General features: G+C 37.1%; 5 protein-coding genes across 6 annotated transcripts in view; 3 read left to right on the top strand and 2 right to left on the bottom strand.

The window, feature by feature from the left end:
- The first annotated feature begins 1,850 nt into the window (after positions 1–1,850).
- slc16a5a (solute carrier family 16 member 5a) lies at positions 1,851–13,515 on the top strand. Of its 2 annotated transcripts, none has more exons than XM_079852093.1 (5): positions 1,851–2,316; positions 3,262–3,675; positions 7,016–7,159; positions 7,994–8,812; positions 11,795–13,515. In XM_079852093.1, the coding sequence occupies exons 2-5, from the start codon at positions 3,372–3,374 to the stop codon at positions 12,040–12,042; spliced, it is 1,515 nt and encodes a 504-aa protein (XP_079708219.1). In that variant the 5' UTR covers positions 1,851–2,316; positions 3,262–3,371; the 3' UTR covers positions 12,043–13,515. The 2 variants fall into 2 exon arrangements, with proteins under 2 accessions (XP_079708219.1, XP_079708218.1); XM_079852092.1 differs by having other exon boundaries at positions 1,854–2,170.
- Positions 13,516–14,698: 1,183 nt separating this feature from the next.
- Positions 14,699–22,062, top strand: tap2t (transporter associated with antigen processing, subunit type t, teleost specific). Its single transcript, XM_079852091.1, has 12 exons — positions 14,699–15,187; positions 15,452–15,990; positions 16,143–16,257; positions 16,366–16,496; positions 17,855–18,060; positions 18,204–18,401; positions 18,508–18,636; positions 18,718–18,906; positions 18,991–19,164; positions 20,200–20,359; positions 21,080–21,216; positions 21,337–22,062. Exons 2-12 carry the CDS (start codon positions 15,459–15,461, stop codon positions 21,544–21,546), a joined length of 2,181 nt encoding a protein of 726 aa, XP_079708217.1. The 5' UTR covers positions 14,699–15,187; positions 15,452–15,458; the 3' UTR covers positions 21,547–22,062.
- On the bottom strand, positions 21,504–27,899 carry faap100 (FA core complex associated protein 100). The gene is made up of 9 exons (XM_079852088.1): positions 27,564–27,899; positions 27,348–27,463; positions 25,753–26,408; positions 24,941–25,159; positions 24,676–24,832; positions 23,576–24,443; positions 23,377–23,493; positions 23,204–23,290; positions 21,504–21,951 (listed from the first exon to the last, which is right to left on the bottom strand). The coding sequence occupies exons 1-9, from the start codon at positions 27,708–27,710 to the stop codon at positions 21,820–21,822; spliced, it is 2,499 nt and encodes an 832-aa protein (XP_079708214.1). The 5' UTR covers positions 27,711–27,899; the 3' UTR covers positions 21,504–21,819.
- Positions 27,900–31,956: 4,057 nt separating this feature from the next.
- Positions 31,957–53,822, top strand: part of acsf2 (acyl-CoA synthetase family member 2) — a 24,599-nt gene continuing 2,733 nt past the window's right edge. The window contains exons 1-13 of the mRNA XM_079851596.1: positions 31,957–32,530; positions 34,502–34,697; positions 38,405–38,533; positions 38,629–38,682; positions 39,087–39,205; positions 39,318–39,480; positions 39,863–39,958; positions 40,185–40,336; positions 40,632–40,723; positions 40,873–40,949; positions 53,352–53,459; positions 53,550–53,701; positions 53,810–53,822. The exon at positions 53,810–53,822 is cut by the window's right edge and continues 129 nt beyond it. Of these exons, the coding sequence (XP_079707722.1) occupies positions 32,421–32,530; positions 34,502–34,697; positions 38,405–38,533; positions 38,629–38,682; positions 39,087–39,205; positions 39,318–39,480; positions 39,863–39,958; positions 40,185–40,336; positions 40,632–40,723; positions 40,873–40,949; positions 53,352–53,459; positions 53,550–53,701; positions 53,810–53,822 (1,461 nt within the window). The 5' untranslated portion in view covers positions 31,957–32,420. The remainder of the gene's footprint in view (positions 32,531–34,501; positions 34,698–38,404; positions 38,534–38,628; positions 38,683–39,086; positions 39,206–39,317; positions 39,481–39,862; positions 39,959–40,184; positions 40,337–40,631; positions 40,724–40,872; positions 40,950–53,351; positions 53,460–53,549; positions 53,702–53,809) is intronic.
- chad (chondroadherin) lies at positions 43,537–49,462 on the bottom strand. The gene is made up of 4 exons (XM_079851598.1): positions 48,554–49,462; positions 46,963–47,126; positions 46,503–46,642; positions 43,537–44,775 (listed from the first exon to the last, which is right to left on the bottom strand). The coding sequence occupies exons 1-3, from the start codon at positions 49,337–49,339 to the stop codon at positions 46,507–46,509; spliced, it is 1,086 nt and encodes a 361-aa protein (XP_079707724.1). The 5' UTR covers positions 49,340–49,462; the 3' UTR covers positions 43,537–44,775; positions 46,503–46,506.

Genomic DNA, 53,822 nt, shown 5'->3' with positions numbered 1-53,822 from the left:
ATTTCTGCCCCAATGCACTTTTAATTTTGCACCTACCTACATTATAATGTTCTCACTGTGTGGATTTTGTGTTTAGATTTTGTTCTATTTTTAGAATCGAACCTCATGTCAGGCATTAGAAAATGTAATGTGCAGTCTCAAGTTTTATTTAAGACAGTTCAGGAAACTGATATGAATGTCACATTGACTGCTGATGCTTTACAGCACTTGAGACTTTGAGACTTCTTTGTCTTGTTTCCTTAAAGAAATCTGCTATTCTCCTTTAGGTCTTGTACCACATGTTGTTTAAGATCAAACAAAAAGATATATAGATGATAAGATATTTTCTTTGTGAAAATATTTATGCTATTCTGAAAAACCAGGAGGTTGACGTTTTGGAACGGCAACTTGGAAGCATGCAATGTGTTGAGTATGTAATGTTATATGCTGGGATGTTGTCATATTGTAAAGGTGAATTGGTGCATAGACAGTTAATAACACTTAAGAAGTGGAAAATCTGGCCCTATTTTGTTTGTTTTGTTGAAATCACTAAAATCAAACTTGAAAAACTTGCTTGCTGAGGCAAAATATACTTTGCAACACCCCCGTATTTGATTTAAATTTACTTTCAATCAATGTTTTCGAGCTGGCCAAAAGTGCAGTCCTCTGTCATAACATTTTCAGATAAAAGTTAAAAACAAGGTCCGTGTTTAACTGAAGAGTTTTTTTTTTTCCCCCTGCCATGATAGTTAGTCTACAACTCCTGCATGCTTTAATATACAGTACACACACATTTAAACATGCTGAAAACCTGCTCTTTCATCAGATGTTTTGGGTGTATTGCATTGTCAATAGTATTGATGTAAAGTGTCAAATATGTCACTAAGCTATGGAGATTGTGGAGCTAAGTGTTCTGGAAATGAATAGTCTTGATCAGACTGTCCTTTTCAATGTCCATTTTTGTTTGTTTTCATCTTTTAAGTTTGTCTTCTGATGCAGTTTCTTGCAATGTACAGATTGCAAAATGATAATGTTTGATTTTTATCATAAAATGTATTTGTGTTTCAGACTTGTGGCATGCTCATTTTGTGTACATTTTTTTTACATTAAAACTTTGAATATGTATTCTGTTATAAAATATTTTGACATTTAAAAAAATATAAATCTATATTATATTTTAGATTTTGTGCTCACAAACCGTAATTTTAGGACAACTAAATATTTTTGAGCCTTTCACTATTGAAATGTTAATTTTCCATATCAGGAAAGCATTATTAAAATCTAGCCTACTGATGTTTCATTTCCATGGAAACCCTGTAAATAGGCTAATACTATTTGATTTGAAGGGATAGTTTACCCCAAACAATTTCATTTCGACCAAATATGTCTTGTTTCTTCCATGGAACACAAAAGAAGTTGGGCAGAATGACAGCCTCAGTCACCACTCGCTTTTACAGTGACAGACTTTCTGTCCAACATATTTTGTATTCCACTGAAGAAAGTTCCTCAGACTTTTTTTTCTTGAAATATCTCGACTCGATGGTTGTTGTTTAATTCAGGTTATCTAAATTGACATTACATGCATTTAACATATTAAACATAATATTTTTTACTTGTAAATGGTGAGTAGCCTATTGGAAAATATTCAAGCGTGTTTTGGGTAAGAATAAGATGTTTGTTTTGGATTTAGAACCTGAGTGCTCAAAGGACATCTGCGTCATGGGTACTTAATCTAGTACTGTTGGGGGTATACTTTACTTTTAATAATCCTACTTGCTGTATGAATGGACTAAAAAACACATTGAAAGTATATGAGTTAGCCTATTTTTGCTAAACTACGCCAGCACACTTGAAACCCGCCCTTCTGCGCGGTACTAGGCGGATGAAACCGAGTTGCTCTGGGGGAAAGGCGAGAGGAAATGCCATGCCATCGCCTCGGTGCTCAAATTTCCCTACGTGTAGACTGCTGCTGTTAAAGGAGCCGTTACCAATTTCATATAGCTCTCTCCATTTGTGTTATGTAGTCATAGTGCGACATGTGAGAGAACAAGCTGTTACATTCGCCTTTGCTTAATCGTCTGGAGCCTGAAACTGCTCTCACAGAGTGTCTCCTTCCTACCGCTGATATGACAGTCTCCACAGCAGCACAGAGACGCGGCACTGGCGCGGATGCCTGAAATTGCGCTAAAAGGTTCGTTTGTTGTTTAGCTTTTCAAGCTTTGAATTTTACCGTGTTCGAGCATGGCAATACGCCTTTTCCCACTCGTATCGGGCTTGAAGAACAGGATGAAATTTTGTCATTGACTCGTGTCATCCCGGTGATGTGGCCAAATTCAGGTAATTTCAATAAAATACTGTTTGTTTTGAGAAGCTTACTTTAGGGCTTTAGCCGGTCAAATACGTCTTAAGGTTAGGGTTAGGGTTTTTTTTCTAAAGTGTTTTGCCAGCTATTGTAATCACATGTAGGCTAGGCTTTTCGTTTAGTTTCTTTGTTGTTTAAAGTCGCTTCTTCCGGAACAGCAGATCTGTCATTGCTGTAGAAACTGAGCAAAAACACCAGACAATGGAGAAGGATAATGTCAAGTAAAATACAAGTGGTGGGGATTTCGATTCATCCCAGCGAGTCGAATCTTTTTATCTGTTCGTTCAGTGACCCCTAAGTTACATCGTTACGCCAGGTCGCGACACATGAATGTCTTTTTCATGAATGAAAGTTTGTCATTACTAGACCTACTCACCCTCAGGTTGTTCCAAACCTGTATGAGGTTCTTTCTTCTGTTGAACACACAAAAAAATATATTTTAAAGAATGTATTGACAGACAGTTGACTGGGTACCATTGACTTATAGTAGGGAAAAAAAAGTCACTGTCTGGTTACCATGCCAACCTTATTAAAAACGTCTTCCTTTGCGTACAACAGAAGAAAGAAACCAATTCACAGCTGACATGAAAGATTACGAGAAAAACAAAAAACGACTACATCCAGATTTGTTGTTGGTTTTGGACAAATGTTCAATTGGTTAATATTAAGTTAGGCTACAGATTAAACAAACTGAAAAATGTCTAAGGTGGATGTGACCAATAACCCTTCCCCCTCTGGCCCACTTGAACTTGAAAAGTAAACAAAGAGGAGTTTGACAAGTTCATACTAGAACTCACTTTTGTAGCTCCACCTAGTATTTTGTATGGTTTTCTATATTTTAAAAATTCTGTTCTGTTTGTATGGAAAATGTTTCAAATGGATCTTTGTTCAATAAGATTTTTTTTGTGTTGGTGATATAGAATATACAAGAATGTGTTTCCCTGCTCTTCTGGTGCTGAGAGCCCAAAGCCCCCCGGATCAGGTGGAAAAACCCAGACGGCAGTGACTTGATTACCATCATTTAGGAAACATGGCACCTCAACAACCTTCCAGCACGGAGGAGCAGACGGGGGAGCTAGATGAGCCTGAATCTGAGGGAGAGAATCAAGGACCAGGACCCCCTTCTGATCAAGATCATCCAGCTACCTGCGAAGCTCCAGATGGAGGCTGGGGGTGGGTGGTCCTGGTGGCTACCATCCTTGTCTTAGCTCTGACACTGGCCTTCCCTGCATGCATTGGTATCTTCTACTTAGATCTTCAGGAAGAATTTAACGCCAGTAACAGTGAGACATCTTGGGTGCCATCAATAATGACGTCAGTTCTGCATGCTGGAGGTAAGAATGTGATATAGTCAGTTTTTGTTTAGAAAATGCTTAATCAGTTTGTAATTTCTTCTCCACTAGCACAACCAAACAAAATTGCAAAAATAATGACTTTCAGAACGGTTTCCTGAACACTTTGCACATCTACCATTGGTCGGACAAACAAGAAGTCCCACCCCAAAACTTACGAGGCAATGTGGTGAAATCAGGCAGTTTAAAAAACCGAGCAATATTCTGAAAGTGCCACAGAGTCACAGTGTTTACACTTTTTGGGAGAATAATCCTTCAAATGGCTTTCTTATAGTTAGGGTTTGAGTGTCTCTTAATTGAAATTTAACTTGCAAAAATACCTCCACTCCAGAGACGTGTTACTTTTCCAGCAATTGTATTAAAAAGAAACACTAATCAACAATTTAATTAGATTACCAAATGATTTAACTCCGCCCCTCTCTTATTTGTATTCAGTAAGTTTATACTCCTTTTTTAACCTTTCAGTATTCTTAACTTTGGGGTGATTCTGGGGGTCAAAATGAACCAAAAACAAGAAGTGTAACTTGTGTAAAAAACAGATTCACTGAAAAAAAAATTCCAAAGACTAGCAGTGGGTTAATAATGCATATATTTTACATGCAGTAAATCAAAGGAGCACTATGCATAATTTGTTTAATCAGATGTCTTTCTCTTCATCGAGTAACTGCACTGAATGCATAAGTATGCAATTCATTTAGCGTTAAAAAAAATATTTTGGAGTAGATATGCTATAAAAAAACATATTTTCTCTCCACTGTGCGAAGGAAGTTATGGTCATTATCTGATTAAGCTACAGTGCCTTGCAAAGGTGTTAATACCCCTTCCTTTTTTCACATTTTGTTATGTGGCTGCCTTATGTTAAACTACTTTAGATTACTTTTTTTCACATCAATCTACAGTCCATACATCATAATGACAAAGCAAAAAACACATTTGTGACAACTTTATTAAAAAGGAAAAACTGAATTAAGTACATTGCATTAGCATTTGTACCCTTAAAGGTGCCTTGTGTAATGTCCGCCAAAAAATCAATTCATACTCCACATTCCATACCAGATGGGGGCAGTATACCTCCAGAAAGTGAGTTGGTCTACTCTAGAGTAACAACCGAGAAACGGCATAGTCTCTATGCTCCGCCCCTACCTTCACAACGACCCTAGAGCCATAGCCGAAGCCGAGCCAACTCCTAATAGAGGACGTTTTGACTCCAGAGGAACGTTGGTTGATGTCAAGTGATTTTGAAATATGACATCTTCAAGCTACTCCCCTTCACCTTTACCAGTGAATATGTTCATATTCGTTTTGTTCATATTACATTTTTATTGTTAGTTTGAATTACATTAATTTGACAGACAGCATTCGCTGATGTTGACCAAGCTAGCGCCAACGTAACCAGAGCTGCCAACTCTCACGCATTCACCGTGAGACACGCAATTGACACTTTTCACACGCTCTCACGCCACACATCAATTTTCTCACGCACAGAAAAATCGCGAAGCAAAGAGGACACGGAGACCGACAGACTAGACAGAGCAGGTTAGTTATGATATAAAAAAATCTCAGCTCTCAGATTCTGTCAATTTTATTACGCAATTCAAACAATAAATACCGTTTTTGTGCTTGTAAATGTTACACGACAGATCCCTAGCGCACGTGAACCGATCATCTCTACCAGCTAATAGTAAAAAAACACGAACACTGTTGAAAGATACAGTAGGCTACAACTTACCAAAATGTATTCCTCATACATAATATCTCTTTCCTGAACTGAAATGTAGTAGTGGGCTGTACTTTCCACACGATTGACATCAGGTTCAAGTACGCCCACAAGCCGTGCGAGTTATTCGTGTATTGCAGTTTGGCTGGTGGTTATGTTGCCCGCATACCGCCTCCCATGGCCGAAACTGGTATTATAACACCTGTCGGGCTGTGGCTAGTAATTTAGCATGCTAATTCAGGTTGATATCTCTGCAGCACTATAACTTGTCTTTTTTTAATTCTCATTCTTTTGATGCGTGTAGCTCATTTTTTGGATATTTTTACCTCAATTCTTACACATGGCACCTTTAATGCAGTACTTAGTTGAAGCACCTTTACAGTTTCAAATCTTTTTGGGTATGATACAGCAAACTTTGCACATCAGCATTTGGCGATTTTCTGCCATTCTTCTCAGATCCTCTCAAGCTCTGTCAGATTGGATGGGAGCCATTGGTGCACTGGACAGCCATTTTTCAAGTGGGGTTTCATGTGTCTTCACTGAGGAGAGGCTTGAGTCTGGCCACTCTGCCATAAAACCCAGATAAGTGGATTGTTGCAGTGATGTTTGTCCTTCTGTAAGTTCCTCCTATCTCCATGATCATGGAGCTCCACTAGAGTGACCATCAGCTTCTTGGTCACCACTCTAACCAAGTCCCTTCTCCATTGATTCCTCAGTTTGGCAAGGAGGCCAGCTCTAAGAAGAGTCCTACTTGTTCACATCTTCTTCCATTAAGGATTATGGAGGCTAAATGATTCTGTGAACCTTCAATGCAGCAGAGTTCTTCCCCAGATCTGTGTCTTGACACAATCCTGTCTCTGAGCTCTACCGGCAGTTCTTTTGACCTCTTGGCTTGGTTTTTGCCAATTTCCAGCTGTTAGACCTTTTATTGAGAGGTGTGTGCCTTTCCAAATCATACCCATTCAGTCTAATATGCCACAGGTTAACTCCACTCAAAATGAAGTAACATTGGAATGCTCCTGAGCTAAATTTAAATTATCCCAGAAAAGGGTAGGAATACTTAGGCAATGTAATTATTTCGTTTTTTATATATATATATATACAATTGTGCAAAGTTATCACAAATCTGTTTGTTTTTTTTGCTCTGTCATTATGGTGTATGGAGTGTAGATTGATGTGGAAATAAAGTTATTTAAAGAGGTTTAGCATACAAGTCTGCAACATAACAAAATGTGAAAAGAATGAAGGGGTACAAATACTTTTGCACGGCACTGTATATTAGATCCAACAGACAGGGTTATTAAAAGTCATTATACCCTTATCATACCGTTATAGCGATAGTCATTGTAGCAGTCATAGTCATAATAAAAAAAAGAGGAACAGGTAGATCCAACATTTATTACACACGCTTAAGTGTACCTCTTGAACTGCCATGTGTCAATTACTTCTATGTTGATATTTGCTTATCATATTTGAACAAGGCAGTACATTGTTTAAGGCAGTTTATTGATGGTGTTTTGAGTAGCTGGTTTTTGAAAATGATTAAGCCATCTCAAATTATTATTTTTTTTTTATTTTTTTTTACTGTAAGCATTTTTCTTCCAGGTCCTCTGTGTAGTGTGCTGGTGGAGCGCTTCGGTTGCCGGGCGACAGTAATGTTTGGGGGAGTGCTGAGTGGTTTGGGGATGGTGGTCAGCTCTTTCTCACATTCAATAGTTCACTTATACATCACTACTGGGGTCATCACAGGTCAGTAAGTCCCCAGAGGAAGAGATTATGACATATTGCTTGATCTGTATATGAAAGAGCAACAGCAGTGATTACATAAACGTCATTGTGATTATATAAAGAGTTATCACTAAGCGCTTTACCGCCTGGCCTGACATGAATAAGAATATGAATACAAATATGATGTAGTTAATTCTTGAGCACACAATAATCCTGCTTATGATCAGCATGGCTATTATTTGGCTACAGGCATTCAGTACAACACTACTACTGAGAGTGTGATGCTGTTTTAATTATGTGTGTTTTATTAAAATGACCACCCACAAAGATAGTTCCAGATGTTAAAAATGGATGTACTATAGCATAAAGCGGCAAAATAAATGTAAATGATAAAATAAATGTATTATTTATAAGTTTCTAAATTTGTATTAATATAAATAAAAAATATATAAATAATATCAATATTAAGTATATATTTAATATTAAATCAAAATACATTAAATTAAATATTTGGTCATTCATAAATATTATTATTAATTAAATAGATAATAAATAAATGTATTTACATTTACAGTTCAGATAGTTGACAAGTAAATAATACATGATCATTTATTTTATATTATTGATTGATTATTATTAGATAATATAATATTGATTATCATATTGTTTAATCGAAACTAAATGTGTTATTTAAATACACTCATCTACAGTTACAGATTTTATGTATTTATTATTCATTGATGATTATTTAGTACAGTGAACTTCAGTTTTGTTTTGTAGTTTGTAATTCAGTTAACAAGTTTGTAATCCATCAGTCAGTTCTTTATAATGCATGACCCTCTGTTTGTTTTACAGGTTTGGGCTTCTGTTTCAGCTTCCAGCCCGCTGTCACCATACTTGGCCACTACTTTGTGCGCCGTCGTCCTTTTGCCAATGCGATGTCCTCCACTGGTACTGCTCTGGGTCTGTGTACATTGCCCTTTTTAGGCGACTATCTGCAGAGTAAGCTGGGCTGGAGAGGAAGCTTTCTGGTGCTTGGCGCTGTGCTGCTCAACTGCTGTGTTTGTGGAGCCGTTATGAGACCGCTCAGGCCTCGCAAGCCCAAAAAGTCAGAGGTGATGAGCAACAGTCCCATATCCCCAGGCAAAAAGGGATGTGTGCCGGGAATCTGTCAGATCTTAGCATCGTTCCTCAGAAAACACATGGCCTTTGACCTCTTCTCCAGCAACCTGCGATTTCGGGTGTTTTCATTGGGCATCACTTGGATGATGCTGGGGTTTGTGGTGCCACTTATTTTCCTGGTCCCGTATGCATCAGCTGACATGGATCCAAGCCGAGCCGCCCTGCTGCTTTCCATCCTAGGCTTTGTCAACATCTTTGTTCGGCCTCCCGCCGGAGTGCTCTTCAGCCTTTCCTGGTTTAAAGGTCGACACATCTACGTTTTCTCAGTCGCACTTCTAATAAATGGACTCAGTAATAGTATCTGCTGCATTTCTGCCAGTTTCAATGTGCTGTTAATTTACGTGCTGATCTACGGACTATCCATGAGCGTGGTAGGCTCACTGATGTTCACCGTCCTGATGGATACAGTGGAAATGAGTCGATTCCCGTCTGCGCTCGGCCTGCTGTCTATCATGGAAAGCGTCACACTGCTGATAGGACCTCCCCTCGCAGGTAACTTGAAAACTTTGTGTTTTGAATTATGTGTAGTGTAGGTCGACAGCACCATGTCACTGCCTGTATACTGTATGTACGACTCAAATGAGGTGTGTTCAGGTCCTCCTGGAAAGTTCGTATTTAAGCGTTGGAGAGTCGTAATTATGACATCGGGTACGTTTAAGTCACTTTTGTCGGTGCAAGATGGCGGTGTACCTTCTCTTATCTCCGGTACACATTGTACGATATTGGGCTGTCCCAGACGAAAGATGACTGATTGTGGGGACCAAAGATAGCCTGCGACTCACTGTTTTTGCTGCTACAACCTACATTTACTGACTAGCCAATAAAAATGCAACTTGTATTGGCGTATTGATCCACATGACGTGGAGCTAAAATTTAAAACTACTTATTCTAAGTCCATATCCTCCTCTTTCGCTTCCTCCTCTTTTCTTCAGTGCGCATAAAAACCACAATTGCAAAAATGTGATTTATCTTGCTCTGTTTGTTTATCGCTAGTGCATGCTGATGATGCTTTATTCTTCTTTACTAACTTGTGTCGTAGCCTACGATTCAAATGGTGTCATCATCGTACAGTCTACATGCATGACGTACCCAAGTTTATTAGACCCATGTCGTACAGTGTTATTTGTAATGATCTTATAGGATTGCCAAAATCGTCTGTAACAGGCATTAAGTACACAAAAATACAGAAAGGTTTTTAACTTTTCATCTAGAAAATGAAGAACAATGATTGTGCATCAGGTGTGTTTTACTTTTAATGTTTTTAATTCATTTCTAAAAAATTACCGTCCACTAGAGATGTTGCATCCAATGATGTATCTCAGTGACACGCTCCCAACTCGTAAACTCTGAGCTCAAAGAAAATCCAGAGTTTCTCGCTCATAATTATGACTTTGTGGTGGCGTTCATGTTCGTTCAGCTCATAAATACGATCATTTCGACAGGACTTGAATGCAAAAACAAGGCATCTAAACTCCAGAGACCATCTGTTGAAAACAGACAGGGACTGTTTAAATGTGGTCTTGCTGGTGTTTCAACATTTGTTCCTGCCCTAGACTTGAGACAACAAGTATAGTTTCCATAGATATAGCAAGGGCGTTTCTAGCTTTTCATCATTAGTAGGACATTCAGGTCTAGCAACACCCCTGTTAAACAAAACATAACATTTTGTGACTTGAAATACTTTTGGAGAGTTGGAAAGTCTGGAAAGTAAACTGCATTTATAGCTGCTGTGCATTCAGCTTTATGACCTGATATTTATTGAGAGCCTATTTAGAACCGTTGTTCTTCAGTTGTCATAACACTTGACCATTTAGATTTGCTGAATCTGTCTCTCTTTTTTAAAAAAAAATCTTGTTTAACTTATTTTTCATAGACTTGTGTGAATGTTTTATTTTTTAATATAGGATTTGTGAGACACTTTATAATGCTTTATTGCAAATGGTGCTATATACATATTTTTTATTTGTATTTTAAGTTTATTTCTTTTGTTATTTCAAACTGTGCAGCACTCAACTCTACAAACAGCTTGACTTTTACGTCAAGTCACGTCTATTTTAAAAAAAGTGTTACACTTTTTTTTCTAAAGTTTGAAATTAGTTTTTTTTTTAAATCCTCTACAGTTGTATGACCATATGCCTTTTATTGTCGTTTATATTTATTATTTCAAAATAAACTAAGTAAAGATTTAGTAAAGAAATAGTGACCAGTAACAGTACCTACAAAATAGACTTTGTTACACATTCATAACAATTTTACCCTAAAAATCTTGATGTAAAAAAATGATGAACACATAATGTGTTTACCTAAAAATCCAAGTGCTCTTATCCCAGGATCAGATCCTGCTTGGATCAGGAAATCAACATTATTTCCTGTCATGTCTTCCTGTCATGTCCTGTCAAAGTAAAGTCCCATAAATGTTTTTTAAAGGCATTCCCAACCATTTTTGCCGTATAAAGAATAAATCACTATGATATAGAATGAAACATATGTGATTGTGTAACTATCTGTGAGGGAGTGTGTGCCTGTGTTTGAGTAAATAGTGGAATGTATTCTCCATTGTAACAGCATTAATCTGGATTTGCCTGTTAGTGGGAGCGGAGGCTGTGTACTCAATCTGGTCAAGCTTAACTGGCTCTTTCTCACACAGAAATGTCATTATTAGTTGAGCCAAGCACAACCTAGCACCTTGAAGTGCTACTACAGTAATACACATATGTTTGGCTTGGCTTATCTTAGAAAAAATGGGGTGGGGCTACATAAGGTCTTAAAGCTTCACAAACAGTCTTTTCAACCGCACAGTATTGTTATTTCTGTGTTGCAAATATTCATATTATCACAGAAGTACTGGGATAAAAGTTTATAGTTCAGATATAAACAGTATTTAAACAAGTGAAGTCTTTATGAGTGAGTCATTGAATCAGTCATTCAAACTGTAAAAAAAAAAAAAAAAATATATATTCAGATTAATTAAACATTTCAAATAGACTGAAGCAATTAACATTTTTTCAGAACCTCCAGAATTTCATGTTATTTTGTTCAGTTTTCTGAATCGTAGGATAATCGTGATTTCTGTTTGAAGAAAAAAAAATTCATGGTTTTGACAAAAATATTAAGCAGCACAACTGCTTTCAACATTGATATTAATAAGAACCATTATTAATAAATGAACACCAATAATAACTGATCAAAATTGTTTACCAAATGAGCATAATTTCTGAAGGTTCATGTGACACTGAAGACTGGACTGGCTGCTGAAAATTCATCTTTGCCATCACTTTAAATTGTAGTAATATTTCACAATATTACGGTTTTACTGTATTATTGATCAAATAAATGCAGCCGTAGTGAGAAGAAGAGACTTAATTATTCCAAACTTGTGACAAGGAGTGTATAGGTTAATTGACAGTTTTTTTTACTTCTCTAGATATGAAAGGAACTGTTAAATGTTATCATAACTCTGCACCTGTGTTACAGGATTGCTTGTGGACAGAACCGAACAGTACACGTACATGTTCCTGGCCTGCAGCATCTCTGTGGCCTTATCAGCTCTTTTCCTGATGGTTTCGTTTTACTGGCTGGACTCCCGTGATGCAGCCCAGAAGAACAGTTTACCAGCGTCTGGGTCTCCAGCTAAACCTGCAATCAATATATCCACAGACTGCCAGTACAGCAGTGTGCCTACAAATGGGGACAAGACAAATAACCCATCATCAGAAGCATAAAACATCACAAATGTATGACCTGGATCAGAGTTATGTTTTTGCAATTGTGATCCATATCAGGTAGAAAAATATGTTACCCCATTTCTTGGTATCATAGAATGTGCTGTTTATAACTGTATCATTTCAGTGAGTGTCAAACCCTGGTTGTTTTGTACTTTGTTTTATGACACTTGCATTTGTAAAGGTCCTGGTCTCACATCACTGGTTTGCCTTACACAGTATATGCCATGGCGAAACAATGCCATCCGTTAAAGCTTAACTCAAGAAAATATTTTAAACGCTTCTTCATTCCTGATCTAAAAGGACTGAACGTTGAAGTTATTTGCCCAGGAAATTAAGCTATTTGAAGTCAGGGATTTTTTTCATCTCATGCCTTTAATATTAATTTTCTTCATTTTTCACCAATTACACCTCTGTTCATTTTGGGGTTGGTAAGATTTTTGAAAGACGTTTCTTATGCTCACCAATGCTGCATTTATTTGATACAAAAAATACATTAATATAGCAATGTTATTACAATTTCAAATAACTGTCTATTTTAATATATTTTGAAATCAAAGCCTTTTTTACAGTCTAATGTTATATGATCTTTCAGTAATTGTAATATGCTGATGTTGTGCTCAAGAAATATTTAATATTATCTTATTCTCAATATTTTAGTGGAAACAGTGATATATTTTTTCTGTATACTTTGATGAATAGAAAGTTCAAAAGAATAGCATTTATTTGAAAGACATTTTCAATCTTTTGTAACAATATAAATGTCATGAATGTTGCTTTTTTTAATGCATCCTTGCTGAATAAAAGTATTGATTTCTTTAAAAAAAAAAATCTTACCAACCCCAAACTTCTATATTACACTGTGTTGTTTTTATACATCATTTGTGTCATAAGACCCATGCACTGAAAAACCTGACCCTTATTGGAAGATTGTTGGTCTAATGTCTACAAATTCAGTACTGTATAATAAATCAGGAGAAAATAGTTTTGCTTTTATTCCACGTGGGCTCTAAAAGTTTTCTCAGTACAAGTACAGACCCTTTTTAACCAAGACACATTTAAAACAAAGACTTCAACTTTTCCTGTTCTCAGTGAGTGCTTGGGTATGAGAAAACTTAAATATGTGCCCTTAGGGTGTTTGTGAGGTTCAAGGATTATACTGAATGAGATTGTGTTTGTGCAAAGGGCCCATTTTTAATGTGTCACATTTCACTTTGTGCTGATTTAAATGTAAACTCTCTTGTTGTTGTTGCTCTGTTATTATCTTACTTTACCAAAGCAAATGACCAGCTTCCAAAAGCTTAAAGGGCTGTGAGCCCTGAGAGAGTATCATTGATTTTACAATGTGTAATATAAAGTATTTACTATAATAAAATAGTTTATTTATATACTCAATTTAAATATAAAACTAAGATGTATGCCGAAAAATGCTATGCCTTTTTCTTTTGCTATCAATAAACAAGCAGAATTATTGTTTGGCTTTTTTTTACTAGGTAAACCTGTACCCACTTTTTATTTAATGCTTGGAGAAAAGTCTTTGGTGAGGGAAAAATTTTGGTGCCATGTTTTACTAATTAAGCTATTAAGCTAATAATGAATTTTAAGTGTTACCACCTTACGTTACCTTTAAGTGTTACCACCTTACCTTATTTATTGAAAGCCTATTTAGAACCGTTGTTCTTCAGTTGTCATAACACTTGACCATTTAGATTTGCTGAATCTGTCTCTTTTTTAAAAAAAAAATCTTGTTTAACTTATTTTTCATAGACTTGTGTGAATGTTTTATTTTTTAATATAGGATTTGTGAGACACTTTATAATGCTCTATTGCTAAAGGTGCTATATACATATTTTTTATTTGTATTTTAAGTTTATTTCTTTTGTTATTTCAAACTGTGCAGCACTCAACTCTACAAACAGCTTGACTTTTTTTTTTTGACACTTTTTTTTCTAAAGTTTGAAATTAGTTTTTTTTTAAATCCTCTACAGTTGTATGACCATATGCCTTTTATTGTCGTTTATATTTATTATTTCAAAATAAACTAAGTAAAGATTTAGTAAAGAAATAGTGACCAGTAACAGTACCTACAAAATAGACTTTGTTACAAATTCATAACAATTTTACAAAAAAAAAATTATGAACACATAATGTGTTTACCTAAAAATCCAAGTGCTCTTATCCCAAGATCAGATCCTGTTTGGGTCAGGAAATCAACATTATTTCCTGTCATGTCTTCCTGTGATGTCCTGTCAAAGTAAAGTCCCATAAATGTTTTTTAAAGGCATTCCCAACCATTCTTGCCGTATAAAGAATAAATCACTATGATATAGAATAAAACATGTGATTGTGTAACTATCTGTGAGGGAGTGTGTGCCTGTGTTTGAGTAAATAGTGGAATGTATTCTCCATTGTAACAGCATTAATCTGGATTTGCCTGTTAGTGGGAGCGGAGGCTGTGTACTCAATCTGGTCAAGTTTAACTGGCTCTTTCTCACACAGAAATGTCATTATTAGTTGAGCCAAGCACAACCTAGCACCTTGAAGTGCTACTACAGTAATACACATATGTTTGGCTTGGCTTATCTTAGAAAAAATGGGGTGGGGCTACATATGGTTAGGCTTCACATAAGGCTTCACAAACAGTCTTTTCAACCGCACAGTATCGTTATTTCTCGCATAGCACGCTTATTTTTCAAGTCATAGCGATATATCCTCCTAAAACACACACACAAATCGTACTATATTGTTGTTAGTGTGTTTAGAAAAATGTTATAATAATAGCTTTTCGATATTAAAATCCTTGTTTACATTTATGCTCATGAGAAAAAAAGAACTGCACGTGAAAGATGATATTCGCTAAACAGCGCTCTCTGTTGGCCACTTGAAGAACAAACGAGCGTAACCGGCGTAGGCGTAATACGTCATGATCCGTCATACGCACTACAGTACATACAGTTGCTAATTGAGATAAAAACGTTTTGTGCACACTGAGGCTGACTCGTTTTAAACAAAATTTAAGCGTATTCCCAGTATAGTCGATTCTTACTATTATGCGCACTGACCTGAAAAAACAGTTTTGACACCGCCCACGTGAAAGTGAAAGCAAAAGTGATCCTCCGCCAAAATGCAACGAGAACAACTAATGGTAAGAAAACTAAAACTTTATAATGTTTAGTGCTTATGCAATGTATTTTAAAGTACTTGAGAAGATAATTGCTGATAAAAACATCCTAAACCAGCCTAAGATGGTTTGCTAATCTTAGCAGGTTTAAATGGGTTTGAGGGATTCTTTAGTTGGTCAGACGAAGAGACCAATTTGCCCATCAGCTAAAACCAAACAAAAGACTAGTGTGATTGGGCTATGAAACCATTCTAGTCTGGTTTATCTGATTCCTCTTTGTCTTTTCAGTTTTAAGATGATCTCAAAAGCGTACCCCATACCCAGAGCTGCAGCAGAACATTTCTGTCTGTTGTGCTGTGATCTTGTCATCTGGGCTTGTGTGTGGATAACACTCCTGTGGCTGGATGGAGAGGGCAGTCTGGATCTATGGTGCCTGTGGGCTCTCAGGACCATCAGCTGCGTTGTACTGTATTCAGTAATCACACATGTCTCTGACAGCAGCAATCACCCTCTCCTGAAGCGCTGGGTAACCCTACTGAGCTTCCTACCTCCCGTGTTTGATAGCATTCAGACAATGCTTCACGGGACTGGGAGAGGCTTTAGTCCTGTTCCTGATCCTGGCATGGTGATCCTGAGCACTGTTACATCTACTCTCATATATATGGTGTGGGAGATGGCCTTCCCACACGGTGGATCATCTAAGGGTTCCAGGAACCCGAAGAAAGATGAAGAGGCCAGAGCACTCCTAATGAGGGTCATCCGCTACTCCAGGCCAGACTATCTTCATCTAGGGGCTGCCTTCCTCTTCCTCAGCCTGGCGGCGCTTTGTGAGTATTTTTCCTGGTTGAGGAAACTAAAATATTGTCAGAATTAGTCTGTGATTTTAAATCTAAATCCTGATTTCAGTTAGGCTAATCTTTTATCTAAATAGACAAAACTATTGTAAACTAAATCCAGAGTAATACCTTTTATTTTGTAGTTGAGACATTCATCCCATACTGCATTGGGAAAGTTATTGACATACTGAGTGGAAACTACCAGCACAACAATTTCGTATGGGCCATTGGACTCATGGCACTGTGTTCACTTGGAAGGTCAGTGTAACATCAATCCAATGCAAAAATCTTACTAAAAAACATGTCTTCGTGTACAAATTGGTTTTGTTTCCTGCAATTAAAATGTTAAATTGTTGTGTCTTTAAGTTCTATGTTCACTGGTCTGCGCGGTGGGATGTTCATGTGCAGCCTCTGCAGACTCAACAAGAGAATACGACACCTGTTGTTCCAGAACCTCATGAAGCAGGAGATAAGCTTCTTTGAAGATAATAAACCAGGTATGATACCCGTTCCTACACTTTGGAAGTTGAAGTTTAGCACTAATTGTCTTTCTATGTAAATAGTGCAGATGAAATGAAAATTCACCCCATCTATTTTATAAATGCATGTTTATAGATCTCATGTGTTTCTTTTTTGACCTTGTAATATGTAACAAGAATGTCATAACTGGACCTTTCAGTGAAAACAGCAGTTAAAAAAACTGGTGATGTATGCAGGACTCCAATCTTACACTTAAGTAAACTTAAACCCTGACCCAGGAAACCCTGTACTTATGAGTGCAACACCCACATCTTAAAATCCAATCAACAACCAATACTCAGAAAGTCCCGCCCTACATTTTTACTTTTCCGATCATTAATTTCACTCCCATGTGCTTCACAATGCGGAAGACCTGTTGCTACTTCTGTTTCATGATGACTTTTAACACTCTACGAGTGCCGCAATTTAAAAACACAGTGTCAAGTAAAGCCCTAAGTCAGAGAACTGCTTCTTGTAGATGTTGGCGAGAAAAATGTTTCTTGAGTTATGTTTACTGGTGTCAAACTGAATAGGTTTAAAGGACTGAGGAGAACTCAAGGCTTATGCCCGGTACACAATGTATGATTTTGAGCTGTCCCAGGAGAAAGATGACCAATCGTGGCGATTTCTGTGGTCGTGGCTCCTAAACGGTGATCCTACATCTTACAGTGAGAGAGGTTCAAAGACAGCCGTTGTCACGGTCTTGCGACCAAAGGTTGCCTGCGATGATTTTGTCAGAAATTTAGCATGATCATCTCAGTGTGTTGCTGCTACGACCTACGTTTACTGACTAGATAATTGTATGCAACATGAAATGGCGTATTGATCGTCACCGTTTTCACAAATTTGCATTTTTGTAGTTTACATGGAGATGATAACGGTATAATTTTCAAAACTTTGCACTTTGAATCCCGTTTTTTTTTTGCATTTTCAGGCCCCCAAAACACTGTTGATGTGTAAATGAACAGTCAAAATGCATAAAAAGTTTTTAGTTGAAAATGGTGTCGTGTAAACAGCCCCTAAAACTAAACAAGACAGAGAAACAGAACGTGACCATGATATAGGGATCATTTTCGACATGAAGAAAACAAGTGTGAAGATTTTTTTGAAGACCATTTCACCTTTCTAATCATATCCACAAAAAACGAAAAAAAAACGAAACTTAAAATTGTTCTAAATTGACCGAAGACCACCAGAGGGTAAAAAATGTGTATTGAGACACTGCGTTCTGCTGCATATTTTAGGATTATTTTAAGAGTAGACAAAGCTACAAAATTGTGCATATTTGATAAAATGGCCATTATTAAAATCATGTCCATTTTTTTCTCTTTTACAGGTAGTCTCACATCACGTTTAACCTCTGACACTGATAAAATGGGACGTTCTGTGGCCATGAATGTGAATGTGTTACTGCGAAGCCTGGTGAAGACATGCGGCATGCTGTACTTCATGCTGGGCCTGTCCTGGCAGTTAACCCTCCTTTCATGCATTGAAATGCCCCTTCTTGCTTTCATTCAGAACTCATACAACAACTTCTCCCAGGTAAGTAACCCTCCTCAAGTTGGTTTCCTTTTTATTTTTTTACAAAGCTTAGACTTGTTATAAAGCTGTGTCTTTCCTAACGTCCTATCCTAACGTTTTGGGGAGACCATAATGAATTCATAATGCCTCACCTTCCTGATCAGAAAACATCCAAAGAGCTTCAGGACTTTAATGCAGAGACTACAGAATTGGCGTCTTCTGTCATTGGGTCGATGAAGACTGTGCGCAGTTTTAAGGCAGAGCATCAGGAACAGCAGCGATATGAACAGACTCTCAACAGGAAGCTCCAGGTTTTGAGGCGTAAAGGTGTCTACAGTGCATTTCATCTCTTAATACGCAGGGTAAATCATATACAGTCCTAAGTTGCATTCACTGTTCTCCTTAGTAGAAATTGTGTTATAGTTCATTGATTCATACAAATGGCTATCTTCTTGCATTTTGTTTTAGTTCATTACAGTGGGCTTGAAGGTAGCAATGCTGTTCCAAGGCCGAAATCTCATCTCGTCTGGACAGCTTAGCAATGGCAGCCTTCTTGCGTTTGTGTTCTACCAGAAGGACATGGTGACCAACATGAGGGTAAGATGGCCAGATAGATTTTACAGGAATATGACCCTTCATTGAGATGAGACTAAATTCTGGCCATAATTATATTCTCAGCATCTTGTATATATCTATGGAGACATGCTGAATACTGTGGGATCAGCAGTGAAGGTGTTCCAGCTGCTCGATAGGAAGCCACAGTTGAGAGAGGCAGGCCATCTGGCTCCAGAGAAGCTTAAGGGAAGACTAACCTTTGAAAAGGTCACCTTTTCCTACCACTCCCGTCCTGATCAAATGGCACTTAAGGTACGTTTTTTTGTTTATTCCGCAAAAGCTAATCATAGATAGAACTTATGTGATTTGCATGTATTCATTGTTGAATTGTTGCAGTCTGTTACATTGGAATTGAGTCCAGGAAAGCTGACGGCATTGGTTGGGCCCTCTGGTGGTGGGAAGAGCTCTTGCGTCTGCTTGCTCCAAAGGTTCTATGATCCACAGGAGGGTGAGATGTTCCTGGATGGAGAACCTCTGTACCATTACCAACACCAGTATTTGCATAAAAAGGCAAGAATTGATTCACCAGCATCTACAACCATATAACTTCAGGGGCCAGTTGTTCAAAAAATTTAGTCTGGATCAGAATGATCTGGATATGGAAATCCCATGTTTTGCTATCCAGGATTTGGTAATCCATCTTATTTTTGTTCCAGTTTTTCAATGCAAATATTGAATTGGATCACCCTGATCCAGATATACACTTTTTCAGATTACCAAATCTGGATTACAAGTGCTCTACGGAGCCCCTAAAGCAGGGTTCCTCAAACTCAGTCCTGGAGGGCCACTGTCCTGCACAGTTTAGCTCCAACCCTGATCAAACACACCTAGCTGTGAGTTTCTAGTGATCCTGAAGACATTGATTAGCTTGCTCAGGTGTTTGATCAGGGTTGGAGCTAAACTCTGCAGGACAATGGTCCTCCAGGACCGAGTTTGAGGAACCCTGCCCTAAAGGGACATGCTGGTAGAAATAATATGAGAAAGGGAAAATCTTTTTTGACTGATCCATGTCTTATGATTGTGTCAATGTAGTTTATAAACAGTGATAAAAAAAAAAAAAACTCTTTAAATTAAATATATTATTTTTTTGTCTGATATTTCTAGCTGTTTGGGGATTGTTTTATGGCACCAAAATCTCTTTTTTACTTTACTGTAGGCTACCGAAAGGCTGAATAAGAAGCCTAATGTCTACTTATAATTTATTACTTTAAGTTACAACTAATCAAGAGGAAAATAAAAAAATATGTGTGTATATTTTATGTTTTTTTTTGTTGTTGTTTTTTTTTACAATTTTAAAGTTTTATTACATTTTTGCTCCTGAAATCCACCCTTCTGCGGGGATCAGGATAATCTTGATTTTTTGGATCAAATGTATCCCAATTTTACTAAAAAAGTTTTGAACACAAAAATCTGATCAGATAACTTTCAAACAACTGGCCCCAGGAGAGATGTGAAAACATTAATTCCATTGGATGGTTTGGTGAGACAGTTGTGTATAACTAGTAGTTTATAAAACTACACATTATTGTCTTTCATTTGGCTTAGGTGGCGATGGTATCCCAGGATCCTGTGCTTTTCTCTGGCTCTGTGAGATATAATATTGAATACGGTTTGCAGGACTGCACACTTGAAAGAGTAGAAGCTGCTGCTCGTAAAGCCAATGCACACAACTTCATATGCAAATTGGAAAATGGATACAACACAGGTAGATATAACTAAAGAGGCACCGATATTAAAATTCTGTCTGATACTAATGAGCAGTTAAATATTTTCATGTTATAGCCAATATCACCTTTTTATACTTTTTTGTCTAAATAAAAAATAAATCTGACCAAAAAAGTAATTTAAAGAGAAGAAGTGCCTAGAAGTGAATGTAGACATCACATTATACTGTTCCGTATGAAAAATGGATATTCATTTTGAGATTTGCTAAAGAATGTAATTAAATTAGTGTTTTTGAAGATTGACTTTAAAGGGTTATTTCACCCAAAAATAAAAAATCTGTCATTAATTACAATCATGTCGTACCAAACACACAAGACATTTGATATTTTTGATGAAATCTGAGTGCTTTTTGTCTCTCCATAGACAGCTACACAACTACCACTTTGACGCTTCAAATCCATATGAATTGAGTGGTTTAGTCCAAATCGCTTTATATGATGAACAGATTTAATTTAGTCTTTTATTCACATATAAACATTGGATCAGCGAACATAAACAGCTCAACCAAACCTGCTTGACGCACGAGAACTAACCTCATTGGTTAACCTCAAACATGCTTGAAGCTTCCATTTACAACTGATATCTGAGTTGATGAATAAAATGATATTTATACTGATATTTATAAATCAGTGACATGGTACTGATATGTGTATCCCTAAAAATATATCGAGTTGGTTAAATTTTAATGCTTTTTCTGTAGATGTTGGAGAGTGTGGCGACCAGCTGTCGGCAGGGCAGAAGCAGTGCATTGCTATAGCCAGAGCTTTGATAAGAAACCCACAGATTCTTATCTTGGATGAAGCCACCAGCCACATGGACTGTAGCACACAACAAGCAGTACGAACTCTTACGAAATGAATACTAAATCTGCACAGTAATTCTTTTTAAGATGCAGTAACATGCTAAATTCTGAGGTTTTCCCCATTTATAGTGTCTATTCATGATCTTATTTCCCAGGTTCAAGATGTGCTCAATAGCATAACGGATCAGACAGTGCTGGTAATAGCTCATCGTTTGGAGACTGTAGAGAAAGCAGACCACATTATCTTCATGGAGGGAGGTGAAGTCGTGGAGCAGGGAACACACCGGCAGCTCATGGCCAAAGAAGGAAGATACTATCGGCTCAGAGAAAAGCTTTTCAATCTGGAGACACAACCAGTTGGCTAAAGTATCAGATTTGTGGATAGATTTTGCAGAGTCTTCAGTACACACTCACAGACTGCTTTCATGTAGATTTAACAACTATTTCTAGTGTAGATCGGTGTGGAGATTACATTTTCTCCATTCTTCTGTTTATATAGGCAGTGTTTTGTTCATTTTGTTAAGTGATGAACATGGGACACACAAAAAGGAAAGCATGGACTTTGTATCCTAAAAGTGAAACATCCTCTACTGTATTACAAAATATATGTAATACACAATTTTGTGTGTGTATTTAAATCAGAGAATGACCAGTGGGTTTGCCCTCAGCTGCAGAAAAATACGGAACAATATCTCAGAGCTCTTATCCGTCTTCATTGTGCCACCAAGAGCTGCTTGATTTTGAGCATCCTGGAGATCTTTATAAAGAGACTGACAAAAGAAAGAAAAAAATGTTAGTATTGAATTAAGCAAAACTGTCTGATATATGTGAATTAATTCTAATCACAGAGTAAAGGTGCAGCCACAAATGTTGCAGGCAAATTTTTTTTACCCATTGTCTATAAACCAATTTCAAGCCAATGTCACAGTTACGTCACGGCGTAGGCTGGTGGCAAAACAAAGGGAAAACTGGAGGCAGCCAATACAAACCAGCACAGATTCGGCTACATAATAAGGAGCATCTTGTTGTGTTGTTGGGTGCAAGAATCGACAGAGTACAGGCTCCAATTTGAAATTTTATCGCATAATGTTTTCTAAATGATTGTGATTATTTGTGAATCATCTATGATTGTATACATTGTTTTGATTGATTGTGACTAGATTTTTTGAAGAACCTGGCATGAAAGGGTAATCAAATACATAGTTAAAAAATGAATATGCTGTATCTGGAATTTTTATTTCTATAAAATATTCACATCATTAAAATTGCACCGTAATGTCACTCTTTACATTGTAGTCTTCTGTCTGGCCTTGGCGCTGGCTAGGCAGAACTGCGGATCGTAGGCTACCACACAAGTCTTGTAAGTGACCATTTAGTAGTTATAGGCATCTAAAGATTTATATGCCCTCAGTTTCCCTTTACGCTCAGTTTCTCTATTGGGTAGGTGTAGAAGTCAGGCCACTCAACCGGAAGTAGCGTTAACGTTAATCCTGTCCGATCATTCATCCATTGACTGAGCGTGTACGGGTCAGCCAATCTGGGATGTCCGTTAAAATTAACTTTTGCAAATAACAATCGCGATCCTGGACAGTGAGTGACCTTGCACATTAAGATAAAATCGGATTTTCTCCAGTCATTATTAAAAAACAAGCAAACTAACGTTAGTGAAGCGGCCAGGGGGATCGTTCTGCCACCACCTAAGCTCCGCCCACAAAAAAATCACCATGTTTACCAACTGAAAAGGGGTCTATAGTGTAGCGACACATGAAGCCCTCATGCCAAACTCCAGATTGAAAACAGGTGTGTGTGTGAGCGAATGTAAGAGTCTGCATGCCTGTAATAGAATGGGTACCTTTTTCAGTTTAAGTGTTTTTTTTCCCCCATTTTTTTTTTAATAACTGGATTTTTGCAGCAAAATTTATCGAGCAACGGTAAATGTGATGGCACCTTTAGACTTTAATCCAAATGGTGTAATCGAAGCATGCAAGAATGAACAAATAAAATGAAGAGAATCAGATCTACCTCAACGTGCCGTACAGCTTCACACAAGCTCTGTGCTTTTAACTGCTTTGTATGGCAACATTTTACAGTCGAGTCTCTCAACAAGACCTGTTGAAAAAGTCATGATCCCCAAATCAGATTCAACTGTAAGTCCCTGTTAGAAAAATAGAATTTTTTTTTTTTTATAAAAATACCTGAAGGCGCCTCAGAATGGCATGATGCAGTCCACACACCGCTGCCACAGATGTACTCTCCACCCGAATCTCCAGGACTTCAAGAGGTCCTTCAGAGCATAAATCTCCCAGTGTCACCTTGAGGAAAGACATGAGTAGCTCATTTTAAATGACAGACTTCATGATCGTAAATGAGTAATGAGTAGTATTAAGTCAGCACCTCTTTGGCCATAATCTTGACAGAGCATCCGTCTGGGCTGTAGGCACAAACCACTGGACTTTGTACAGACTTTGTTTGTCCCATCACCTCTGGTGATACCAACCAGTTTAGCACAGACACACATGTTTCTGAACTGCTGGTTACTGAAGTGTGCAGTTTGGCCTTTAGAAGCTCGGATGATACTCTGATCAGCACTGCAACGGGTCCTGACTTGGAAGTAGTATCAGAATCTTTGGTTAACGCTCCTCTGGCACGCAGGAAGGCTTGAATGCCATCCCTGACACTGTCGTGTCTAATGTTACCATGAGAAAATGATCCCTCTATCCTTAAAGCATCAAGCCAATCCACTGTTAAAGAATTCAAAGGTGCACTGATGGAGCCCATCTCTGTTAGGAGCTGGGAAACACCAAGAGAAGACGCTTCAGGGCTAAACAGATTGGAGAGGGAGAAGGTGAGAGAACAGTAGACCTTCACTGGCAGAGACAGCCCATCAACGGTTTCAAGAGGAATGGTTACATCCAGTTTCTGATCAGAATCCAGTTTTTTCAATGGGAATGAGTATGTCCTGGATGAGCTCTCAATATTTGAATATTGGGATAATGGGTGGACCTGAATGCACAGAGTCCAACCATGCTCCAACGTACATCCACTTGAGTTTTCAAGCACACATGTAAGAGTCAAAGAGTCTCTTTGGAGCAATGAGCTCCATCTAGCCACACCATGACAGCTGATTGGATGTTTGGTGCCCATATTAAACTTTTTTTCATTCCCATGGGTGTCCAACAGTAGGCTGTAAACATGTATGACTTGATTCAGACGTTTGATAGACTCATTTTTCTCCTGGAGCTTGTGTTTCAAGGATTCTGCCCTGCAGAAGACAGTAACAAAAGGGTCAATGATGTGACACTCATTTTGGTCGCTCTATTAATTTACAGTGACTTGTATATTAAATTAGAGAAAGAAACCAACATTATTACAAGAACTTTTAAATTAGATTTTTAAATGATTCTTAATCACTGACACTGTTAAATCCCATTGACTCAAAATGTGACATTTAGCTTTCAGAAGTTTTCTATTTTATGATGAGGCATGAAACAGACCTCTCCCAGATGTTTCCGATGGAAGCCAGGAGGTCCTTCACTCTCTGGCCTGCTAGAGATGGAGGTAACCTGGGCACATTTCCTTTTTCAGATGCTTGAGGAAGGTTCACTCGAAGCAGTCTTCCACTCAAAGATATGCCCATAAGCTGAACAGATCCTTATAATTAAAATACAAAAAATTTGCGTTAGTGACTTAAAAATTAAAACACTTAAAAGCCTGGTAAACAGCATAGAGATTGATCAGAATGCAATGCATGTATCGTACCTGTAGGGTTAGTATATGGGCGAGTAAGTGCTATGACCCTGCATACACCAAGACTGTCTGAGGTCAGATCTTGCCGCTGGGACTCAGTTCCTGTGGCTTCTGATGAAGATATCGTGGGGAACTGAAGTGTGTGTAGGTCATTGAGAGAGCTGTAGTACAGCCGTTTATCATCAACACAAACACACAGCACTGGTCCTCGTACACTATGCTCATTGAAGCCTGTAAAATGTGAATGTTAACACAGATTACCAAAACTGATCTATAATTTATTCAAAAGCATTGAATAAATAAAGCATTGCTACAACTGTCCTGATATCAAAATGAAGGGGAAAAAAAGCTAATTCTTGAATAGAAAACCAAAACCAAAATAGTTTGGCATTATGTATTATTATTTCATAGAAAAAAATATTTAACAAAACTGCTTTTTTGTCTGGTTGTAAAATGTCATGTGGTGCAACTCCTCAAAATCATAAATATATTTTAAACTTCTTTGAATATGTGTATACCGTATTCAAGATCTAAGGAAATATTTTATTACTTTTTTTATATTTGATGGTTACACCACATGACATTTTTTCAGACATTAAACTAAAACATCTTAAAAATGGTATTAAGTTTTTCGAAAACAATATGAAACCAGTACAAAAAGAAAATGAGAACATTTCACACAAAAAAAGGCATTTACATTAAACTTTTTTAAAGATCTTTCCTTTTCTTAATTGTCGACAATCTTACTGACTATCAAATCAAAATCAAACACTTTTGCAAAAGCAAAAATATATGTAATAAAAGCACTTTCATTTCATTCTTACTATAATCTGCCTCTTTTCCTTCCGAGCTTGCTTGTTTGCTTCTGACCATTAGAAGTTTGCCTCTTTGACCAACTGCGATGAGACACTGAGGTCCGTGTTCTCCAGAGACGCAGGTTCCGACAAATACGATTGGCTGCTCTAAGCTTTGAAGGACTCTGATTGGAGATCTCTGCTCTCCTCTTGGACCAGCCAGGGTGGGGATGAGCAAAGGAAAGCAGCAAATACGTCCATCAGGTAAACCACATAGAATGACTGGAGAATTGACTAAAGAGGCATCCACTCCAAATAAGAGCCTGAAAAGTCGGGGTTCAAGATAAGGATGGAGGTCAGACTGATGAGAGTTGACTGACATGGAGCCTTTAGGGTATATGCAAGTCAGCACTGGAGGACAGTTCACACTTTTTTCTTTGTCTGTTATGTTTAAGCGGCATGAGTTTACAGTTGCAACCTGGAAACATGCAAGTTTACGAAGGGGTCTGGATCCAGGCTCTTCATAGAGATCAAAACTCCAGATGGACTTGTGAAGACTAAGAGTCACAAGGATCTTCTCAACTATGGTAAATGCTTGCAGACTGAAATTTTTCAGGACAATGGAATCATCTGATATAATACTCAGCACACGGTCAGGACTTTTGCTCGTCAGGACAGAGGAAGAACTAGTAAAAAAGAAACAAGAAACAAATTATAAAAATAAAAATTCCACATTATAGTGACTAAAGAAAATCTAAAGATCCATTGAAATTGCTTGACGAATGCAGTTTCCCTTCCTGTAATGAAGTATTAATGGACACATTTCCAAGGGAAAATTCCTTACAGCAACTCTGCTAGGAAAATTCACATAAAATGACTGGATGACTGGATTTAATTTATGCTGTGAAAAAAAAAAAAAAGTGAATTCTAAATGTGAAAGATCCAGTTTTCAAACCTTTATTACTGTTGCTGACCAGTTCTGAATTGACTGGACAAAAAAAAAATCTGTTGCAATATAAAGGTTAAGTACTTTATTTGCTATAAGTTAGTTATAGCATAGAATTGGAATAGAATTATATCTTTCTGTCCCTCCATTGACAGCTACGCAACTATCACTTTGATGCTTCGAAAAGTTCATAAAGAGATCATAAAACCAATCCATATGAATTGAGCGGTTTAATCCCAAATATTTCTGAAGAGACAAGATTGCTTTATATGAACAACAGATTGAATTGAAGCTTTTATACACATACAAATTCTTCAACTCACACATCAGTTATCAGTTTAACAGAAGCTCAAGCATTCAATCCATCTGTTCATATAAAGCGAAAGAGTCTCTTCATAAAATTTGGTCTAAACCGCTCAATTCATATGGATTCGTTTTACGATCTCTTTATGAACTTTTTGAAGCGTCCAACTAAGTGGTAGTTGCGTAGCTGTCAATGGAGAGATAGAAATCTCTCAGATTTCATCAAAAAGATCTTCATTTGTGTTCTGAAGAAAGTCTTACGGGTTTGGAACGACATGAAGGTGAGTAATTAATGACAGAATTATCATTTTTGGATGAACTAACACTTTAAGTTATCTAAGAAACATGTTATTATGGCAGATATTACTAACGTTACCTGAGCTGTGGTAGAGGGGTGCAGTAAAGCCCACCGTTCGCGCAAAGTGCATAAAGCCGATATTTATCGTCACTTAATGCCAAATTGGTCACTGAAGCTTCAAACTGCATCACGGTCTGGAAAAACAACAACATGTAACGTTAGCCTATTGAGTGAGCTTGCAGAAGAGTAGTCTGGTATAGTATAACACAAAAGTTAAAACAAACATGCACTTGCCGTGACTCTCCTCTCCTCGACATTGAATACGAGCACATCTCTGTGTCCGCAGGCCAAGAAAAGATTCGTATCGTCCTGTATGATGCGCACTGAGTGTGACTGACAGTCACTGAACTCAGACAGATACTCCACACTGCACCGCTCCATTATATAATGTCACACAGGTCTGTTTTACATTCTCCACAGAGTTTACTCCAATTTAAAAGACTTTTTCGTTTCGGATAATAACAGTTCTCAGATTTAACCATAACAGAAATGCTCGCGACTCTTCCTAACTTGTTTCATGCACCCGCCGCCTCAACGGTGACCAATGAGGATCAATGTTCTTCCTCCTCTGTTTTTTAACCAGTCAGATTTAGTACGCTGCCATCTACCGGAGATTCCGGACATTGTTTAACCTAATGTTGACTCAAGGGTCCCATTCAAAGTAACCTAGGTGTATCTTGGTGCCACAACGTTTTCTACCACAAAAATAATTAATATATATATATAAAAATCTTCAATCCAAAGAGATACAATATTCCATTTTAATATTAGGCCAATATAGGCTATAAATATTCCAGGCTGCAACACATAACACCATGAAATCAAAGCAAACAGGTTTCCAGAGGCAGCAACAACTTTTGAGCAAACAACTGTCTTAAGGAGTTTACTTTAGTTTAATGATTAGAAGGTCTTCTTTCTGGCTCTAGAAGAGGAGAATCGTCAGAGCTGGACCGGGGGGAAAATTTCAGTTGGCCTACATCTGGCCACGTTTCCCCGTTAATGTTTTGCAGGGGTTATGGCCTTTAAATTGGAATAAATGAATTAATCAATGAATAGCTAAATAAAGGGTATAAACAAATAATAATAGATATTTTTAATATACTGCAAATGTGTTAAATATTCATATTGCATTATATTGAAGACTGTTCATTACTGAATTAATATTTGACTTGAAGTAAAGTTTATTAGAACTGATCATATCTACACAAAAGAAAAAGTCATAGCTTTATCCTTAATTCATGGGATCCAGATTCCAGGCTATAAAGCTCTTAAACTTTGCTTTGTTGCCCCAATGAAATGTTTCCATAGATCTTGGACAGGATTCCTTCCAGAGTTTAACTATAGGTTAAACCATGGTTTTATGGTTATATAATAACAATAACAACAAAATAATAATACTACTAAGAGTAAACTTTGGTTTTTATATTAAAAAAAAACTTATTTAACTTGTCAGATTAATAATGGCCTACTACCATAATGCAACATTTCTACAGTGTTAAGTGCGTGCTTTATAGGGTGGTGCTGTGTGGATTGAAAATCTTTTAATTAACGTTTTGTAGCCTTCAATTTACCTCGAAACTTCAGTTTAAATGGAGCTTTTCAGTCTGATTTCAGCTAGTTTCGCCAAAGAGCCTTTAATGTTCACATATCATGTTGCGCTTTCGTATGCCAGCGTCAAGCGAGTTTGTCAGCGCTGTGCGCGAGACTGTTCAGCTGCTCTCGCTCTGCAACTGCTGGATGCGCGCACTGTTTAATCAGCCAGCGGCGCGCCGTTTCATTACTTGGCTTTTGGGGTTTGTTTCCCATGCACTCGCAGGAGCAGCATTCCAGTAAAGAACTCCGCTTAATATGTGGGGTGCGTTGTGGGGTTTTGTTGAGCGGCGCTCGCCATGAAAAAATCATGTGCTCCCGATCGGTTTGTCAATCCCTCCCTCGGCCAATCAAGGGCCCCCTCCATTCTCGGGCCCTCAGGTTTATGTGTTAATTGCGCACGCGCACGCACATGACAGAAACTTCTTGTCAGCTTGTCACTTTCTTGTCACTTTTATTAGTAAAATAGCTTCGCTATAGCCTACTAAATCGATTAGCTTACTACTGGGTACGGTACGGTGGTAACACCGCTGGTTTTAGGCCTAATTAAACAGCTTCCTTGTTTGTAGAGAGAGAACAGTTTTGGGGAAAGTTAGCCTACTTTTAAAAGTAATGTGTTACAATAATGTGTTACTCCCTAAAAAAGGAATTAATTTCGTTAGTTAGGGCCTACTTTTATGGAAAGTAGCCTAATGCATTAGGGGAGAGCGGGGCACAACCTAACGCTTTTTGACTTTCTCAGTTTGTGCAAATCTACTTATGGTTCAGAGTATTTATTTTTTCCCCACATTAATTTCCCACATGTCTAGTACAATTATGTGTTTTTGTTTTATTAATACAGTATATACTTTTTTCTTGATATAGCCCGAAAGAATGGAAGTGAAACGTGACAACATGCCCCATAGGTGGTGTACATTGTAACATGTGTGGGGCACATTGTAACATGACATATGACAGCTTAAAATGTTATCTGATCTAATAAAAAAAATATACAAAACAAACTAAAATATTTTCTAAATAAAATACAATTAAAAAACTTTTTCATATAAAATAATGGCAATTATTAATAATTAAATATAAACTCATTTTTGAGTTTTGACTACGAACACAGGAAAACACAGCTATACAACATAGTTCAAAACAAATAAATAATTAGTAATTTCTGGACATTGACTCTCAGTCTTTATTCACCTTTTTCTCACGTTTTCTCAATAAAATGAATAATAGTATAGAATATAATAGCATATTTCTAATAGGGGCACATTGTAACGCAGTGTTACAACATGCCCCCGCCTGCACAACTGGGATTTAAACCCTGCGAGTGTCTTCTGCTAGTTAGCGAAGCATTAAAGAACTATCTCAACTGTTAAATAACATCTTGGAGATTAAAATAATATCAGATTTGTCTTATTTTAAATAAACACAAAAAATAGAGATGAAAAATTAACTTAAGTAAGAAATGTACTTTTGCTATGGTTTAATAAATGTCTATGGATATCTTCCAAAAAGAAAATAATTTTGGCGGATTTTTTTTTTTCTATATAGTGTTGATATGGCAACTAGTAAATAAACAAAGTTCCGTCATCCAAGCATGTGCGGAAGTATTTAAAACAAGCGTGTTACAACTAACCCCGCGTTAGGTTGTGCCCCGCGCTCCCCTACGTTAGTTTTGCATTACTTTTTTTCATGTGGGCTGGCCTTTCTTGTCTGTCATGCTTGTCAAAACACACACACACCTAAACACAAAAGTTTCTCACCCTTTCTCACCAAAAGTGAAATGAATAAGCCTCAGGCTAAAGGAAATGTGAATTCATGCCTGTACAGTAGAGGGCACAGCTCAAACAAACCTCTTAGCTGTGCTGCCAATCTGGATTGTAGAAGAATAGGACGCAGTTGAAGAAAGTTAAACACTCCTACTTCAGCAATAGGCTAATAAAAAAAGAAACACATGTGATGTGCTTTTTGCTTATTAGTATGGTTGAATTGGATCATGAAATGTCTGTAGCAAAGACATTGGTCAACAAAGTGAGATTAAATACATAAAGTAGCCTATATTTGTGTTATTTAACATATTTAACCATTACAGGTTTGTGAATATTCTGAGTTTGCATTGTAGCCTACTGTTTTTATTCATTTTGAGGAATACTGAATCTGTTTTTGTGCAAGTGAGATGAGTAAATGCATGTTCACAGTTAGTCCATCATGTTTACACAGGAAACACCTCTGTATTAGGCAACTCCTCTCAACATGGGGACAGGAGAGCTGTCAGTCAATGAATGGCAAAACAAAGTAGCTTGTGTTACTCATTTGAAAAAGTAACTCGGATATTTTGATTAATAGATTTTGATAAATTTGATAAAGTAATGCGTTACTTTAGTAGTTACTTGAAAAAAGTAATCTGATTACGTAACTCTGTCTAACTACTTATAATACGTTACCCCCAAAACTGGACGCTGCACAGACAGAAGCTAATTCACTCACACATCTCTCTCACTCACTGAGTGATAATTAAAATATTGTGTTCGTCAGGAGCTGATTAGATATGCAGTGTTGCAATATTGAGAAAACACTTAAATTATTAACAGTTAAATTATTTCTATAAATCTATAGTGATCAAATGCAGTGGTTCTCTCAGTTTTCAGCAACAGGCACATGACTAATGGCTGGTCTGTGTGTACAATTTCACAAGACCTTCTGAACGTATATAAGCAGAGTTTTATAGAAAGGAAAATGTAAAATAGCCTATAGTAAAGAAGTAGAATCAATTAATTATGAATAATTTACTACCATTGTGAGAGTAACGTGAAATCATGAACTGCAGTCCGTAACATTTGTTTGTGTTCAAACATTATGTAATGAGCGAATATGGCTACATCATGAATCCATTTTCCAAACCTCCACCCAATAGATCCACAGAGGTGGAGCTGAACTAGGTCAAGCTCAACCCATGACATCTAGAGAGGTGGAGCTGGACGTCATTTGGCTCTGCAGTGAGGAACTGTTGCCACTTGGGTTTTAGTGGCACATGCTACTCTCCGCTGGCATATGCAAATGAAAACCGGATGTGACTAAACATCATGTGCCAAAGGCTTTCTGTGCATAAGATGCCATGCTATAGTTATAGTTATACCGGTACTGGCTATAGAGCTTCCTGATGTGACAACCTTTGTTGACGTCCTCTACAGTTCATTCCATTGCAGCCGCTCGTCTTGCAACTTGAGGTGTAACGTTAGTTGGTTTAGCGATTCACTTTTGGGAACTTTGGCATCGCGGTGGCAAGATCTTGGTGTTGCTTAGAAGTCGAGCATTCATGATCTACCAGTACCACTGCAGTTAATTCAGGAGTTTTAATTTTACTGTTATGTGCATTTATCTCACTTATGGTCGTGTCTGTGGTAGGCTACGTGTTTTTGTTTGATTGCAATCGAGTTTCTGAATAAAAAAACTAAACTGAGATTCTTCAGAGTTTACTTCTGTCCGTCGTAAAGGTGAAACTGAAAGATGTCTTCTAAGATTCTTCTGACTAATCTACGAACTACCGCGAGCTTCTACAAAACACTGCATTTTCTGCAGAGACCCTGGACTCATTTCGTAGCTTCTCAACAAAGTTGGTAAGGCATCATAAAAACATGCATCTTTTATGATTTAGCTTATCCGCGGGAGATTACATGTGGCAGATTGCTTTTTATAGATATGTTTTTGGAATTGTGTCTCCATATTCTTGGAAAGTAGAAAATAGCTCAGACTAACGACGAAAACATACCAGCTTCTATAGTAGTTATGTAATGTTTTCATTAACCCTTTAAGTGACACTACAAAGTAATAGCCTACGCGTGGGAAATATTATTTATCTAAAAAAAAAAAACTTTCTCTCTTGACTCAATAACAGATTCTTCGACTGAATAACCCCCCCACCCTAAACCAGCCTCAAATGGTTAAGTTAGCTGATTTAATGGTCTCACACTCACAGACTTGTGCTAACTTGTTTAGCAAGTTGGCTGGTCTAACGTTACCCATTAGTTTTTGAATGCCTTTTTTAACGCTCATTTGCCGATTAGTAGAGGCTCTTGAAACTGAACAGACAATGCCGTTCTAAATTGATGGTCAGTAAGGTTTATTTTTTCCCCAATATATTTTTTTAAATACATTTTCTTTAATCACTTTTATTTAGCAAGGATGTTTTAAATTGATCAAAAGTGACAGTAGACATGAATTATTTTTTTTTTTTAAATAAATGCTGTTCTTTATCAGCAAAAATTTCTGTATCATGGTTTAGTCAAAAATATTAAGCAGCGCAACTATTTTCCACATTGGTAATAATAAGAAATGTTTCTTGAGCGCTGAATGTCAAATGCTTTAAAATCTAAAAGTTATTTATTATATTGTATATAATAAATGATCATATTTATATTAAATTGTAATAATTGCAAATTGTAATATTTAAAGGGATAGTTCACCCAAAAATGAAAATTAGCCCATGATTTTCTCACCCTCAAGTAGTCATCCTAGGTGTACATGACATTCTTCTTTCAGACGAATACAATCGAAGCTATATTAAAAAAAAAATTCCCGGCTCTTCCAAGCTTTATAATGGCAGTGAATAACTGTTTCTGTTTTGAAGCCCATAAAAGTGCATCTATCCATCACAAAAGTGCTCCACACTGCTCCAGGTGGTTAATAAAGGCCTTCTGAAGCGAAGCAATGCGTTTGTGTAAGAAAAATATCCATATTTAAAACTTTATAAAGTAAAATAACTAGCTTCCGACCAAACGAACATACGGATTTGACTAAAGCGCAACTTACGTGAACAATGCAACGTACTGCTGATATTTACGCTACGCCGTGACGCACTACGCTACTTCTGACGTCACAAGTTGCGTAAGTTGCAATTTAGGCGCAAGTAGACTGTGTATGGCCGGAAGCCGGAATTTTACTTTGTAACGTGTTAAATATGTATATTTTTCTTACACAAACAAAAATTTCTAGTTTATGTATATTAATGTTGAATATAATGTATAATAATGCAATGGGGGATTTTTGTTGGTCTTGATAATGCCAAATGTCTTATGTTACCAGTAAAAAGTGGCCTACATTATTTTAAATATATCTAGTAGCCAGTGACTGAGTGCAAGCATATTCGTCTGAAATAATTCTGTATTTTTAGCTTCAAAATCATGAATAATTTTTTTCTGGTGTCCCCATTGTCCTGTGCATTGGGTTACCAGCACGAAGTCCAAGCCTATTTATTTCCACCCCCAATGTAATACCAATTTGACATTTTAATCAACAGTACATTTTTTTGTTAAGCTTTTAAGCAGGCTAAAAAAGCATTAACAAAGACCATCTTCTTGGTTTTCTAAAGTGAGAAATAGTGCAGCAGCTGACATCCCTTATTTCACCTTTTCCTTACATAAAATCAATGTTGTCAGGATGTTTTTTAGCTTCTGCTCTCCCTTCAGGATGAACTTCACCAGACCCAAAGACAAACTAAAAGTAGTCGCAGTTACCCAATTTTCCCCCCGTTTTCAGATGTCTCTCTGCATCTCTTATAAACACAGGTTCTCCTCTCCCCTCTTTTTTAGTGCCATTCATGTGGATAACCCACCCAGCACCCCAACCCTGACAACCAGTTATGTCCATGGCATCTCCTCCCAACCACTGGTCTCTAGTACTGTGGACCAGTGTCTTCGAGCCTCAGTGGAGCGCTACCCTGACCGGGAAGCTTTGGTTTTTGTGCAGGATGGAATACGCAAGACTTTTGCTCAGTTCTACCAAGACGTGAGTGGTTTTGCTTCTGGTTTCACACACACACACACACACACACACACACACACACACACACACTCACTCTCCTCCTGATACCCAGCAATGGAGTTTTTTCCTCTGTAGTGGAACACTATATTTTAGCAAATTTATCATTTTTAAGTCTGGATGTCCTGTAAAGAGCAAGTTCAGGGCTTTGCAGAGATACCAAATGTTTGGAGGTGCAACCATGACAGACCCCTCTCCTTGGTCTTTAAAAATTACCGAATGATCAAATTTAGCACTCATGATCCTGCATCCTACATTAGCACTTTTGGAAATATGATAATATTTTGTTTTTTATATTTTATTTAAATTTGACAAATTTTCTAATTGTTTGTCAGAAATCAACAATTTAGGTAAATGTTATGGGTTTTTTAAATTAGAATATGACTTTGTTACGAAACAGGGGATTGCTTTCATACATGACCTCTGTAGAGGACACCAGGACTTACATCATGGAATATCAGGCATGTCGGAGACACAACAAATTCAATAAATTATACAATCAATTATTAGGGCAATAAATTATATATCAATATTCTTATGAAATATGAGAGATTCTTATGAAAATATTCCCAATTATTACCGATTTTTCCCTTTATTAATAAGACCTAAATAAACTTTTACCACAGATTCCAAATTCAGTACTGGCAGAAGAATGAGTTAAAATGGCAATATGTGTTTTTTTTCCCCACACACCCATTTTACTTTGTTTGTGTACAGCCTGTCCTATAAAGTCTCCCTGTAGTCAATGATTTTATCCAGTAAAACTCATCTTTACACCCTTGTTTCAATTGGTATACACAGAACCATGAATATGCAAATTAGCCCCGCCTCCACTCAATCACACCAGCTCAGAGATCAACTCGCTCAACTTTACTCAAGTTAGTAAACGCACCACAATGGTATCTCTCTTTACAACATCGGACACATACCGGTAATTGATATGATTAGCCTTTTGCTTGGACTGTTATCAAACAGCTAATAATGTGTAAATGTTACCATGTAACCCTTCTCCATCTCAGTCTGCCTTCTAAAAATTTGTATCCTTAGAAAATGATTTGAACATCATAGAATGTCAGTGGAGAAAGGCATATAGTTAATCATAACATCGTAATTCACCTGCTACATTGCTAAATGTACCCAATTTTTCATATCAACAAAAAATATACCAGGATAACCTGGCTTCACAGCAGTTAATGATATGCTAAAGCCCGCTGGCATGTTGACGTGATTGGCTACAAGGTAGTTTGTGACATCAGAAACACCAGCGATTTCAAACTGCGTTTTTGAGACTATCATGACTTATGAATTTGCACATTGTGTGTTTAATATTTGTATAAAATTGTCTAATATTGCACAAGCATATTAAAAACACCACATAGACCTATAAATAACATTAAAAACTTGATTTTCACAACAGGGGGTCTTTAAATATGTAAATAAAGCACAGTGAAATCAGTCACTGGCATGATACAATGTTATTATTCAAATAGTTTTTGTGGTTATTCTGCGAATGTAAACATGACCAAGAAAAGACATTAACTCACTATCAAGGTGATTATTAATACAGATTCCACACTGAACCCAATATTTTCTACTAAATTGACTGATATGAGCTATCTGGAACAGATAGGTGCTTCACGTGTGGCTGCCTTCCATAATGAGAGCAGGAGTGGGTTAAAGTGTATCAATGTGACAAAGTTAAACATTTACAGAAAAGCAATATTATATCACATAGCAGGAACGTGTAACACAAACTAGTGCCATTAGTCTTGACACACATATTCAATGTGGAATATCCTTTTTTTTTTTAGTGCAGTGTTTTTTTTTATTATTATTCCTCAAGAACACATTAGCATATTACTTCATGGTGAACCACAAATGTGTTTATTTTAAACCAGAATGACTATTTCTGTTCTTGGCAAATTCCCATTGGAAGGGTTCTTCCATAAAAGTTTCTGGAGACATTCATGGAGTCAACAAAGTGTCATTTTATTGACTGCAACACTTAAGTACTGACCACTCATTGTGTAGAAGAAAGAGAGAGAAAAAAAACACTGACTGAAATGGGACATCAGCACATTACTTCTGGGAAAATACACTTAAACATACACACACACACACACACACAAAAACATCCTTTAAACACATTTGAATAAACACACGACCCCAACTAGCCTAGAAATCTAGACGCACCCTAGCGGCAGCAAAATTTATTTTAGGTAGTCTAGTAGTCTAGGTAGTCTAGTAGTCTACTAACTAGGTAGTCTAGCAACTCTCCATTGACTTTCGAGCTGCAAAAACCTAAATTGGGTCAGGCCAATCACATCGTGTATAGAGTAGGCGGGGCGGGCTTAACTTAATGACGACAGAGTTGCGACGGTTCCCTGCTAACGTTACTTGAAAACAAAGAATGGCGGCTGCAGGGAACAGTCTTTTGAATCGGCTTTGGCCACGACTCTGGAGGATTTGGAGTTAAGTTTTTCTTTAAGAAAAGAGCAAAGAACGGCACTTAAGTCATTCTTTAAAAAAGGAAGATGTGTTCGTAGTTTTGCCGGCCAGATTCAAAAGTTGAATCTATCAACTAACGTCAGCTCCACTGTTGGGAAAACGCTCTGGTTGGTTGAAGCGCTGTCCTATTGCATGCAGAGGGAATTTGAAAAACAGCCATTTATCCCATAAGGCTACTCGTTTATCCCGCCCCTCGGATTGAGCTGTGTCTATGGTGTGTTCCCACTTCCCAGACCTAACATCTTGATGTAGGTCTGGCTTGCCAGGCTAGACCCCAACACATATTGTCCCAAAAATTAATTTCCCATAATTCCCACCCGAATAATATAAAGGACACCAGGAAAGGCCGCGCCCTTTTAATTCCAAGCTTTTGTTCCATGCTGCAGTCATGGATCCCGCCGGAACCACGGCTAAGATGTACGCTTTCAAACAAACTTAAATAAAATGTCAAACCCCTATTTTGGTTGTGGTTTCATTTAATCACTACCGTGCACTCTAGAGATAAATGGTTATTGGCTTTGCCGCTCTTTGAGGTTTAATGCGTGCTAAAGAGACAACGTAGCATCTCCAGTTCCAATGTTTGGGTAAATAATATTTAAAGAAACCAAATAATTACATAGAAATTTATAAATGAACAGACCAAAAAACATTAATCCCTTAGAACTAACGAAATTAAATTTTTTAAATGCAAAGTAAACTAGAACCATTCAAATGAAATTCAAAAACCATTCAGTGTGGCCTTAGCCATCACACCCATCCAAATTGAATATTTTTTCCATCATGCTTCTTTCCAGAGGACAAAAATGTCTGGGTGAAAGACATTTACATTTATTCATTTACAGAGGTTTTAACCAAAGAGGAACATAACAAACTATTTGCCAATAATATTTGTATTATACATTGCCAAGGGTCTGATTTTATTGATTGTATAAAGTACAAATGTGCAAGAGTGGGGTGACAGCTTGTCACATAACATGTAACTCGTGTCATGTGCCTTAGATTAACTATAAACTTGCTTCCCTTGATTCTCTTTTATAATATGTGATGTATTAGTATTAAATTATTTATCTATTCCTAATCTAATGAACATTTATGTGTTAAACCCACCTTACATTTTAATTTTTTTTCAGGGCCAGTGTAAAAATGTGGTAGTATTTTGATTTCAGGTGGAACAGACTGCTGCAGGTCTACTGGCTGTCGGGCTGAAAAGGGGGGATCGCTTGGGGATGTGGGGACCGAACATCTATGAATGGATACTGATGCAGTTTGCCACAGCTAAAGCAGGGATCATTTTGGTGAGTGTTTTTGTTGAGTGTCTTGTAATTTGGTTTATATGAGGATTTGTCAATGGCTGGTCTCTCACCTGCTCAAGTTTATTGGGATTTTACAGGTTTCAGTGAACCCGGCATATCAACTGCAAGAGGTAGAATTTGCTCTCAGAAAGGTAAGTTAATGTTTATACAGTACATGCAAAAAAGAACAACTGACAGTGGAATGTCCCTAATTACAGGACTGTTTTGGGTTTATTTTTCACTCAAACAAGGTTTTTTTTTTCATGGAAGCCTGTTTCAGAGTTTTAAATGGAAGTAAGTCTAAAAGTAAATAGTCACATTTTATAAATATATAACTCAAAAATTGAGAAATAGTTGCCATTAAAAAATTTTTTTTCCATTATGAGAAGTCGCAATTCTGAAAAATAAAGTGGGCATTGAGAGATGTACTGTCACATTATGAGAAATACAAGGACTTTTACCCTTTTTTACTTTGAGGCAGAAACAAGCTTAGTTTAAGTCTCAACTACATATAAGCAAACTTTACATATGATTAATGGCTTAATGCTTCTTTTAGGTACGGTGCAATGCAATAGTTTGTCCGACTCAATTCAAGACCCAAAGGTACTGTGACATGTTAAGGCAGCTTTGTCCAGAGATGGAGACCGCTTCACCTGGAGGAATCAAGAGTTCAAGGTACGAGTGATGTAATAAAAGGAAGATATTCATAATCATTATTAAGGGCCAGAGGCTGGCTGAGTTACTTGGTTGTTTTTGAGAAACACGGTTTGTTTTCTTCTTTCTTCAGACTACCAGACCTACACACTGTGATCGTGACTGACAGTCAGCAGCCAGGAACTTTCCTCTTAAAAGATCTGATGCAGGCAGGAAGCAGCCAACACCATCAACAACTACAAGACCTGCAGAATAAACTTGTTTGTGATGACCCCATAAACATTCAGTTTACATCGGTACTCTGCATATTTTTAATTTGTATATATCTCTATTAAAGCTGCAGTGTGTAATTTCTGTGCCACTTGCATCACCAAACATAATAGCAAAAAGTTCAAAGTCATAGTCACGCCCCAAACGCACAGCATCGGTTGACCTAATGTTGCTGTGTTAGGCTTGTCAGGAGAAACAGTGCAATGTTTTGAGCCCTCTAGGATAAATGATCCTAGAAATGACCTATTTACTGTTGTCTCTGCATAAAAAGCAAGCATATTATGACATTAGAAAAATTATACACTTTAGCTTTAAGTCTTAGCCTAGTGAAGTCAAATGTAACACAAAATAAATCGTTATTTTATCGACATTTTTTATTTATTTATTTTTGTTCGTTATGATTCTCAGGGAACAACTGGAAAGCCCAAAGGAGCCACTCTGTCTCATCACAACATTGTGAACAATGCTTATTTCATCGGCAAGCGCATAGGCTTCAACTGGAGGGTGGGTGCTAATCATACACTGAAAGAAGTGTTTGTTTCTATAAAATGTAGGATCTGTGTCTGGAAAATAGATCTTTAGATGATGTGTATTGCAAAAATACAGTTCATTGTTTAGCATACTGATATTACAATACAGAACAGAAAATATTTTGTTTAAATGAATCTCCATACATTTTCCTTCACAGTACATACAGTATGGGTAATTTTTTACCTTAATCTTCTTACAGAAAAATGTGCGAGTTTGCTTGCCGGTGCCCATGTATCATTGTTTTGGCTCAGTGGGTGGTGGCATGGTCATGGCTGTTCATGGTACCACAGTGGTTTTCCCATCTTCTGGTTATGATGGACATGCCAACCTGGTGGCGATAGAGAAAGAGAAGTATGCAGTCATGAATTCTACCTCAAAAAAAGAATTGATGTGTTAGAGAATTGCGCATCTTCCCTTTGCATTAGAATATAATTCTAAACCTTCCAGAGATACTTGGTGCCACTTTCTCTTTAGCCATATTGAATTCATGTTGTCGTGAATAAAAGACACAGGGACATATAAAGAGGACAGTCATGTAGAATTTGGGTAAGGATCAAAGGTCATGTGTACATCATGCATATCTGGAATAACAGATCTGAGCTGTATTTATTTGATTCAATTGGCAGAAAATGTACTGTTTACACAGGTGTACGTTTGTCTACGGCACCCCTACTATGTTTATTGACATGATGAGTCAGCCTGACCTGGCCCAGATTGATTTGTCATCAATTGAGGGTGGTGAGTCAATCAAACTTTTGTAAAATCTCTAAATATTCTGCTAAATGGAGGTTGTGACATTAATATTATCAAGATTTCTGAGCAATCAAGCAGTACATCCTCCACTTTCATCAGTGTTCTGCTAAAATCCTATGTTTTGTTTCTGTCAGGTATTACTGCTGGTTCACCTTGTCCTCCTGAGGTCCTCCGTAAGGTCATCAATATCATGGGTATTAAGGAAATGGTGGTAAGTAGTGAAGGGGATTGTTCATTCTCTGTTATAATTCAAGCTGATAATAATTGTACAGTCGTGGTCAGAATTATTGGCACCCTTGGTAAATATGATCAAAGAAGGCTGTGAAAATAAATCTGCATTGTTTATTCTTTTGATCTTTCATTCAGAAAAATCACACAAATATATCCTTTCATTGAAGCAAAACTAATGAAAATGTGAGGGAAATCACATTATGAAATAAATGTTTTTCTCTAATACACATTGGCCACAATCAATTCTGATGTGCAGCAAAAGATTGTTGAGCTTCACAAATTAGAAAGTGGCTGTAAGAAAATAGCCAAGGCATTGAAAATTCCCATTTCCACCATCAGGGCATTAAATCAAAAGTTCAGATCAACGGGAAATGTCACAAATCTGCATGGAAGAGGACACGTGTCTATATTGTCTTAAAGGGATAGTGCACCCTAAAATGAAAATTCTGTCATTAATTACTCGCCCTCATGTCGTTCCAAAGAGAACAAATGAGGTTCATTCTCGAAGAACCTGCTCAATCAAACCGAAACAGAGGTTCGGTTAGGCTTATGTTTATGTTCGCTTATCAGCGTTTATGTCAATAAAAGCCTCTCAAACAGCACCTACATCACAAGTTGTTTAGGAGGGTTTCAAGAAAAATCCTTTGCTCTCATCCATAAACATACTCCAGCACAGTCAGTTGTCAGACACTACTGGAACTTCATATGGGGCTGGGTTCTATGGCCAGATACAATTTAAAAAAAAAGAGCTTTTTGGCAGCAAACACACAAGATGGGTTTGTTGAACACAGGGATTTTGTGGGGCTATTTTTCTGCAGGATGACATCTTGTTCAGATACATGGCATCATGGATTCCATCAAATACCAACCGATAAAAAATCGAAACCTGACGGCCTCTGCTAGAAATCTTATAATGGGCAGTGGTTGGATCTTCCATCTGGAAATGATCCAAAACAAATATTGAAATCAACACAAAAATGGGGCACTGTGCAAGGGTCTGCCATGACCATTCCTATAGAAAATTAAAGAGGAGAGTGTATCAACATGGACTTGGGAATTTGAAGGATCTGGAGAGATTCTGTATGGAGGAATGGTTTCTGATCTCTTGTCAGGTGTTCTTCAAACTCATCAGGCATTATAGGAGAAAACTCAGAGCAGTTATCTTGGTAAAAGGAGGTTGTAAAAGTATTTAATAAGATGGTGCCATTAATTGTGGCCAATGTGTATTAGAGATAAACATTTCATAAATTAGTTTTCCCCCCATTTTAAATAGTTTTACTTAAATTATATTTAAAAAAAAAAAAATTTTTATATAAAAGGTCAAAATAATTAACAATGCAGATTTATTTTCACAGGCTTCTTGTTCATATTTACCAAGGGTGCCAATGATTCTGACCAGGATTATACAGTATGTATACTACATGTCAGTATCACTAGGGGGAGACAGAGATTTTCACATTAATGGTTTAGCTGCAATTTTGATAATATTTTCTTTCAACTTCTCTGAAAAATCTGATGATAATCATGAATTGAATTAACGCATTAAAAAATCACTAATATAACCACTCGCCTGTCTGTACTTTTATTTCAGTTTTTGTATACACTGAAACTGAAATAAAGTACATCATCTTTCACAAAATAATAAAGAGATTATTTCACAAGAAAATAAACTTGCCTTCTATATTTACCACACCTGATATTCCATACTCATATTAAATATTCCCCTTATATTTGAGTGATGTACGCAAATGTTCAAAAGTTTAAGATTGGATTTAATGTTGTTGTTTTTTTAAAATTAGTCATATTTGCTCACCAAGTCTGCTTACCTTTGATCAAAAATACAGTAAAACATTAATATTTTGTAACATTACAATGCAAAATATATCTCTTTTCTCAGTTATATTTTATATTTAGTGTAATAAGTTTATTCCTGTGATTGCAAAGCTGAATTTTCAGCATCATTACTCCAGTTTTCAGTGTCACATGATCCTTCAGAAATCATTTTAATATGCTGATTTGGTCCTTAAGAAACATTTCTAATTATTATTCATTTTGAAAACAGTTGTGCTGCTTGATATGTCTGTGGGAATCTGGGAACCATGACACATTCCCTGACACAGGATTCTTTGCTAAATATGTGATTTGCTCTAAGTCTTAAGGCATAATAGCTTTGTGTGTGGAACAAACTAAAATGAAAGAAGAAGACTTAAGTTATTCCCTGAAAATATTTCACTTTATGAAACAAGAGCAGCTTGGACATTCTGTTATGAATAACTCATTTTATTTTCCACAAAAGAAAAAAGTCATACAGGTTTTGAGAGTAATGAGGGTGTAGTAAATGACCATTTTCATGTTTGGGTGAACTATCCCGTTAAGAAATGGGTATGGAGAAGGTAACAGTACTACTGCTTTTCTAAGCACACACGGCACAATTTTAGTGCATCCACTTGAAATTCATAATGTTCTCATTATTGTTAGTGCTTTATATGTCTTTTATTGAACATGAGTACATCACAGTAACAAACTGATACCATTAGACTGGAGAACCTCCATTTGTCTAAATAAAAAAAAAAGTTTTTATTTTATTTTACCTGCTCGTAAATCCTTCTCTTCTGGCACCACCATCATCATTTCTTGATTTTGATTGGTCAGTCACAGCATCTTTAATGGATAATCTTTTGCAACCAATCCTAATCACCCTGTCTAGATTCTATTTTGTGATAATGACATTATATCTTACATATATTGTCTCATTTACTTTTTTCATGGCTATAAGAAGTCCAAGTTTTCCTCGCCTATGATGCGTTTGACGTTGGTCAGAGATTTGAAGTAGAGGTCAGGTCATGTCACATCTTGAATATGTGTCAGTTTTAGTCATGGTCAAGATTGGTTTGTCATGTTCGCAAACCCTCGGAAACTCTTGCAGGACGTTGTGAGATGCATAAAGCTAAGGAGGATCTCACAATGTGGAAACAGGATCCTCACGAAGAGCTCCGCTTTGATTATAACACTGTGGTGGTTATATAATATTAAGTGCTTCTACCATGAGAATGGGAGGATGACTTGAAATATCATAAAATGAGAATCGGTAGAATAGATAATGTTCATTCTACAGTGGCTCAAAGAATGCCTGCAAAACTTAGCTGTGATGTACATCCTTCTACATTTGTATGCTGAAAAATGTATCATACAATATGCACATAGTCCCTCTAATAAAAGACTGATTTTATTTTTGATGTAGATATAATTGGAAATTATAGGTTTTGACATACAGTTAGCAAAGCATGTCGAACTTACCTCAAACATGTAGTCTAGATGAAGTCTTCAGCAAGTCCTTCAGCAAGGCACTGCTGAGTTTCTAAATGAATGCTAATCAATATGTCAGTCCATTCTACCAATTATCATTTTATGGAAGATTATTCCTGATAGTACTCCTGATTTTTTTTCTATGGTGTGGAAAGAAACTAATCCTGTGATCATGGACTTATAACCAGGTTGTTTGAATTAGCATATACATTACCATAACAGTGAATACTAAGAGTTTGAGGCACATTTCCTTTGCGATGTACTTAATTGTGAAAATTTCACTTTGCAGATGTACCCAGTTGCTCATTCAGGGTGTGTGTCAATGTCTGTGAACACATGTATGCTATTCATGTTGTTTAGATGAATTGAGTCAGCACATTTATGTCACAAAAAAAAAAAAAAATGAGTGAAAGAGGAAATGGACAGTCCCAATGTAGCAGTCTGCATTGCTTTCCTTTTCTGCACATTGAAGTCCTGACTCCTGGACAGGCCCTGTTCTCCTGAGGGAACAAACAAATAAGTTCGCCAAGCTTAGTTTTGGACATCTGATGTTCTGCACATAGTGCCAAAGCCAAAATGGAAAAGCACAAACTTTAAAGGACAAAGAGACCAGGAAGAACATGAAGGATAGATTGGAAGAACATAACAGACAATATTTTACCACAAGGCAGAGTCCCAAACCCATATCCTGACCACAATTATAGTATTACCAGTCACTCTTTTATGTTGGAGGAGGTAAAAACACATACGATTAGCATTAGCCTCTCGATTCTCTTGTTTAAATATGCGACTTTAATTTCTCACAGAAGTTACTGGAAGTCAATGCTTTAGGATGACGTGATTATATTATTTTATGTAAATGAAATATAATGACTGTTATGGGGAAGGTGCATGCATAATATAATTCAAAACATTTCTTTGTTCACAAGCTAAGCATTAATAGCTACTGAATTAGAGGTCCACCAATGGCTAAATTGGTAACTTGGGACCAGGCTTCTCCGGTCCCAAACCTTTCAAAACTTTGCTTAAATAATTTCATAACCATTTAGCGTTGTTTATCACATCCGCAGTGGCCTCTCTGGCCACTTGAACATAATCTCATGAGTATCTCCTGATGAAAGAGTCTTTTATAGAGATCATGGGAGAGCGGTGGTGTCTTGCTCTGTGCACCACAGAGAACCCTTGAGACTAGTTAGTTTTTCTTCATAATTTATTTACATTTGCAAATCATGTGGAAAGAGGCTAGCTGTCATACTGAAGTCTGTGATTAATGTCTCATTTTTATGAGCCTTAATCCTGTGGTCTCATTTATAAGACCTCTGGACCACATAAACCGTGTATGGGTCTGGATATTAGACCTCAGTTTAGGGTGTGGGTCTCAAACCTGGAGGACATGGTTTGGGCCTATGGTGTATAGCAGTCTTGGATAAAACTGTGTGTTCAGTTATTAGGATTACTTCACAGGCTTCTTAATTTATTATTTGACTGCTGGTCTCAGCAAGAATTCCTTAGTCAACATTGACTTTAGTCTCAGCACTCTTGCAAATACTTCTAAATATTTAAATACTTTTACTATATTTTATATATAACTGTATTATATACTGGCCAGACAATATTTATTTATGTTTTTTTTTTTTTTTTTTGCTGTTTGGATTTTAATAGGCAAATGCTTAATATTCTATGATTGGATCATTGTTGTAGTGACTGTTTCGCAACATTTCTTCTAATCCCAGTTGATGGAGTGTGTAGCCTTTCATTTCTTAAACAACCATGTAGGAAGACACATCATGGCCATATTCCAGGATGACAATGTCAAGATTCATCAGGCTCAAATTGTAAAAGAATGGTTGGGTAGGAGCATGAAGAATCATTTTCACACATGAATTGGCACCTCTGAGTCCTGACCTTAAATTCGTTGAAAGTATTTGGGATGTGCTGGAGTAGACTTTACAGAGTGCTTGACTCTTGCATTGCCAATACAAGATCTTGACCAAAAATTGATGCACCCCTTGATGGAAATAACATCACAACATTTATTTCCATCAAGAAGTGCATCATTTCCAGCAAGAGTCAACCACTCTGTAAAATCTACTCCAGCACATCCCAAAGACTTTCAATGAATTTAAGGTCTGGACTCAGAGGTGATTTTTGTTAATGTTATGTAATTTTTGCAGTTTCAAATGTTATGTTATGAAGGTGTGTGAGTGGAATTAACAGGGCTGCTCACCATCTCAGAGCCGTGGTCCCTTCTTGATCCTCTTTGACTTGCAGCGGGTGAATGCAGTGCTATCTCTTATTTGCTTTCCTTTCTGGTTTCCAGGAGAAGCACAAACTGCATCAGGGAGATTGGGGCTAGTGTCCATCCACCTGCACAAGAAAATCCAAGCATTTAAAGCAAATCTAAAACACCATTTTTAGTCAGTGTCAATTAGTGTTTAAATAAGTTATTACAATCTGATTAAATATTAGAAAGGCAAACATTTTTTTTCCTTTAGAATAACATGCGCCAATGAATTGTTCACAATATTACCAAAAGCGTGTATTACGAAAGCAAATAGGTTTGATTTTGATTTCATGTTGACTTTAAATTAAACCATGAGGTAAAAATGAAAGGCATAGTTTCGTTTTATTACTGCATCAACCTTAAATAGTAATGTTTAAAGTGATCATTGGGTTTTTTCTCTTACTTTTTGAGATTTGCTAATTGGCAGGTGCAGCTCCAGGGGTTGTTAAACAGAGTGATGTTCTGGAGAGTGCTAAACTCAAGGCTATTCGGCAGCGATTTCAGCTTGTTGTTCTCAAGATTCAGAGACTTGAGAGCCGTCACTCCCTCAAAGGCAGCACTGGAGAACTTGATGGGTAGAAAGGACAGATAGACAATATATACAGATGATAACATGTTACAACCCACTGCTTTGCTTCTGCATGTAGAATATCCTAGCAATTAGTATTCAAAGTCACTCTTAATATCTGAAGGAGACTTGTGGATGCTAGACTGAGGTTTTTTTTTTCCACATGAAAGGCCTCTCTCATGCCGTCCTCTGTGCCAGAGCTTATGTAAACCTGTCCAGCCCTCCATCAAACTTCATAAGCGTATGCAAGGCTGCTAAAAACTTCACCAATGTGTTAGATGTACTGGTCTGCGTGGTGTCTGCTTTATAGGAAGATGACGGTTGAGGAACTGAGACGGTGTGCACACAGTGTCTGTGGGTGTGTTATGCAAGTGTAGAAAAGATGCACTTATTGAAAGGACGTTTTGGAAATTTCCACTCAGAAGGCAAGAGACGTGGAGAGTTTGGTAATTTGAGGCGATAGAGGTTGGATCATTTCCATCATAGAAGGGTTGTTTTCACTTTTTCTGTCTGTCCACTCCTCCCATCGACCTGCTCTTTTGCCAGAAATGCCTGCAAAGGGCTCACTTGTCCATTCAGGTGAGGCAACGGCAGCCTAAAAATACTTCTCTTCATGGGCCATGGAACACCCTGTTTCTATTTACCTGTCTGCTAACCCTTGCTGACCTGTTTACATGGCTCGCCAAGTGAGAGGAAAAAACATGGCTCTCAAAATAAAATTCAGCAAATAGACCCTAAAATTATCCACATGTGAAGGAAGAGTGGTTATTTTTTCCCTTTTCTATCATACAAACAGCATTGACCAACTGCATGGGGCTAATACTTGTTGATGTGCCTTTGCCCACGTCTCAATATGTATATATATATATATATATATATATATATAGAAAATATGGTATTTTATACCAGTTTGCATTGGTATCAGTCCATGTGGAGATTCTGTGGAAGTCAGATCAAAGACAAGGAAAAGATAAATGTATCTCTTAAACGCTTTCATTAGCCGTTTAGTGATCCACAGGGAAAAATACTGCTGGAAAAGCACATGTGCATCCTGACATAAAGCACATGTGACCTTATTTAAGGCCTGAAGGGAACAGACAGAATATCATGAGTATTTTATTGAAAGAAAACAGGTGAAAGTCTCCAGCACAGGTCTGTTTTAGCCAGATACCACTTTGTTCCAGTCTACAGTTTTGATATATTCAATGGGGTTGCAGTACATTTGCGTGGCCAGCTCTGATGGGATGTAAAGTTTGTTTGCGAATGCTAAGCTTCCCGAAAACCCAACAAAAACATGCATTTATTTAGCCACAATTTTAGAGGCCATCATTATGAGGAAAACATTTTGGTTCATCTTAATTTTAAAACATTTATTCTAGTTTTTAAGTGTTTAATCCACAAAATAACTGCTATGTCACAGACTTACCTTCTCCAGGCTCATGTCATTTAGATGTAGCTTCTCCATGTAGCGGCCGAAGCTCCGGAATGCGTGGTCAGGGATGAGGCTGAGAGGGTTTTTGGACAAGTTAAGTTCCTCCACGACACGCAGCTTGCTCATAGCCAGAAGAGGGTAGGTGGACAGCTGGTTACGGTCCAAGGTTAGAATGGCCAGGTTCTCCACTTCATCAAGGGAACCTGGCTGTATGGAGCTCAACTCGTTGCCACTCAAATAAAGCCATCGGAGATCATTAGCACCTTTGAAAGTACCAGGTTGTAGCTCTCGAAGCTTGTTGTTGTCGAGCTGCAGGATAAACAGGTTGATCATGGGAGAAAAGATGCCCTTCGGAAGGACTGTGATGTGGTTACCATCCAAATAGAGATAGGTCAGTTCGGTTAGGTCCTCAAAAGCACCTGTTTTGATGGTGCTGATCTCATTATTAGACAAGTAAAGGTAGATGAGCTTCTTTACCCCTTTGAAAGCCTGGCTGGAGATCTCCCGGATCTGACAGTGCTGCAGATGCAGAGAAATTAGTCCCTTCATCTCGCTGAAGCCCCCAGTTGGGAGATTTCCCAAGTTGTTCCTTTGCAGATTTAGGAGACGAGTGGCCTCGGATATGCGGGGGATCTTCTTTAGTCCAACGTTGTCACAGATAACATGTTGCAGGTCCCCATGGCAGTGGCACTGGCTTGGGCACTGAGTTGGTGCGGCAAATGCAAAAGGGACGTAAACCTGTAGACACACTAGAACCAGTAAAAAGCTGAAACTGTACATGATGATAGAGTGTTGATCAGTCCACTGCTTTATGCTATTTGGTGTTCTTTCTGCTTTACTCTGAGAGACGTTTGCAGCAGGAACATATACAGACAGCTAAAGTGGTCCACACAACCTCAGAGTAAAGAGAGAGAGTGTGTGGAGAGAGAGGGCTAGAGGTGAGCCCGAGAGGGAGGGAGGGAGAGAGAGATTGGTGTGAATGAGTCAGAGTAACACAGTACTAGTGTTTATAATAGTTAATCACTTAACTTTGCAAACTTAACGGCGTCATAGGATGCTATTTTGAAAGTTCATTATTTTGTTTATTGGGTGTAATAGAATAGGTTAGCATGCTTTAATGTTGAGAAAACATAATTTTTTCACATACTGTACATTTATTGCAGTACCTCTATTCCCAGTCTGTCTGAAACGCTCTGAGTTCCGGGTTCTACAAAGCCCCTCCTTCCGAAAGCCCAGAGTGCTCTAATTGGCCAGCTGACACAGTGTATTGTGCTTGGCCAAACACTTACTTGGCCAAATTGCATTACATGTAATATTCATAGTTTTATCCTTTATTGTCTACATATATTGCACATACATGTTCCCATATAAATGTGAATGTATTGTACATGCATATATACAAACATTCACTGAATAAGTTACAATCAGTGGTTACAACAGATTTTTAGTTTCCAGCATGCTTTGCTTCTGACTGTTAAAGAGTAAATGTTCAAATTAAGTGTTATTTCACGTGTTTTGCTCTATTAATGGGGGAGATCGGTTTGTGTTTTAAATTGTATTATTTTGGAATTTAAAAGGGTTGCTGATATGTGTGAGTTTTTGGGGTTACCATTGTGCTGAAGAGTAGAGCCTGAGGTTCGGTTGACGATTGGCTGAATATTATTAATACTGTTGCTATATTTAAAAAGCAATGGCTGTGAGTTTTTCAGCACAGTGATAGTCTCTTTGCTAAATACTTTAGTACTGTACTATTGTTAAGTTATATCTGAAAATATTAAACATAATGTAAACAATTTTAAAATATGAGAAATATATTACATTATATATTTTGATACAGTATGTGTGTGTTTTTATATACTGCATGATTAAATGTTCAATTTATACACATGCTGTATCATATCTGATCACATATACATCTATATGTTATGAGGTGTATTACTGAATATGAAATTACATACATTATGATGATAAGTAAATATATTGTCTCATTTTTCAATATATGAAACCGGCAATTCCTTATATATTATTCAATATATTGTAATATATTTACATAATATATTATTCAGTATATTTTAGAATATACTATTAAATAATTTAATATATTGATCATTCATTTATTAAGAAATATATTTTCTTTGCGTAAGGGCAGATGGCGTTGTACTCTGCCAGGTTCAGGAAGCTGTCCTCCGTAAAATGAGCTGTACACAAGTGAACTTTTGGGTTGTACTCCTCAGGAACATTGTTATAAATAATTTTCGGAGGGCCAAACATAGAGATTTTGCTTTCGCAACAACACTCCACGACATGGCAGCAACACTAATTCAGTGATGCCTTTTTGGGTTTTGGGGGGGATTATGCTAATATTTCACATTGTGACAGAAGTTTGCTGAAGTAATATCTGAACTTCGATGGTGGTGTTTTAGGCAGATCTGGAGCAGTGTTTTCAGTTAGATATAGAATAAATCCCTTTTGTGGGAGACTATGAGCTTTGGAACTTTGCAGATCTTATACCAGTACATGCACAAAGAAATACGTTACACACTAAAGGAAAAGGAAAACATTAAAAACATTATATGACCTTTTTAAAACTAATATTTTTGTATTTATTTATAAGTAGTGCCTATAATACAGTTCTGCCCGTAACTTTACATAGCACTTGCAGAATCTGCTAGGTGTTCATTAAAAAATAAATGTAAAACTTTTTTTTGTGTGTGTGTCTGTTTTATTTAGCACTACACTGATTAAGCTATTTAGTATAACATATTTCCATATATTCCATAAGAGGACAAAATAATAGCTGAATTTACATAATTATTTATTTTGATGTTCAGTGGTTGAAGGGTGAGTAGAATTGTACCCATTTTTTTGAAAATGCTTATTGCGTTCATGGAGTGAACCTTTCGCTGATTGTTTACATGTTTAATGGAAGTTACTCTCATATTTCGCGCCATGGGCCGTAGGAAAAATGTGGATATATTTTTGTCCGTTTATTTTTATTAAATAATTTTGACCTTAAAAAAAAAAACATGAAAGGTTTTAAATGCATGTTAGGAGTAAGAAAGTTCAGACGTCCGAAATTTTATTTTTGTTCCTAGTTTTTCATTTCATAGGGTAACTTGTGTGCAGCCAAATCTCGTGAGGTTAAGGTGAGACTGTGTGTCGTGCCAGACAGTTCCATTGTTTTTAGTCAGCAGAAGGAGAAAAAGGAGCCACTCCCAAATGGCGGGTGTTTTATAACATATAATCACCACCAGATGTTTGGCCGGTATCACATCACAACAATGAAAATGGAGGTTTTTCTTTTGTCTGCATAGGAGCGTTTCATTTGGAGAGGCACATTCCTCTTAATAAAAGCCTCCTTTGATTTCAACTATGTACAGTATTCAGTATAAAAAGAAAAGAAACTGAAGTGCACTGTGGAATCACCTAGTTTTTTTTTCCACATGCAACAAAACATTTTATCCTTGTTCCTCTTTCTTTGGCTCAAAGACCTAAAAGAGACCTGTTTATGAGCGCCTCAGCTTTTCTCAGGTTAGGCGGAATCTAGTGTTTGCTTAACAAATGTAACATTTTATCGGCAAAGTGTATGTCTTGGTTCTTTCAAGTCCACATTCACACCCTGCGGTGTGCAAATTCTGTCCAGCACATATCTAGTATTTGGCTAGTAGTAACTTTGGCCTGTTATCGATATATAACAAAATAATTATATAAAGTGAGAAAAGGTGTAATATTGTTTGACACTGAAATCTGAAAAAGAAAATATTGTAAATGGCCATTTGAGATGATGCATGCATATTTTTTCCTTTACTAATTGAGTTCAAAAGCTCATGACTCACTTAAAATCACTTAAAATGTTCCAAACAACATTATAAATGTCTGGCTTGTCACAAAGTCTCACCTCAAAAGCTGGCAGCTCATGTAATTCAGCTTGGTAAACACAAATTGACATCCTGTGCTGTGATGAGGTTATGTCTCTGAATGACACCATGGAGGAATTGTTTCCTGTGCACATTATCTAATGCTATCTTATTTGGATGATTTGTTTTAGCCCAAAGCGATACTGTATAGTGAGAAAGCTTGGGTTCAAAACAACAGCTGGAATGCCAGTTCTCAGGTGTGCACCACATACCTCACCTTCCCAGTCCTGGTGGATTCGGTGGATTGAGCTGATTCAGCTGTCTGCTTGCCTTTAGGCTAGTTTTGGGGGAAATTTTAGCAAAAGGCTGAAAGTGCAAAAAGAGTAATGTAAGCACACGGACTGAAATTTAAGTGAGTTTAATGGCATCGAAATCATGAGGTTAGTTCCACAAACCATAACATATACACTAGAGTCCAATATCTGGGGTTTAAAATGTAATTTACACATGGAAGTAAACAACGTTTTAGGAAGAAAACAAAGAAAAGTTATGTTTCAGACACTATTTCTAGGTCAAATTTGTGACACTGTAAGCAAAGGTGATAAATAAACCTTTAAAATAAATAATTATAAAATATGTAATTAGTATGCAACATGTAGTTGTAATATGTAATTAATATGCAATATGTACACTGTAAAAGGTGATCAGCTGACTTAACTTAAAAGTGAGGAAATCCTTTGCCTTAAAATTAAGTTACGTGAACTTTTATTTATTTACATATTTTATCTTTTCAAAACCTTAAAATATTTTCTAAATGTTTAATAATAATAATAATAATAATAATAATTTATATAATCCAATTATATGTAATAATAATAAAATAATCAATTATAACAAAAAAATGATAGATGTGTCATCCTTGTGTTTTGGAACAGATTGGGTACGGCACAACCGAAAACAGCCCTGTGACGTTCTGCGGCTTTCCAATTGACGGCATGGAGCGCAAGACAGATACTGTTGGATGTATATGCCCCCATACTGAGGTTCATTTCCACACACTACTAGATAAAGATGTTCCGCATGCATATTTATTGTCTGTTTTAGCACACACTGAATGGTGTTTTCTCCATTAGGCAAAAATAGTGAACCCTACTACAGGAGAGATCCTGCCTCTGGGCGCTCAGGGTGAGCTGATGATCAGGGGATACTGCGTGATGCTGGAATACTGGGAAGATGAGGAAAAGACCAAGGAGTGCATTACAAAAGATCGCTGGTACAAGACTGGGTAAGTGCGAGTAATTATTATAATTTTTTCTTCCTTTCTCTATTACTAGATATGAACATTATTCAAAATTCATTACATGACTCAATGACTGTTCTGTCATTTATAAAGTGATATTGCCACT

Source organism: Squalius cephalus, assembly GCF_949319135.1.
Source record: "Squalius cephalus genome assembly, chromosome: 19".
In the NCBI taxonomy this organism is placed as follows: Eukaryota; Metazoa; Chordata; class Actinopteri; order Cypriniformes; family Leuciscidae; genus Squalius; species Squalius cephalus.
The sequence above is the reverse complement of the archived record's forward strand: the minus strand, read 5'-3'. Positions and strand labels throughout refer to the sequence as shown.

Bases quoted from the DNA above. Each gene is read 5' to 3' on its own strand.
- slc16a5a (XM_079852093.1), top strand. From the start codon at position 3,372: ATGGCACCTCAACAACCTTCCAGCACGGAGGAGCAGACGGGGGAGCTA. The intron at 3,676-7,015 runs GTAAGAATGTGA...TTTTTCTTCCAG, and splicing joins GTCAGTTCTGCATGCTGGAG to GTCCTCTGTGTAGTGTGCTG. The intron at 8,813-11,794 runs GTAACTTGAAAA...CCTGTGTTACAG, and splicing joins GATAGGACCTCCCCTCGCAG to GATTGCTTGTGGACAGAACC.
- tap2t (XM_079852091.1), top strand. From the start codon at position 15,459: ATGATCTCAAAAGCGTACCCCATACCCAGAGCTGCAGCAGAACATTTC. The intron at 18,061-18,203 runs GTAAGTAACCCT...CTTCCTGATCAG, and splicing joins CATACAACAACTTCTCCCAG to AAAACATCCAAAGAGCTTCA. The intron at 18,637-18,717 runs GTAAGATGGCCA...TTATATTCTCAG, and splicing joins ACATGGTGACCAACATGAGG to CATCTTGTATATATCTATGG.
- faap100 (XM_079852088.1), bottom strand. From the start codon at position 27,710: ATGGAGCGGTGCAGTGTGGAGTATCTGTCTGAGTTCAGTGACTGTCAG. The intron at 26,409-27,347 runs GTAACGTTAGTA...CTTTTTTACTAG, and splicing joins ACCCCTCTACCACAGCTCAG to TTCTTCCTCTGTCCTGACGA. The intron at 24,833-24,940 runs GTACGATACATG...TTTAATTATAAG, and splicing joins CCCATATACTAACCCTACAG to GATCTGTTCAGCTTATGGGC.
- chad (XM_079851598.1), bottom strand. From the start codon at position 49,339: ATGTACAGTTTCAGCTTTTTACTGGTTCTAGTGTGTCTACAGGTTTAC. The intron at 47,127-48,553 runs GTAAGTCTGTGA...CTACCCATCAAG, and splicing joins ATGACATGAGCCTGGAGAAG to TTCTCCAGTGCTGCCTTTGA. The intron at 46,643-46,962 runs GTAAGAGAAAAA...TTTCTTGTGCAG, and splicing joins CAATTAGCAAATCTCAAAAA to GTGGATGGACACTAGCCCCA.